The following is a 72,089-nucleotide window of genomic DNA, read 5'->3' on the forward strand; positions in this document are numbered from 1 at the left end:
CATAATGAATTTAAACATTCTAGCGTGGATTCAGCACCTGCCATTGAGATCTCATTCCATGTCGTGGCTGGTTAGTGCTCTTCTAGCATCATTTGAACTTAGGGAAATGTCAATAATAAGCCACTTCACAACCTCTTCGCTTACATATAGATTATGGTAGCAAATGGCTAAAGATTGGTTAGCTCTTCAATTTGCACTATGCAAATTCTCCGATTAGGAGGTTGTGACATGGTACTAGCGGTTGATGGAATGAAACAATTTAGTCCAATTCTATTTTATTTTGATAAATTTAAGTTCAATTTCAGCGAGAGGGAGAAACTATTTGTTTAAGATGGCTCATTACTGATGGACAATGCCAACTAATTTTAGAGCTTTATTTGACAAATTATTCCTCAAGGGTCACACAAACACTTGCATAGGCCAGTTCTTTTCTTTTTTAGTAGCTACTTCCACCGACTATACTCCTCTCCATCCTTGAGTAGCTGAGCTACTTCTTCGGTATTCAGATGACTTTTGCTGACCCAAAGGACTTACCTCCCATCCGATCTCAAGATTATTACATTCGCATTGAGTTTGATGCAACCCCACCCAATCAAAGACCTTATAGGATTCTTTTTGCTGAAAGAGCAGTGGTGGAAGACATAATTAAGGACCTACTCCATCCGAGAGTGATTCAATCAAGACGCAACCTTTTCTTCTCACCTATTTTATTGGTCAAGAACAAAGATAATAGCTAGCAGTTATGTGTTGATTATAAGAAGTTAAATGATTAAGAATCAATACCCTATTCCTATTGTTGATAAACTTTTAGATGAATTACATGGATTAGCAATCAGGTTATCACCGAATTTGGATGTGTTCTATGATATTGAGAAGATAGCTTTCCATTTGGTCCATGCAATGCTTAGTAACTTTACAATCTCTCATGAATAAAGTAATTCGTCCTTCGTAAGGAAATTTTTCTTGGTCCTTTTTGGTGATATTTTGCTCTATAGCAACTTATTCTTAGACCATCTACACCATCTCGATCTCAAACAAGATTTCCTGTTACTAAGAGAATAGTAAGCAATCCACGTGCGTTTTTGATGTTTCTACCATTGAGTATTTAGGACATCTTCTAAAACCCAATGCATGTTCAATTGGCCTATACTGAAAACTATCAAGCAACTTACGGTTTTTGGGCTTAACTACCTATTGTAGTGAATTTCTTCTCAATTATGGGCTTACCTCTAGACATTCACTAATATTTTGAAAAAGGATGCATTCAATGGACACTTGTAGTAGACAAATCTTTTTTACTACTTAAAAAATCTAGCATTTTAAGAAATTTCCAAACCATTTGAGTTGGAAATTGATGCTAATGGTTCTAGAATTGAAGCCATTTTATGCAAAAGGGTCATCCTATTGTCAACTTTAGTAAAGCATTTGGTAGTAAATTCAATTCCTTCTCTACTTATGAAAAAAGACTCTTTGCTACTGTTCTAGCTATTTCCAAATGGAAATCATATATGTGGCAACCATTTTATTATTCACACGGATTATCAGTTTATTAAATATTTCTTTGAACAAAGACTACATACTATGTTGCAACAAAAGTGAGTAACCAAGTTATATGGTTTTGATTTTGAACTACACTATAAAAGTGAAAAGAATATATATCAGTGGATGTGCTATCTCATTCTCCGAAAGCTACCATCTTTCGTGGTTACACCTTCTCTTAGCTTTATGCTCAAGATAATATAGTAGCTGACTTCCTAACTCAATTGTCCATCTCAAATACTCATGACCATTTCAAATTATCTCAAGGACTACTAAGATACCATAGTAGAATTTATATGGGGATTGCTAATGACATCCAAAATAGTAATGAACACTTTGTCGCCTCTCCTGCCAAGGCATTCTGAAGTTTGAGCTGCCTTCGAAAGAATCAAACAATTTTTCTATTGGTTTATGATGGGGACACTATTTTTCGTCACGTTTATTCTCATAAGCACAAAAGGGCTGCACCCATGACCCTTTGGCTTAACGAGGATTGTGACTAGTCATAATTATAATATTTATTATGCCAAAATTATTAAATGTTAATATTTTATTTTAACTAATTAATGTATTTTAGTTATATGTAGACCTTTGATCAATGGAATCTCATTTAATCACTAAAAATAATCAAATTTAGGCTCAAACCAGAATTAGGCTTAGTCACTACTAACCAATTGAATCTACCACTCATCTTTCAAGTCATGTTTAAGTCAAATCATGATCTACTAATCACTTTCTTCCTTATCTAAATCAGAATGAGTCAAAATTCCTTTTTTTTTATCAAGCAATAGATTTTCAGCAATCAAATCTCTATCAAGTTGTAGAATTTTAGCAAGAAATTTTCACCTAATGCAGCAGATTTTCATCTCCAATTCAGATAAAATTTCAACAATAATTGCAGCACTAAACAAATTTTAAATTCCTATCTGAGCAGCAATTTCAGCCAAGCAAATTACCTACCTAATGCAGCAGATTTTTAACATATTTCATGCAGATTTTCACTAGATTTCATACACATTTAGCAGATTTCAAACACAATCATTGCAGCTTTTCAGTCGATTTGGAGCAAATTTTTATGCTCCAAGAAGTCTATAAATAGAGGGGTTGAGAGCTAGAGAGATATATCTTTTCTTGTGTATTTTCTGTTAAGTTTTTCTTTTGAGGAGTTGTAGTTTAAAATTCAACATTTAAACTTGTAATTATTTTAATTCAATTAGCAACAATAGAGCACATTCGAAAAAGTTTCAATCTTTGTAAGTCAGCAAAGTTCATATTTTGACCTTCTTTTAGCGTAATCTCTTGTTTTTGGATTTGGATTTTATTTTTGAAAGAAGTATTCTGCAATTCTCTACTGCTAAATCTCATATTTATTTTTATTCAAGTTGTATTATTAATTACTAAAATGAATTTCTAATTTTCTTAAGGTTGAGGATGAAGCTTGTTGAGAATATATTTCTTTTATTCTCAAATCTCTTATGTGTTCTTAATTGCTAAATAGGTTCTTCTTTCTTCTACTTTAAATTTGTTGTTTAGAAGTTGTTGTCGACACCACTTTTCGTCATATTTATTCTCGTAAGCACAAAAGGGCTGCTCCCGTTGGCTTAACAAGAGTTGTGACTAGTCACCTTCTAGGCCTATTTTCATCTTTTATCTTTTACTTTATTTTACCTATATAAAGGCTTATAATAATCTTTTATGGGTTAATGAATATTTTAAGAGCTTTTGCCTATTGAGTGTTTGTTGGTGGATTCCAACGTCGGTGGATTCCGACACCCCGATTGGTGGATTCCACGGGTTTGATTATTTCTTCGTACTTTTTCTTCTCAACTCTACATTCAATACGTTGTCCTACATCAGCTTTGGTATCAGAGCAGATCGTTTCCCAGTTTATGAACGCTCCACCGCTTGGATTCTACGCAGCGCCTCATCTTTTCTTCGTCAGATCAATCGCTCCACGAACACTAGATCGCTACGAGATATGTCACCCGATAACATTACGATCCGGGATCGAGTTACGCGAGATCACTCTCAAGGAGGAAAACAATAAACAATTACCATCACCAAATCTCCACACAAGGAGATAATCACAAGTAAGCTTTATTTAATAGATTTTCTTTTCCTGTTTTAGATTAAAAAAAAGCTCTCTAAAAATAGAGAGAGAGAAAAAAAGAAAGAGCTCTTTGAAAAAAAAGAGAGAAAAAAAATAATTCTGAAATTCACTTTACTTATTTCATCTTTATCTTTAATTTTGAATTTCAAAAATTTTAAAATTAATATTAGAAGATATTTTTTTTCTTATTTACCTTTCCTTAATTTTAGGAAATTAATTTCTATAATTTTGGGATTAATTTCCAAAATTTTGGGGATTAGTTTCCAAAATTTTGGGGATTAGTTTCCATAATTTTGGGAATTGATTTCCATAATTTTAGGGATTAGTTTCCACAATTTTAGGGGTTAATTTCCACAATTTTAGGGGTTAGTTTCCATAATTTTTGAAAATTAGTTCCCCTAATTTTAGAATAAATATCTATCTTATCTACTTTCCTAACTTAATCTCAACCAACCCAAAACCTAAACCCATTAACCCACTAGCCTAAACCTCTCCTCATTCCAAAACCCAAAGATCACCAACCAACTAAGCCCACCAGCCTAACCTAGCCCATCTTTTAGCCTTAGTGAATCAGTAGAAACCTACCCAAAACCGACCCGTTTACCTACAACCTAAGCCAAACCCATCGTCATCTTCCTCCTCTTTAGCCCCAGCCGTCACTCACATCCATCATCCCATCTTCCTCTGTTTGTCGACACTACCGCCAACCTCCACGGATGATGCCACCGCCGATTTCCACGGCACTTGCTCTGTCGTGCCACCATCTTCACCACCACCACTGCCTACCGTTGCCTCTGCAGCCCTTGCCGCGGCCGCCGCTACCGCAGCCACTCGCTGCTGCAATTTCTAGCCACAGCCATATTTACTATTACGACCACTACTGCCACTTCCATCGCCCCTGCCGCAGCCCATCTCCACCGCCGCCACCGCTCTACTACTGTCGTCGCTGCAGCCCCTACGCAATCCTGCCACTGTATCGTCGCAACCGTCGCTACCATTCTTGCAGCTCCCCGCCACCACAGCCGCCGTTGCTGTCCCTACCACCGTAGCCGTCGCCACCGTCGCTATTGTCAAATTCTGGCGACCGTTATCACGACCACCCGCTATAGTGGATGTGCGACATTCGATAACATCCGTTCTTTCTTTACTGTTATTTGTTAGTCTTAAAATAGCAATTGTCGTTCTATTGGTGTGGATCATTACATATTGAGCCTGTTATTGCCTGCTATTGCCTACCTATTTACATTGCTTAATTCATTTGTTTTATTTCAACAAGCACTTGAGTCTGATATTGCCTACCTACTTCTTTTTTGTTTGTTCAAAAAAATAATAATTAATATTAACGGTAGAACTAGCTAAGTTAGAGGGAAAGTTTTGACATATCTGCAGTCCCCGTCTCAATCTCGGAAGCTTGTACTACTGGTTTGCAATTTTTCTGCTGAGTCTGACTGGCTCTTACTAAAAACTTCATAAGTGGCTGTAGGTTATTCTAGTTATTACTCCCTTATTGTTCGCTGTGATCTCTTAGCTTGTATATCATCATTCATTTATTGCATTTATTGCTTTAGTGGTAGAGACACTTTATATGAACCTTCATAGTGGTAGGAGAGTCTCTCACCCTTCATCCCAGTCTGTTATGGAACCCAATACCATGGAAGATTATCGTCGATTTTTACAAAAGTCCATTGAAACCATTATGACCAGATTGGACGACTTCAATGCTCGTCTTGAGGCTATTAAGATGGGTCGTGACCAACATGAGACTAGGAGTGACGTCGGTGCGTCCAACACGGGTGCCACGCGTGTCGCTCCTAATGTCGAGACTAATCGATAGGCTCTATACTACCCTAGAGAACCCCATAGGCAAAATTATCGTGAAGATACATTTTGATTTTCATAATAAGAGGGGGTTTAGAGACAATGTTACCTTTTTAGAGAATCTCAAAACCATGACAATCAAATTATAAAAAATATTAAGGTGGATGCCCCCAATTTTTGACGGTCGCTTAGATCTTGCTGTATTTACTAACTGGCTCTTTGAGTGCTATGATCTACCAGAAAACTGACGCGTTAGATTTGCCCAAATGAAACTAGTCGACCGAGCCAAACTGTTTTAGCAAAGTATAGAATAACTTTTAATGCGACGAAACCAACCTCCCATAATTAATTGGCATGAAATGTAAGAAATATTAAAAGAAAAATATTTGCCACATTCTTATCTTGGTGACCTTTTGGATCAATGAAATAATTTTAAACAAGGAAATAGGCTTGTGAGCGATTATGTCTCCCAATTTGAGGAATATATGTTGAGGTGTAATGTTGTGAAGGCTGAGAGGATGACACTGAGTTATTTTAGGCGTGGCCTTAACAACGACATTCAAAGAGAATTAGTTTTCTAGGAGGTTACCTCCTTGGACCAAGCTTACACTCTTGCGTTAAGCTACGAGATGGTTAACAGGCAACAATTGCCTACGCGACTAATTGGGCGCACCCCTCCCAGTTACGCACCTGTTGGCATAAAAATTCCACCACCATTAGTACCTACCAGATCTACCCAAACTGTCGCACCTGCCCAACCTAACAAAGGAAAGAGGCCCCTCCATGAAACTGCACCTGTTAATGACCTTCGTCGATGTTACGAATGCAGACAAGTTGGTCATGTAGCCTCAAACTATCCTCGAAAGGCCCTTTATCTTGGGGAACAAGATGACACTATCGGGGAAAATGAGCTCGATGAATAACTTTATGAACCTGACCCTAATGATGTCCAAGATAGTGACGAAGATCATGATTATGGAGACCAAACTATAGGTGTCGTTCGTTGCACTTTGACGCAACCTCGGGCGATCGATGATTAGCGAAACAATGCAATATTCCACATTTACATTAAATATGGAATTAAAGATTGCAAAGCCATCATCGATAGTGGCGTTAAAGTCTACACCTCATCTAAATTCTTATAAGGTATCTTGGGTAAATGATTTTTCCATTGTTATAAATGAGAGATGCCTCATTCCTATCACTTTTCTTTCTTATAAGGAAGATGTGTGGTGTGACATTGTGCCGATGGATGTAGAGCATATCAGTTTAGGCCGCCCTTGGTTATTTGATCATGATGTAACTATTTTTTGGCATTCTAACTCATGCTCTTTCAATTTTAAAGGCAAAAAGATTACAATAAATCCTATGCGCCCTAAAATAATTAATAAAGATAACAAGAAAAATGCTCCAAGTAAAAAGGGTTTGCACATAATAAATTCTAAATAATTTGAAAAGGAAGCAAACCAAGGCTCTATTGTATTTGCCTTGGTGGCTCGTGAAGTTGGGAGCACTACCCTCACTCCATCATCCGACGAATCTGCTCCTATACTAAATGAGTTTCAAGATGTGTTCCCAAATGATCTGCCGGACCAATTGCCTCCTTTACGCAATATCCAACATGCAATTGACTTTGCCCTCTGGAGCGTCTCTCCCAAACTTGCCACACTATCGAATGAGCCCCAAAGAACATGCTGAACTACAACATCAGGTAAATGAACTTCTTATGAAGGGTTTCATCCGCAAGATCCTAAGCCCTGGCGTATGTGTATCGGTAGTCGAGCCATTAATAGAATAACAGTCAAATATCATTTTCTTATTCCACGACTTGATGACATGTTTGATATGATGGCGGGAGCTTCAATTTTCTCTAAGATCAATCTTAAAAGTGGTTATCACCAAATCCGAATTCGCCCAGGCAATGGTTGGTAATGCTTTTCGATTTATCAAATGCCCTAAACACTTTCATGTGTGTTACGACACAAGTGCTTCGCTCATTCATGGGAAAATTTCTTGTGGTGTATTTTGATGACATTTTGATTTATAGTCGATCAAAAGAGCTTCATTTGGATCAATTGCGTCAAGTCTGTCTAGCGCTTCGTGCTGCTCAACTCTATGGCAATAGAAAGAAGTGTTCTTTTCTTGTCGTTCAAGTTATCTTCTTAGGATTTGTGGTTACTTCAGAAAGAGTCCATGCTGACCCTGAGAAGATCAAGGCAATTGTTGATTGGCTAGAACTATGAACTATTCATGATGTGCGTAGCTTTCATAGCCTTGCTACTTTTTATCCCCGCTTCATTCGAGAGTTTAGTACTATCATATCGCCGATCACTGCTTACTTGAAGAAAGGAGATTTTCATTGGAGTAAGGCAGCAAATAAGACTTTTGAGGAGATTAAGAAGAAAATGACAATAGCGCCTGTAATGCGTCTTCCTAATTTTTTAAAGTTTTCGAGGTGGAATGTGATACCTCAGGTATCGGGATCAGCGGTGTCTTTAGCCAGGAACGCCATCCTATTGCCTATTTCAGCAAAAAATTAAATGAGGCTAAGCAAAAGTACTCCACTTACGATAAAGAATTTTAATGCGGTTATTCAAGCTTTACGCTATTGGTGCCATTATTTACTTCCGCATGAATTCGTGCTTTATTCCGACCACGAAGCTCTTCGATTCCTAAATTCTCAAAAGAAACTAAATTCGAGACATGCTCGTTGGATCGAGTTCTTACAGGAGTACACTTTTGTACTCAAACATAGAGCTGGGGTTGAGAATAAGGTGGCTAATGCGCTTAGCCGAAGGGTTAACCTTCTGTCTGCCATTAGCATCAAAGTCATTGGTCATGAAGGAAGATTATACAACTTGTCCGGACTTTAGCAAAATCGTTCTCACTTTGCTTACTGATCCAAACTTAGCTTTGGACAGTTGTTCCCTCCAAGACGGTTACCTGTTTAAGGGCTAACAAGCTTTGTGTTCCCCGTACATCTGTGCGTGACTTCCTTGTTTGTCATGCCGGTGGCCTATTGAGTCATTTTGGATGTGATAAAACTATTGAGGAAGTGGAGAGCCAATTCTACTGGCCAAGTCTCAAATGTGATGTTGCAAAATTAGTTGGTCAATGTAGGACTTATCAGTTAGCAAAGCGCAGAAAATAAAACACTGGACTTTACACTCCGTTACCTTTGCCTGATCACCCGTGGCAAGACGTTAGTATGGATTTTGTCCTAGGATTGCCTCGCACATTTAGCAAACATGATTCAATCCTCGTGGTTGTGGATCACTTTTCTAAGATGGTCCATTTTATTCCTTGTGCTAAGACCTCTAATGCGTCACAAGTGGCCAAATTGTACTTTGCCCATATCGTCAAGTTATATGGTCTTCCAAAAACTATTGTTTCCAATCGAGATGTTCGCTTTATGAGCTATTTTTGGAAAACCTTATGGTACATGGTTGGCACAAAATTAAAATTTTCTACTACCTGTCATCCTCAAATCGATGGTCAAACCAAGGTTGTTAATCGTAGTCTTGGAAATCTTTTGTACTGTCTCGTGGGTAATTATAACAAAAATTGGGATGTCATTCTTTCTATAGCCCAATTTGCATATAATAACTCCATTAATAGGTCTATTGGCATGAGCCTATTTGAAGTTGTTCATAGTTTTAAAGCACGTAAACCTCTAGATTTGTTGCCTATGTCATCTCATTCTAGAGTCTCTGAGTCTATTGAAGCATTTGCACATCATGTTCATTCTTTGCATCAAGAGATCACTAAGCGAATTGAGGCGAGTAATCACCAGTATAAAATACATGCTGACTTGCACAAACGTGCCAAGGAGTTCGATGTTGGAGATCATGTTATGATTCGTCTCAGACCCGAACAATTCCCTTCAGGAGCTGTTTGGAAGTTGCATGCTCGTAGTGCAGGACCTTTCCATGTTTTGAAACGTGTCGGTGCTAACGATTATGTCATTGATATTCCCCCTGATTATGGCATTAGTTATACTTTTAATATTGAGGATCTAGCAACCTACCATCTACCTATGCATATCCCTATCGAACCCTATGCTACATCTACTACCCTTCCAGATATCCCTGTTGTGCCACCTACCACTTCTCTTTTCCCATCCACATCACAAGAAAATATAGACGCTATTTTAGATGATCAAATAACATCTACTACAGAAGGAGGGGTTCATCGTTTTCTCGTTCGATGGCACGGGCGACCAGAGTCTGATTATACGTGGATCACTCGCGAGGAGTTACAGCAGCCTGACCCTGACATTTTGGAGTACTATTAGAGCCACTCGACTGGGTCAAGTTTCTTCCACCCCGGGAGAGTTAGTGGGGTACCGCTTTTCGTCACGTTTATTCTCGTAAGCACAAAAGGGCTGCACCCGTGGCCCTTTGGCTTAATGAGGGTTGTGACTAGTCACCTTCTAGGGTTATTTTTGTCTTTTATCTTTTACTTTATTTTGCCTATATAAAAGCTTGTAATCATCTTTTATGTGTTAATGAATATTTTGAGAGCTTTTGCCTATTGAGTGTTTATTAGTGGATTTCAACGTCGGTGGATTCCGATACCCCGATTGGTGGATTCCACATGTTTGATTACTTCTCCCTATTTTTTCTTCTCAACTCTACAATCAAGATGTTGTCCTGCATCAGTTTAGTTTAAAGAAGTAACTCTTGTCTAAATTGGGCATCATTCTTAACCTCTCCATGGTATGCCATACTACCCACAATATGATGAGCAAACTGAATGAGTAAATGCTTGTTTAGAATGGTATATCTGTTGTATGACTAGCTCTAAGCCTAGGAGGTTGAACCAACATTTTTTTTTGGCCAAATAGTGGTTTAATACTAATTTTAATAGCAGTTTGAAGCTCACTCCTTTCCGAGCACTTAATGGATATTCACCACCTCAACTTGCTCTCTCTATCAAGCCAATTACTCCGTTAGCTGATGTTGCTGCTTACTATATTTAAAGAAATCAAGTAGTATCCTTACTCCGAGCTGAACTAGCCAAAGCTCAAGCTAAAATTTTTTTTTTGCTAATAAAGAAAGGACAACAAGGGAATTCTCGAAAGATAATTTGGTTTATGTTAAATAGCAACTTTGCAGACAATTTTAGTTGAACTTCGATAAAACTTCAAGCTTTTAGCTAAATATTATGGTCTTTTTTCCATCTTCTCTTGCATTGGATAGATTGCCTACAAGCTTCTTCGTCTAATAGATTCCAAGACTCATCCTAACTTTCATGTGTCCTCCGCTAGGTTCTTCCATTCAAGCTCAACCAAATTCGCATTGGTTTGATGCGATTAGTGAATCACTGCTGCATCCGGAGAAGATCTTGGCCGACACATGATGAAGAAAGGAAATGATGTTCTCAAATTTTAGTCCAAAGGACCAACTCTTTTCCGCATGTGGTGATTTGAGAAGATTACTATGCTCTAGTGAAGCAATTTCTTAAGCTAGATCCTTGAGGACAAGTGTTAGGATCTGTCTCCAGATAGCAATCCGTAGGTGTCTTCCTACTCTCTCAAGTGATACGAGTCCGAATATAATCTTCGATTCACAATCTGACCTCCGATTTGGAAGCTAGGTCTATCGCGAATCTTCAAAGTTAAGAGAGTTTTTGAGATTCAACAGTTGGATCATAATGATATTTTGGGGTTTCATATATTCAAGGTGGAGGACTAAATGTATCAAAAAGTATTTGTAAAAATATGGAAAAGTGGTGTGGGTGCTGGAACTCGGCTAGAGTTGATGAACGTCGATTAATGCAGGTGTAAGATAGGTTAGGATGTTGCTCAAGGCAGAGAAGAGGAGGGGGAAATGGGTCATTTTTCAGGGATGAGAGAGGCGACCAGACGAAAGGGGAAAGAGCTCAGCCGACTATAGTGGTCAGCTAAATTGAGGGAGATTGATGGAGAAGATAGATGAACAAGAAGAAGATTTAATTCAATTTTCAAAAAGTTACTAATCAAGTGTGCACCATTATAGGTGGCTACTTGCGACTTGGTCGGCCTAACCCATATTTTGTAGTCCAACTCCATTAACTAACGACTTATAAGCAAATAACATAACAAAAGACTTAAAAATAAACACCTCAGGCAAGTTCTCTTTCGTTGGGCGTTCGAACGACCAAAATAGGCTCTCAGAACTTGTGGACGCTATACAGGTGTTCGAATGCCCCTGTCAACAAATCCTTATTTTTCAACAAACAAGTAAATAACTACTACAACTCATAAATAAAGAATTATTAACTAAGGAGTAGGTCCGTATCAACTCACTCTAGAGTCAAATAAGGCTTGGTTTGGCAAAACCGTATCAATAAGGATCTTAAACGGGAGAAGCAATGTTATGGTTGTAGCTGTGCAGCAGTTAGGAAGATGAAGACGTTTTGGTATCATTTTAACAAGGATTTCACATTTACAGTTTAACCCCGTATTAGCTCCTCTCCTTCCAACGGATCCCGTAAGTCAGCATCAATTCCAGGCAATTGGACGTGAGAAAGAGGATCTAATATCCTAAATACATATAAATATTGTAATTTTGTTCTGGCTGTTCCCCAAGCTGTAATAGAAAACTCCCGTCTCATCTCTATTGAGTGAGCTTTGGTTAATCTAGTGGATTGAATGGCTATTTTAGTTGATTTTTCAGACAATTTCTAGTAACATCTTAAATGTGGACTAGTTATCTTATCAACAATTATATCGTAAATAGTTTCATGATGCAAAAGAAATTGATAACTTTATAAAAAATGGTGGACAAAGAAATTTTTTTTTAGTTTTTGTCATAGTTATTAATATCGGACCAGACATTGACTCGGTTAAGAGTTGGGTCACTAGGTTATTGGTTCACATGTAGGATTACTAATATTTAAAAAATATATAAATAAATATAAATAATTCTAAAAATAAAAAATATCTATAAAGTAGTATAATTGTATATATATATATATATATATATCTCAAAACAAATGTTTCATATAGATACCCTCATGGTTATTTTCAACTTAACTTATTTAATATAAAAGGATAGAAATATTATTAACTAAGAGAAATATTTCAAAACAAAAATAAGAATATTTTTGTCTTTTATATTTAAATTGTTTAAATTTTAATGGTAGTTTACTCTAAGTAGCATTTATGTAAAAATAAGGATTTTAAAAGGTATATGTGCAAAATTTTTGTATTTTGAGCAATATACATATAAATATGAATTTTAGATAGACATACAAGCAAATAATAAGAGACTTTTCAAGGGTATATGTGCACAAATCTAATTTAAAAACAACATATATGTTATAAACTAAATATTTTTAAAATTTTAGGACTAAAATACTATTAGGATATAGAATAGAATAATTAAATATTAATAATAATTGTGTAACTTTGCAAAGTGATTCGATCGATTCACCAAAAACTAGTCGGGTTGCACGATTCACTAGTTCAACTGCTGGGTTAGCCAATTTTTTCTGAGTCGATTGCTTATCTGGTCTAATAACAAAATTAAACCGATTTGATGGTTGGTTCACCCGTTCATCGGTCCGACCATTCGGAACGGTCTGATTATGATAACTATAGTTTTTGCTTATTTCACTTTTTGTTCTAAATAGAGAGAGAAACACTTTCCATCTTTTTATACTATATATCATTATTAATTATCATAATTATCCACTTTTACTAAATACTTATAATTTTTTAATAATTTTATTTATTAAATACTAATAAATTATGATTACTTATTAGAAGTGACCCTATTAGAAATTGTATAAGCTCATGCAGCCCAACCCTATATTTCCCTAAATATTTTCATACTCTCTCGACTCCCACATCTCTTTATTACAAACTAGGACCGGACATATTTAGGCTGCACCCTATGTAAATAACTTCTAGATAATTGGAATACGACCATTTTACTATTCTCACATCAAGGCAATATCTGGTGTGGTTATAAGATTGTCCTCCTTGTTCAAAGAATTAGCAATTTTTATCGACCAAAAATGCCATCATAACAAACAATTTTCCTTTATGTGTTTCATATACATATCCATGTGGACTATAAATCAATTAATTTTCTTTTTGATATATTTAAGAGCCTATCAATTATAAGCTGGATAATAGACACAAGGTGCAAACCGCGACTGAAACAAGCTACAACGAGGTAACTCTAATCAATCCTCGGAAAGAAGTTCTTCTCATATGTTAGGTAATGATTTAAAACCCCAACCAGGTAGGATCTTTTAATTACTTAGCACAGTTGAGTCTCTAGAGGTGAATTATTAGATTAAATAAGTTTATAACTCGCTATCTGGGTATATTATTTGGTACCCAGACTAACATTGGTAAAAAACTCCCCTCCAACTTCCATGCGAAGGAAGAGACAGGAGCAGCCGAGAGTATTCGTGCAATCTCTCTCTCTCTCCCTCTCTCCTCTCTCTCTCTCTCTCTCATTCTCTAGAGAAATCCTTTGCTTTCTCCACTCCTCGAATCCATTCCTTTCCACAAATTCGTCCTTTGTCTTTCTCATATAAAACGAAGAGCGCATTGCTTCCTTGCTCTACCCTCGTTCTTCCTCTCCGAGCTCTTTAATTAGTTCGAGTTCGAGAGCTACTGCACCGAAAAAGCTCGAGTGGAAGAGTAATGGCAGGTCCACTGGTGGATGCGGACTATCTTAAGGAGATCGAGAAGGCTCGAAGGGATCTCCGAGCCCTCATCTCCAGTAACAAATGTGCTCCCATCATGCTTCGCCTGGCGTAAGTAGTCGCATCTGCGTATTTTAAATTTCGATCTTCCGATGCTTCTTGATTGATTTAGGGTTCGTTTGCAATAGTTTTCCAGATTTCTTTTATTCTTCACACTATCTAGGTAGCATCTTTACTGTCCTATAAATAATAATGTTCCTTCTGCTTTATTACCATTGTTTTCTAGTCTTTTCCGGCCATTACCTCAATTTTTTTTCCCAATTCTAGTATATTTATGGCTATTTTTCTGACAAACATGATAGACATGATTACTCCATTACCCAACAACTTAAGTTTTTAAAGTAATTGTTACGACCCTGAGGGAGTGGGTCGCAGCTCCGATCGAAGTGGTGAGGGTAGGCCTCTCGGTTAGGCGGGCGGACGGGCGGGTGGGGGGTACGCACCGTGGAGAAATGAAGGTGGTACTAAGGGGCGGCGAATGATGGATTGCGAGGTGGAAAGTTGTGGCTAGAGCTACTCCTAATGCAAGAAAATAATACTTCCTTCAATGATATTAAGCTAAATGATTCAATAAGAACTATTAATTTCTCTCTCCTAATCGAACGGTTGAGATTAAATGATACCAAATAAAATTAACTGAAAAGTACCGGTCATATTAACCGGAAGTACTAGTTACTTTTCTAAATTGTAAGGGTAAATTAGTCATATTTTATTTCTCTATTAGCTATCCATTTTTTTATAAAAAATAAAAATAATAATAAATTGGTAGAAGTTGATAGTCCTATTATTAAGGAAATAGTTATAAGAATAAGCAATAAGAAAATATTTAAATTCTAATTTTTTTATTGATTAATATAGTCACATATGTAAAATATCTTATATACCCTTTAATTTATTTAAGGATGAAAATTATTTTCAATAACTTATTGGTTAGTATGGAATCATTGCTCAATGATTAAATGGGGATATGCACCACATATATAGGCGCCTATCCGACCAGTTAGTGGGCTAACCCAACCAAAGGACCCATGGACCTAAACTAGTGCAATAAAACAAATAACATAAACAAATGATAACTAGGGTCCAACACCTTACTGGCCTAAGCATGGACTTGTGGTGTCAGCCTGAGTGGGTCGGGTCGCTATAGTCAACCATGCTTCAGGCCGCCTTAGCCTCAAGATGAGAAATCTAAGTAACGCTGCATCAAGTTATCCTTTGACTCTCAAGTTAAGTCCATGGCAGTGCTGTCGGTCCATTCAGTCAGCACCTGGGTCTCTAACCGTCCTCCAAATTGAGTGCGTCTCTTGGCCTATATCTTGAGAGGTGTCGACTCCTCCTTAGTTTCATTTGGTAGATGATTCACCACTTGCACCTCGGGTCCAAATTGCACCCACAAAGTAGAGACATGAAAGACAGGGTAAATCCTCACGTCCTTGGGCAAAGCCAAGCGGTAAGCCACCAGCCTAGCCTAACCTTGACCTAGAATGGTCCAAAAGAAATTGTGCACAACTTGGGATTGGCTATGGTCCGCACTGAGGTCTATCTATTTGGGTAAAGCTTGACATACACCCTGTCACCAACAGCGAAGGATCGGTCTTGATGCTTCTTGTCATATACTTGTCGTACACGGTTCTGAGCTCGAGTTAGATTCAACTTAAGCCATTTCAAGTGAGCATCTCGGTCCACAAGGACCAGATTTGTCGCGGTACTCTCAGTTTTCTTAGCCAGCAAATAACCCGACAAGGTGGGTGGCGGCCTACCATACATGCCTCGAACAGAGTGTCATCAATAGCTGAATGATGGGTAGTATTGTATGCCCACTCCGCTCATGGCAAGTATTGGAGCCATCGCTTCGGTTGCTCTCCTACATAGCAACGCATGTATTGCTTGAAACATTGATTCACTCATTTGGTCTAACCATCCGTCTGTGGGTGGTAGGTTGAACCAAGCTTGAGTTTGGTCACTTGCAAGTGAGCAAGCTTAGTCGAGAATTTGCTGGTGAAAACGGAGTCTCGGTCAAAGATGATGGTTTGAGGTAAGCCATATAATTGAATCACATCATGCATAAAAACCTCAACGACGAACCAAGCAGTGTAGGGGTGGCCAAGTGTACTGAAATGTGCATAATTGGTGAGTCGGTCGACCACTGTCACTACCAGTCGGCCTCGTATCACAGGTAGTCTGTCGATGTAGTCCACCGACACATCCTATCAAATATGCTCCGGTACAGGTAAGGGTTGCAAGAGTCTAGTGGGTTTAGTGCAGTCCGCCTTAGCGCATTGACATACATTGCACCCACGAATATAGCCTCGAATGTCTCTCTTCATTCCTATCCAATAACAATTAAGTTGAGCATGCTTATTATTCAACAGCATGCTATCTCAACTATTGAAGTGCAGTGCAGTCTCCAATTTTGCTGTCAAATCCAGCAGCTTGGAGAGCTCTTGGTGAGCCTGTGGAGGCTCTAATTCCATCCAACAGAGGGAAGGCTGGCCCGAAAAGAGCCACTAGCTTGGAGGTAGTTGATTGGCGCGACAAGGCAATAACTCCATTCTTGCTCCCCTTCTTGTAAACTAATTCATAGTCATAGCTAAGCAACTTTGTAAGCCATCGCGGCTGAGCAGAGGTGTGTATTCTCTGACCAAGGAGGTAAGGAAGGCTTCACTGGTCGATGCATACAATGAAGCATTAGCCTATGAGGTATGGATAGCATGCACCAAGGCAAGCATCTCACACTCGTAGGTGATGAGCTGGCATGTCTTATCTGACAAGGCCCTGCTGAGGAATGTGATCGGTTGTCTCTTCAGCATGAGAACTGCCCCGAGCTCAGTTCTAGAAGCATCACACTCTACCACGAAGGTTTTGGTGAAGTCAGATAGGCTGAGGACTGGTGTGTTCATCGTGGCCCTCTTTAGCTCCTCAAATGCTACATCGGCCTTCTTTCTCCAAGTAAATGTGTTCTTGCAGAAGAGAGAGATCATCGGAGTTGCTATGCTACCGTACCCTTTGATAAAGCGTTGATAATAGCTTGTAGGGCCAAGGAACCGGTGTCTCTTAGTGCCTTTGGTCATGGCCACCGCTCCATGGCAGGCACTTTCTTTGGGTCGGCCTCCACTCCAACCGCAGATATGAAATGTCCCAAGTAATTCTGACGTGGCTGCGGCTACGTACACTTGCTGCTCTTGACCCGCGCAGCCTATGTTCCCTTAGAATGCCCAAGACAGACTACAAGGGTTGGAGATGGTCGACGTACGTCCTACTGTTGACTTATTGACGAAGTAGCATTCTGAACACATTGTTCATTAATCCCTATAACGTGTTAGGGGCGTTGGTGAGGCTAAAGGGCATCACCAAAAATTCGTAGTGCCCGTCATATGTCTTAAACACTATCTTGTGCACACCTTCAGCCCACATGCGGATTTGATGATAACCCACACGAACGTCAAGGTTGGTGAAGACGGTTGCACTAGCTAGCTCGTTGAGGAGCCTTTCAATGATAGGTATTGGGTAGCGGTCTTTGACTATGATTGCATTGAAAGCTCAATAGTCTACACAAAATCGCCACATCCCGCCTTTCTTCTACAAAAGTAGCACTAGTGAGGAGTAGGCGCCTATGCCTAGGCTGGACTTTGACTGGTTTGACCCTAGGTTGAATTTCGATCCAATGGTCCTGAAATCAGTTCGGTGGCAGTTCACAGAGGGCATCAAAGACCTTTGCAAATTCGTTAAAAGTATTTCCAAGTCAGCCTGTAATGTTTCACCTATCGTCGACTCAGGCAGCATTGCGATGAGCTGCAGGAGCAAGCCGTCGCTCCCTATGTCGAGGAGCCCATCCATGGCCTCGATCATTCATGGCTTGGAAGGTGGCAGTCGGGGTCGCTCCTTGATACGAACCGATTTGGGGTGGATCCGAATCGCGGACAGTTCTGCATAGTTGAGGGAGAATATTCACGGAATATTCTTTAGATGCCAGAAAATTACGAAACTAATTAGAATAGTTTCCTAACTTTTAAATCTAAGTTTTTGATATTCAGACCCTTCTTAGATTCAGACGATATCGAGGTCTAATCTGGATGACAAACTGATAGTGGTGTAGGTGACAGGTGTGGTTTAGCTTGTAGAAGATAATGGAGATGGCGTCGATGGTGGATGATGATGATAGTGGTTAGATAGATTGATAGTTCAGAGGAGAAGGGAGAGAAGTAGGCTAGCCCTATAGGATTAGGGGGATCGGTGGACGAGGGGGATTAGAATCTAGACGATACTGTTTTGATAGGAGAGATGGTGTTGGTTAGTAAAGAGGGAGGAGAGAGATTGAGGCCGGCGGCGAAGTTGAGATGTGAGATATTAGGCTGCAAGACAAAAGCCAATTAATCTTTTATTCATGCATACCTAGGATACAAACCATAAGGCTTTATTTATAGAGATTAAATCTAAATAGTTCTAAATAACTTAACTAAACTAGTCTTCACTATTTTCTTGTATTAACCCTTCATTTCTCCGTAGAAAGATGCTGAATCTGAGGAAACTTCAATATGAAAGTTGTCTATCTTCTCCAACTGGTTTTATATTATTCAGACGCTTGTGAAATATCCTGCGAATTGTTTTCGAAACTATGCAGAGTTGGATTTAGCTAATTAAATAAATTTCTAACGTATTAAGATTCTAAATAAATTAAATAAGTAGATAAGATAACTAGACTTAATCCATTGAGCCCAATGTCCCCTTGATGTGATCTAAGCTAATCCGGTTTGTATCACTCCTCTGCACTCGAGCCAAACGCTCCAATCATCGACTTGAAAGTCCATCAATAGGCTACCGAAGTCACAGTGATTGGTCCTAGCTTCTATAGCCACTAAATACCTAGGACCAAGTTGTCCCCTTTGAGCCCAAGAGGGTACAAATTGAGCTTGAATTCATGCCCTTAGATCTGAACCTTGATAGCATCACATCATCCCTCAGCCCACAAGATTGTCCTCTCACAATAGTTACGTCGAACCTGATGATAGGGCTCACCCACAACCTGACACCACTCGCACCTCCATGAAGTTCTATGTGATGCCTGAGTTGATGAGAATTTCGATTCAAGACTTCTTGACAGTGCCTTTTACTCGAAGTGTGCACAGTGCCTTTGCTCCTGAATATGCGTGCAAGCTCAGCTTGGTTTGCATCGGCCCTCGTACTCAATCGGCCTAGCCTCGTAAATCGTGTTATCCCAGGGGTCAATGGTGTCTCATCCCTCTATATCCAAAAACATTATTGCAGCAAGTTGTCTTTTGCATTTATGTCTATGGGTGAAATTCTCATCGGAATAAAAGCATAGACACTTGGATCAATGGCCGGCAACCTCGGCTAGAGTAAGGCAGTGCCTATTGCCTCCTTAGGGTACTCGATCATATGTGCTCTCAATGGAGAACACCACTGCCTGTGGTTGTGTTGACTCCACACCTAAAGTTCGATTGAGGGTCCGCCAACGCTAGGGGTGCGCCAAACCAGCTCGGGTTGGTGTATGTCAGGCTAGTTTGCAGCTGTCAGAGCTTCTCTTCCATCATGACAGCGTACAAGAAAGCCTCATGTAGTGTAGCAAGCCGTATGGCCTTCATCTTGGCTCACACATCATACTTCAACCCACCGATGAAGTTGCTCTTTAGTTGCAAGTTGCTGTATACCTGCGTGCAATTAGGTAAGCGTTCAAACTCTTGATAGGCGCGCACCATCATTTGTTTGTGGAGTTACTTCAAAGCTTCCTAAAAGTTTTCATATTCCGTCGGCCCGAACCATTCACGCATGGCTATAGAGAAGTCAGCATAGTTGGTGAATGGAGAAGTACGGTTGGCTGACTCATACTAGTCACCTATGACATCCTCTAGGTGAAAGGATGCTAGGTTCACCTATTGATGCATTAGCGTGCCAATGGTAGGTAAAGAACCGTTCCGCTCGACGTAGCCAGTCGAATGTTCGAGCTTGAACCCTTGCAACTGGCCTTTCATCACTGCTTCTGGGGTTTCACACTCGTTGCGAATCAGACTAAGGTCAGTATGGAGGGAAGCTGGTGCATCATGACTCCACAGGTTAGGGTTCAAGTGGGGTCCTTCATGTTACCTAACCTCGATACACTAGGATTGATCCACAATTTAGGTTTAGATTCACCTTAACCAAGATTCCAAAAATCGGTATCAGGATCGGGATTGATCGTTAGAAAAAATAATACGTTCGGCCGCTCGTATCAGATCGGACTATTTTTAATAACGTAAAAGTCTATTTATTATTTAAAATGCAGAAACATTTCTAAAAATTTATAAAAAATAATAGAAAATAAGAAATAAAAATTAGTCATATATAAACTTTAAAAAATAAAGAAAAATCACTTAAAACTATAATAAATTTTGATTTGAATTAGACAAATTTTTATACTCATAAATTATTACTGCAGAACAACATGAAGAGATAAATATCTCTTTATAGTTGTTCTATAGCAATAAGAAAAGAGGAGTTAAAAAGTGGGTGAGAAAGAAGGAAAAAAAAAACTAATCCGAGTCACCAAAGTGTGGACTAACCAAAGAAGCTCATTGGAATGGCCACGAAATAAACTCAATGAAGTATGAGAGTGAGAAGAGAGTGTGTGAGAGATAGAGTAAAAATTGAAAATTTGGAAAAAAAAATAGTTGAGGACATCGATTATTAATGTCTCCTAGGTTAGATATATTTAAATTTGACCTAAATCTTAACAAAATTAATATTAGCCTATATTATTGTTTTCAATCGATACAGCTGAGTTTCGGCAGATAAGGCCGAGACGGATCGACCGATCGGACTCGAGATCGGCCGATTTTGGGATCCATGACCTTAACACGATCTAGGTTCATTGTGAGTCGGAGCAAACCATGATGCACCCGATCCTAGGGTTTGGCCCATGGTTACCCCTTGGATCATGTGTGTGCCAACTGTCCATTGCGTCCATGAGGGTGAATGGTGATTTTTGGGGCACGGGCCCTAGTGTTTGGCTTGTGGTGACCCCTTGGATTGTGTGCCCTCCTTGAGGTGCTGTTGGGCTGCTTGCGGCGTCGTCGTAGGAGTCGGCACTGCTGGTGGTGTTGCGGTCTCCTGCATGGGTGTGGTTGGCATTCCTTGCTTCTATCTTCTCTATCATCGTGTGGAATATCATCATCATGTTAGTGCGCATGGCGATTAGATGTTGATCTAGAACTGTCACGATCTCTCCCGTCAAAGAGGATTCCTCTGCCGTGAGTAGGTTGTCCTTGGCGTGCAAGTTGCTAGCTCTCAACACTAGTTCCACCATAGATCCTAGTTTCTGCCGATCCTAATCCGAGCCGAAACTAGCCAGTTGACTGGTTTTGGCACTATAGCGCTGCAGGAGGAGGCAGTAGTAGCCTGCTGCAGAGAGAGAGAGAGGAGAGAGGAAAATAGATTTTTAGGCTTTATATATGGGTAATTATTATTTTCTTATAATTTTTTCTAAAATTTTTAGAAATTTCTCAATATTTTTAAATAAAATTTTGAATTTTATTTAGTTAAAATAGTCCGATCCGATACAGACGGCCGATATGGCCCATACATATTATTTTTCTAGACGGCTGATCCCAATATCGATTTTTAGATCCTTGGTTCTATCATTACCTCTCCTTCTATGTTCTCAGCCATTGTTCTTGTCTAATGTTCGAGGAACTTTGGCTTTGATACAAAAGTGTTACAACCTTGAGGGAGTGGGACCACAGCTAGGATAAAAAATTGGGAGGTAGCCCTCTTGATTAGGTTGAGACCTTGGTAGCAAGGAGCAAGAGCTACTTCTAATGCAAGAAAATAGTACTTCTTCAATAATGATTAAAGGGGGATTTACACCACATATATAGATGGTTATCGAACTAAATAGTGGGCTAACTTGACCAATGGACTCATGGACCTAAACAAGAGACTAATGCAATAAAGCAAATAATATAAACAAATGATAACTAGGGTCCAGCGCCCTGCTGGCCTCAGCATAGACTCATGTGTCAACCTGAGTGGGTAGGGTCGCTATAGTAATGGATGAGTTAACATGATATCATAGGCAACATTTTTTAGGGGTTTTAAGTTCAAATTTTGTCTAACCCCATTTAATCATTATCCTCTATCATTTATTTTATGTGCATTGTTGAAGGCCATACACCATATTGTCTTTCATCTAATCAATGTGTGGTGCATATAGGGGTCACACATGAGTATGATATGAATTAGATTGTCGAACTTAAGCTTAGTTTTTTTTTTCTTTGTCTTTTCGCTTCCTCACTTTTAGGGCACAATATGATTACTTCTTCCTCCTATGCAAATTAGATTTGATAAAAGGAAAGGAAGATCTTCTCCTCTTGCTCCTCTCTTCTTTTCCACACATTAAGTATAGCATGGGTTAGCATTTCATTTGGTTATAGCTTGGATTTTTATTTAGGCATAACTTGGGTTAGCATTTCATTTGGTTATAGCTTAGATTTTTATTTAGACATAGCTTGGGTTAGCATTTCATTTGGTTATAGCTTAGATTTTTATTTAGGCATAGCTTGGGTTTTGGTTCTTATAAAGAGAACCTCTCTTCTAGGTCACATAAAAATTGAAATGTTTTGTGTTCTTAGTTGGGATGAATTTGATAATCTAATTTCAGTTGGGTATAGGTTGAGTTGGTGTTGGATTGGGTTGGGTTAGGTTCGGTTGGGTTGGGTTGAGTTGGATTGGGTTAGATTGGGTTTAGTTAAGTTGAATATAGGTTAGGTATATATAACTTAGCTGAGAATGTTCTCATAATCTTTCTAGTATAGTTAACTTAACTTTAGTGTTTGATTAAGTATAGTTAACTTAACTTTAGGGTTTGATTAAGTATAGTTAACAGATTTAGTTGCAGAGTGTTTCATACACTTATTTATTAAATCATAGGGTTCAATTTACAAATAGTGAAAATATAGGGTGTAAATCGTAATTTTATGAAAAGACAGTGTCATATACAAATTTTCCTAAATTAAAATACTCAACATTCTTTGCGGTGTTGATATGTCAATCTTTATATTTTTCTATGGACACCAGCAACTTTTCAAGAATCTCTTGTTATGTGCACTTGGTGAATTTGTTGAATATAAGTCTCAACATCAGCACTGTTTTTTCGGTTATATAGTATAGGGATTTTATCAAGGTAGTGGGAGATAGGATGACCATACATACTCTCAAAAGGTGACTTTCCAATAGATCTATTGATGGAACTGTCTTAAGTAAATTCAGCTTGAGGAAGAACAAAATCTCACTAAGAGATTTCTCCCCTACTAAACACTTCAACAGATTTTCCAACGATTGATTAACCAATTCAGTTTAACCATCTGCTTGAGGATGATAAACTACTGTATTGTAATTTAGTTCCTAGTTTAGGCCATAATGTTGTCAAAAAATGACTCAAAATCTTTATATTGCTATCTAAAGTAAATTTTGTCCCTGTTAAGCATAAATCGATAACTTGGCTGATATGGATTGAAGTAGAATTTCTGCTTTTAGGATCCACATTAGGCTTTTGATGTACATAAGCTTGCTCACTGTCATCCATCGATTGTTTCCGTTTAATACATCAATTGAAAGATACTATTCAAAAATATGAATTCGTGAAAATAAAATGCTTTCATGAAGATCTATGTAGCTTTTCTTGTTTTCTTTCTTCTTTTTTATTTCCTCCAATGCTATCTTCTGCAATGAAAAAGCACAATGTACTATTTGGAAAAGTGAATATCAACTAATGCAGTTGCAGCCTATATTATTTGTTCCAACTACAATTTGTACTTGCAGTATTTATAAGAATATTGTTGCTTATCTACTTCCCAAAGAAGGTAAACTATCATGTATGATGCAGATGGCATGATGCTGGAACTTATGATGTGAAAACAAAAACAGGTGGTCCAAATGGTTCAATCAGGCTTATGGCAGAGTATAGCCATGATTCCAATTCTGGGCTTAAAATAGCTATTGATCTCTTAGGTTAGCTACACTCAACCTGACAAATTTGCTGTCATTTTCTATACCAATGGTTACCTCCTCTGAAATATATCATAGGAGAAGGGACATTTATCATTGAATTGATTAATTTCCCATGTTTTTGTTGCTTGCATTTTTAATCATCAACGTATTATGTGCTCATTTAACCATTTTCCTGCTAGCTTATATATATATATATAGGTGGCTTGCAGCAATAGAAAAGCTAGTGCATTTTTGCTTTAAGAGGTCAGATCCACTTTTTGTTTCCTTTGCAAGGTAAATCATTTTCAGTCTTTCACAAACTACCATTCTATTATGATGAGAGAGGAGAGAAATATGATATGCATTTAATGCACCGTACAACTGATTGGACATCTAGGTTTTTTGACAATAAGTAAAAATTTTCTTTTTCCCTATCACACATCAATTCACAATCATGACAAGTTATTTACCTCAATAGGCTTAAAATACACAGAGCCTTAATAATAACTATTCAACTCCATATTATAAAGAACTCTAACATTTATTCAATAACTCCAATTCAAAAGAATCCTAAAGAAGTAAAATTACACAATCAAAGTTTTCCAAATGAAACTAAGGCAACAAATAGTTTCTAAAATTTAAAACTAAAACCACTACTACAACTAAAGATAGAAAGGCTAAAATCCTAAATGGAGGTAAATAATTCCCGGTGTGCCATGACCATCATTATCTAAAATATTAAGCTTAGTGGGTGAATCCACCCGAAAGCTAGTAAAACCAAAATTTATATGATATGATACAAAAATCAAAACTAAAAAATTAATAATAATAACCAACATGCCCACAATGTAAATAATAAGTACCGGTAACAATATTGTAACTAATAAGATGACAATATGCTCAATAATGCTAACCATTTTATTTTGGGATTGTCCCCGTAGATCCACATCAACTAAAGTTATCTCAAGATAGCACTCAGATCTTTTTCTCATACTTGATTCAATTAGGGTCACCAAGAGGTGCATGTCTTTTTTACTAACCATTAAGAGATTATGGTCACTTCAGGGAGATTTAAAGACTAGCTTGAGACTGTTCTCTAACCCACTAGACTCACAGATTATGGATTGATTAAGAACAAGTATGTTCCTTAGGTTTAAAGGTAGATTTGAGTCACCACAGGGAGATGCATGAAAAATATCTAACCTAAGTTTGTTTTCATAGTCCTACCTATTCACAACTAATGTTCCATTAGCTACTCATGGTCAACATATTTGTTTTTTTTACATGAAGTATAACAATGCATAAACATTAACATTTCATGAATTATATTATTGCACAAAGATAATCATAATGCACAATTATAATATTGTATGAACAATAAAATTGAATTATAAAATATGAGAAGATAAATATGTAAGTGATCCTTTCACTTGAGGTCCATGTGGAAAAGGCCAAATTAATGATTCGGGGCTGAGAAAAAATCGTCACTTTTAGCAATAAGCATTTTATACATTAATTTAATAATAAATAAAATTTCTCAAATTATACTCAATTTTAATCTCTTATTTGGGTTGGATTGAAATCCAAATTCGTTCTCTATGGCCGCTGGACAAGCAAGCTCGAATCTCGGTGATGGGAGGCTATATAGTGTAGCCTCCCTTGAAAACTTGGAAAACCCATAAAAGGCACTTATTGTTTCGGTGCGATGTGGCAGCAACCTGAAGACGTTGATCGGTAGAATTCACTAATAAGGCCAAAGAAATAAAAATGAGGTTATCCTACTAAACAAGGTTTCTAATATCGGGATCTGGATCAGTCGTCAAAAGCGATACGTATCGGTCGTATCAGCCACTCGTATCGGATCATACTATTTTTTAATTACGTAAAATTCTAAATATTATTTAAAATTTAGAATTTTTTTTAAAAATTAAAAAAAATGATAAGAAAATAAGAAAATAAAAAATATATTCATATATGAAGCTTAAAAACTTAAAAAATATATTAACTTACTCAAAATTCAAAACTTTGATAAATACCGAGATAGCTCTTGTAAATTTCTGTGGTCTTCGTTATCATAATCACAATAAGTTTATAAATAATGATGCATAAGACCTAGTGCTCCAAAAAAATAATTTTATCATATTAATCATATCGTATAGATCTTGTTGTGTGATTTGTGTCTGAGAAAAATAATAATCGCCATATGAATTTTGTGTCTGAGGATAATAACCAGCATATGAATCTTGTGATGGTTTCAAACAATAAATACTCGAGGCACCATAATTATAAAAAACAACATCTTTAGTTTCTGTCTTCAATCCTTATGCTTTCTTGATTTTTCTCAGCAAATATAGATGGGACGATCTCACCATCAAGTGTATAGTCAAGACTATTACTGGTACTAGTAGGTATATTATCTCTCCCTATTGAATACTAGCCTTTACCCTCTTTGTGGTCGATCTAATATCTCATCTAACCATGAGTTATCTCTATCATCTAATAATTTGTCTTCTACTTCTTTGATCTACGGAGTTAAGCTGTCTTCTTCATCAAAAATTAACTTCTTCAATCTTTTCATTGTCAATCAGTTATGTATTTTGGTGTGGATTAAGGAGAAGTCAAATTTCTTTCATACTGTGATGAAGACAATTTAATTTAAAATCTCCTTTGCTATTAGTGTTGAATTTAATACCTCTAAATAGACCACTATTCAGCTAGAGTGTTATGAGATATAATTGCAGCAACTTTAGCAACACTGAATTGTTTAGATCTCAATTTATATCTCTGCATCTAAAATTAGAATATATTATTGACACTATTACATACATTTAATAAGAAACTGATTATATTAAAAGTTAAAATTTAAAACAAATATAATAAAATTATTTAATTCAATCATAACTCACTTCTTTATTGTTAAGGATTTGTTTATGAATGTCGAGCTTAAGTCTGCTGATTATCTTACTAAATCCTAAACAAGACTTCAGAATTATTATTGACATTTATAAATAATTAAAATCTTGGATTAAGAAAATACTCTTTAGAAATTTAAAATTTAAAATTTAAAATTTAAAATTTAAAATTTAAAATTTAAAATTTGTAAGCATTCAAATTGTTAAATATTTATACATAAAAATAAGTAAATTAAAAGCATGAGCATGCCTACTAGCAACATGTATATCTCTATGTAATTATTTTTGTCAACCTCTAACTTTATATATAGCCATGTCAATTTTAGGTTCTTTTGCAATATCCTCTAATATGAGATCAATACAATGTGTAGCACATGACGTCTAATATAAATAAGGTATCTTTATCATAAGTAAATTTTTAGCAGCTGTATAATTGACCCCATTATTAGCGATCACTTGGAAAATTCTTTTTTCACTATTTTTTTGTATCACCTTATCTATCAATCGACAAATATAATTTGCACTTTTGAAATGAGCAATAGCGTCCACAAACTTTAGAAATATTATTCTCATATTTGTGTACATTAAGAAATTAATTATACTTATTCTATTTTGTGTACTTCACCCATTACATATTAGTATACAACTAAATTCATCTTAATACTATTTAAATGTCTCAATATAAGTGCGAAGCTCATCTACTTTAGAGTCAAGATATTTAATAGCAATATCATTTAAACTAGAAGACGAGACATTAGACTTTGTTAATTGTATAACATCCATTATAGTGTGATAATAAGGACTATCAGCTATTAAAAGGAATATAGTTGTAAAAGAAAAATTTAGAGATAACCTTACCAATGTGTTTCTTTGCATTTTTAATTTCTTTGGGAACTGTTTTGACAGAAGTCTATGTACGACTCCCTTTTTCTAAAGATATGCATCTATTGGTCCAATATTTTTAAAGATATACAAGCTGTTATATTTTCTTGCCTTCTAGCCATATGTTATTTCAAACAGCTAAGACTACCATTTATTTTCTTTTCATACCAATTATATTTAACATGTATTTTATCTTACCCAAAAATGTTGCAATGTTGCCACCCAATATTGGTACCATGTGACTTCTTTTTTGGAGCCATTTTAATTTTTAGTTTTTCATTGTAACTCTATAAGTAAACATAAACAAAAATCAAAATAAAATATAATAATTTAAAATTTAAGAAAATAAAACCCTCTCTTTTTTTTCTAATTTTTTATTCTCCAATCCTTCTATCCTCTCTCTCCCTCCCCCTTCTCTCATATGCTTTGCTATTGCCACTACGATGCTGCTGTTGCAGGTACGCACCTGTCGCAGTAGGAAGAGAAATAGAGAGAGGGAATGAGAGAGAAGGATTAAAAACTGAAAAATAAATAAAAAATAAGAAAACTCACCTAAGGTTGCGAGATGTTGAGGTTGTCGGATCTTGATCGGAGAACCTCGTCGGAGGTCGAGGTCACCGAAAATCTATTCAGTCGCTGGTGGTGAAACCTTGGAAGTGGTGAGAAAGAAGAGAAAAAGAGAGAGAAAGTGAGAAGAGAGAGAGAGAGAAGAGAGAGAGAGAGTAAGAGAAAGTAAGAGAGATGGCTAGTGGGGACAACAATTATTAATGTCCCCCGAGTCGGATCTGACCCATCCTAGCTCATGCAGGATAGACCGAAATTGGGAAACCATTCTACTAAAACTCTGTTAAACTAAAATTAACTTTGAGAGGTGGAGAAAGACTTACTAACAGTTTGATTGATTGGTTCCATTTACTCAACGATGCTCAAATGGCTGATCTCAACGATGGCGACTTCGAATAGGCAAGGAGGAAGAAAAGGAATAAGATGAGGAAGAAGGTGATGGCGACATAGCCTGGAGGAGGACCAATCCTAGGGTTTTATAAAGGAAGAACAGTAAGATGAGTATGACTTCTCCTGATGAATTTGCTAGGAAAATTGCATCCAAACCTCATCTTCGAGAGAGAAGGAGAAGCATTGTAGTGCATGCGCCTAGCAAGTGTGCCCAATATTTTTGTTTCTTTTTGGATATTACATTCCCCTTCCTCTGGCCAATTGGAAAGAAAAATTGAGTACAAAATTAATGTATTACATTATGTTATGTTAACTAGTTAACTAATAGCAAAATACATTTTAACAAGAGCGGAGTACCCTCTAATAATAACATAATATATTCTAATAACCGTAGAATACTTTATAATAAAAGTGAAATACCTTCTAGCAATAGCACAATACCTTCTCTTTGGGGGGATTAGATATCTTTATGTGACGTGAAGTCGTGAACTATTACATAACTTAGAAATACGTCGGAAAAACTTTTTGACATAAAAAAAAATAATAGAAACTAATCTATTTGGGTGGAGATTAGATATCTCCAAGTGCTCAGCACTTTTACATAACTTAGGAATATCTTCTCGCGAATGTTTGTCAGATCTATTTTGTAGTTCAATCAGTGTGATATGTGAATGTAGATATCATGATTGTAAAGAATTATGTTTTATGAAATATGAAGATATAATTGTGGTACTAAAAGAGAGAAACAACATAACACATGGAATAGTTGTGGAATAGAGATATAGGTATGGAACTAAAAGAGAGAAACAACGCAATACATCAAATAATTGTCGAACAAGAAAGTAACTTTGCAATTAAAAGAGAGACATAATGTAATACGTAGAATAATTGCGGAGTAGTGAGATATATCTGTGGAACTAAAAGAGAGAAACAATGTTATACATGGATGAACTGTGGAGCATGAAAATATAATTGGTGAACTAAAAGAGAGGAATAGCTTAATATGTGCCTATGTGGAATAACTCCAGAACATGGAGATGCAACTGGGAAACTAAAAGAAAAAAACAACGTAATTTATTTGACAATGTATTACATTGATAACTCATGGATTATGTCATAGTTCACAATTTGTTAGTTATATTCTAGTTTATATTTCTAATGAATTATAGACATTGTGTAATAGCAGAATGCACTACAACAAATGTAATAGTAAGGAATTCTAACAAAGAGAAGGAATCTTCTATTTTTTTTAGGTTTTACCAATAGGAAGTGGATGAGGGAATGAGAAGGGAAAAAATGGGAGCATGAATTATGAAGAAACTTAATAGGAGAAATGTTTGTTTAACAGTTTGATGAACAAAAGGATGAAAGAGGAATGAAGGAGAATTGTGTTTTTTTTCTTTTAGCTGGAGGAAGGAGAAATAAAGTTTTAATTATTTTAGAATATCTGCATGTTCAATTGGGTGTAAGATGCATTTAATATAGGTAATAACTGTATTGTAGAACTCTTCTCTTCTTTTCATATAGGCTAAGGGCAGTTTGAAAAAAAAAACAATGGAAATTACATACCAGCTACCATGCAAAGGAAACAAAATGTGGATCTGGCCTCTGAAAACAAAAATAAAGTGGATTACTTTGCAAATTTCCCCTCTATATATATTATCTAACCACTGGAGGTTTAGTTGGAAGTAGCATGCATCCTAAATAAAAATAAGTATCTACTTTTTCATCTTTACCCTGGCTATTCTTCATACATTGACTTCTCTGTTTCATTTTCATTATTCAGTAATATTGAATATTATTACTACTAGATAATGAATAACTTCTACTTGGTTAGTTTGTTGGAAATAAGAAATGATAATGCAATGCTATTTGCCTAAAGAAAAGCAATTGATCAAGGACATGGAGGATGCCGTGGAAACATTTATTTGTTAATGCTTAATGGTCTTTCAACCATTCAAATAATAGTAAAATGTATTAATTTTTAAAGTTAATGGTATTGAAGTATTTCTTTTCATTTTAACAATATTTCATTGATTCTCTGTTGTTTCTCAAGAAGCCCTTTGGCTTCCCAGTATTATTAAAACATAAAATTATCTCATAAGTTCCTAACTTTCATGAAATTAGATTTTATTGCCTTCTTATAAATCATCGAGAAAATTGTTCATTTGTAAAGAGTGCCTTTCTCTTTGAAAATCATTCTCTTATTCATTTAGGTGGAGAGGCAGGAGACATATCACGCAATGTTCATGAGTGATGAAGCTCATTACTTTGCCTTTTCTTTTAGGTTCCTCCACTTTATTAACATGACATTTTACAATCTCAAGGACTTTGCTCTCTTTGATAGGACCTTTTCCATTCATCTTTGTTCACTTTAGAGTATACTTTCCAGAGGATGTCTGCTTTGTGCTCTTTTCTATACTAGTTAAAAAAAAGTTTAGTCAATCAACTTAACCTGCATTCATGCTTGATGTATTTATGATTTGAGGTATATTTCCTCTTACTAGATTCTACATCTTTCTTCTGAATTGTTTGCAATTCCAATAAATTACAAACTCTTCTTAAACTAACTATAAGATGCTTATTGATTTAGTTATGCTAATAGTCCTCATTAGTTGAGTTTATAATACCACTTTGGTCGGAAACCAGCAAATAAATTTTCACATAGGACGATCTGAAAATTATTTACTCCCTTCTATTCTCTTTCAGAGCCAGTGAAGCAGAAGCATCCTAAGATCACATATGCAGACCTCTATCAGGTAATTATAGCATATTAATTATTTCTGTATCCATTAAGTTTTCATATTAACTTCACACAATATGAATCAAATTTGTAGAATCTGTGTTGAATATTCCCTTGTCGAATTTTTTGAGTTTTGACTCTACGGAATCCAGATTATAATGAGTCTTAAGAAGCTAACTTTTTCTTACTTCACAGCACAATAATGGTTAAAAGGGTAAGAGGCATACTTAAAGATTAAAGAGAAATAAAAAGGAAATTCTAATTACTATAATCAATTGGATAAGAAGAATGTAACTCTATTAATTTAGTTAAAACTGAAACTTTATTTCTAGTCAATATTGTTCTGTCACTATTGGTGTCACAACCCGAGATCGGAATTATGACCGGTTATGCACCTCAATATGCTTGAGATACACGAAGCCTTACTAACACTTCCTAAGTGTATAATGACAAGAATAAATAAACGAAGAAGATCTGCTTTATTAAATTTAAACTAATTGCAATGAACATAAAATAATGTTATTGTTTGAGTCTCTAAACGAAATAAAATTAACATTTAATCTAAAGCATAAAATCCAAAATAACGAAAAGATAAATAGGTAGGTCCTAAGTGGAGATAGGGTCCGGATGCGTCTCGCTCAGTCGCCACGCTGACTATTACCTAAGATAATAATAAAAGAAAAAGAAAAAAAAAAAATCCATGAGCCAACAACTATAACTCAGTGAGTGGAATCCACTCGGAAACCAATAAATTCTAAAATTTTATAGTGTTAAATAAAACCTAAAATCAACGATATACATAACAATTTGCAATAGGCATGCTCTTAATAATGACAATGATAACAATAGAGAGTCATAACTTGTAGCCTTTCCAATATTTATACTGTCATTTATCTCAATGGGTCTATACCCTATAGATCCATATCAACTAGAAGTCATCTCGAGATGACGCACGGGACTTTTCCTCATAGCTAATCCGATTAGGGTCATCAGATGGTATCACTATGTGATCAACACACCCTGTCTTTTCCACTAACTATTGAGAGAGGTTGGAGTCACCTAGGAAATTTTTTATGCATCATAGAACTATTTTCTAACCCCGCCAGAGTCACATAAGAAAGTCACCGTAGTGAATTGATTTAAGATTTTCCCCTAGACTTCCAGATAGACTTAAGTCACCACGAAAAATCGCAAGTAATTTATACCGGAACTGTTCTCGAAGTCGTACCAATACTAGTTTCATTTTTTTTTCTTTTCACTAAAATTTAATATTTGTACAAGGTATGTCGATGCACTCAGTGTAATGATTAATACACACAGAAAATGTAACAATTAAATTTGCATATAAGGATGAAATAAATAAATTTGCACACTATAAATTACATGGTCTGACAAAGGTACGAAGTATAATAAAAATAAATATGTGAGTGAACTCACTCACTTGAGTCTAGGCAAGACAACTGAATCTCAAATCTCTACCTCATGTGCTAAAAATCACTACCTTTAATAATAAATAACAATAACATTTTTAAATTAAATAACATTAAAATTTTCTACAATTTAACTCAAAAATTAATAATTTCGGCCAAAACAAGCCCAATCGGTTGGGTTGGGCTGTAGTTGGCTCTCGGCGAACCCAACCAAATACTTAAATGGATTGGGCCTTTGGCCCAATCCAATTAAGTTAATGGAATCGGGTCGGGTACCTTAGATTCGGATCCAACCCGACCTGAATCCGAAAATTAAAGGGAGAATGTCACGACCCGAAATAGAAATCATAATCAGCCATGCACCTCAATATGCTTGAGGTACACGAAGCCTTATTAATACTTCCTAAGTGTATGATGGCAAAAATAAATAAACGAAGAAGATCTGCTTTATTAAATTTAAACTAATTGCAATAATTATAAAACAATGTTATTGTTTTTGAGTTTCTAAACGAAATAAATTTAACTTTTAATCTAAAGCATTAAATCCAAAAGAGCAGAAAAGTAAATAGGTGGATCCTAAGTGGAGGTGGAGTTCGGGTACGTCTCGCTCAGTCGCCACGCTGACTATTACCTGAGATAGACAAATAAAAAAAAAGAAATCCATGAGCCAACAACTATAGCTCAGTGAGTGGAATCCACTCGAAAACCAAATAAATTCTAAATTTTATTAATGTTGAATAAAAAAAACTAAAATCAACAATATACATAACAATTTTACAATAGATATGCTCTTTAAATAATGACAATGATAACAATAGAGAGTCATAACTTGTAACCTTGCACATTTTTAATATTTTAACATCTTTCCAATATTTATACTACCATATGTCTCAATAGGTTTATACCCTATGGATCCACATCAACTAGAAGTCACCTCGAGATGACGCTCGGGACTTTTCTTCATAGCTGATCTAGTTAGGGTCATCACATGGTATCACTATGTGATCAACACACTTTGTCTTTTCCACTAACCGTTGAGAGAAGTTAGAGTCACCTAGAAAATTTCTCATTCATCCTAGAACTGTTCCCTAACCCCACCAGAGTCACCTAAGAAAGTCACCGCAGTGATCTGATTTAGGACTTTCCCCTAGACTTCCAGATAGATTTGAGTCACCACGGAAAACCACAAGTGATTTATACCGGAACTGTTTACTAAGTCGTACCAATACTAGTCTCATTTTTTTTCTTTTCACTAAAATTTAATATTTGCACAAGGTATAGTGATGCATTGAGTATAATGATTAAATGCACACAGAAAATATAACTATTAAATTTGCGCACAAAAAATTACATGGTCTGACAAGTATGAAATATAATAAAAATAAATATGTGAGTGAACTCACTCACCTGAGTCTAGGCAAGACAACCGAAATCTCAAATCTCTAGCTCACGTACTAAAAATCACCACCTTTAATAATAAATAATAATAAAATTTTTAATTTGAATAATATCAATATTTCTAAAATGTTAAAAAAATTGAAAAGAACTAAAATGTGTTAAATTACCCATTGGATTGGGCTGGGCTACCGCTGGTCCGGCCCATTCCAAAAAATAAAACTAATCGGACTGGGTCAAGGCCTAGCCCAAATAAGTGAATTGGGCTATAGGCTAACCCGCAGCCCACCCATTTAAGTGGTTCGGGTCGGGTCTTTGGATCCGAAATCCAAACCCGAACCCGAACCCGAAACTCATAAGAAAAGGGTTGGCTCGGGTTAAACCCTAGCCCCACCCAAATCCTTTTCTTCCCGCGACAGACGCGAGGAAGAGAAGAGTTAAGGGAGAGAGTGACCGTCGGCGACCCTGCCGGCGGCAGTTGAACGACCACACCTCAAGCCCCTCGACTCTCTCTCTCTCTCTCTCTCTCTCTCTCTCTCTCTCTCTCGACTTCGTCGTCCTCACGGGGTGGAGGAGAATCCACCGCAGACGACCGACTCAAAAGCCAATGACGACTGGAGCCACAAGGGCTCCTAGGCGAACACCCATAGCACAAGACTAACAACAAGAGGCTTCCAATGGAGGAGAGACAACAACCAGAAGCCGTCGGCCGGCGTGAATCGCCGGCGAAGCCGAAATCCCACAAATTAGATATTTTTATTTTAACCTATTAAATTGAAATTAAATTTGAGGGGTGGGAGAGGGCTTACGAAGGAGTCACGTGGTGGTCTTCGATGGCTCCGGCGGCACTCCGGTAGGCTAATTCCGCCACGTGACTCTAATGGTGGGAAAGAAGAAAATGAAGGAAGAGAAAAGAGAGGAGGCTGAGGGGGATTAAGGAGGGGGAGAGAATTAGGATTTAATTTATAGATTAAAAGAAAATCTAAATCTAATTTGATTCGGATTAGGCGAGATTTTCGCTGTGCCTCGTTGCATGCCGGAGAGGGAGAGGGGAGGGGATTGCACGTGCAGAGCACGAGAGAAAGAGAGAGAGACCGCCGGTGACGGTTCAACGGCCACCTCAAGATCCCCGACTTCTCATGATGCCGCCGTCCTCACGAGGTGGAGGAGAAGCCACATACAGTAATCAACTCCATGGCCGATGGTGACCGGAGCCACGAGGGCTCCAAAGGTGAACGCACACGGCACGAGGCCAACGGCAAGAGGCTTCCAGTGATGGAGCGGTAGCAACCTGATGCCGCCGGGCTGGCATGACTCGCCGATGAAGCCGAACTCTCACGAATTAGGTATTTCTATTTTAACCTATTAATTGAAATTAAAATTGAGGGGTGGGAGAGGGCTTACCAAAGAGTCACGTGGTGGTCTCCGATGGCTCCGGCGGCACTCCGGCAAGCTGATTCCATGGCGTTACTCTGACGGTGAGAAAGAAGAAAACGAAGGAGGAGAAGAAGAAAAAAAGAGAGGAGGCTGGGGGGGGGGGGAGTTATGGAGAGAGAGAGAATTAGGTTTAATTTATAAATAAAAAAAATCCAAATCTAATTTGATTTGGATTCAGCGAGATCTCCGTTACGCCTCATCGCGTGCCGGAGAGGGAGAAGGGAGGGTGCACGTGCATGCCTCATCGCGCACGTGCACCCTACTCTCTCAATCTCTTTTTGTTTTTTTTTGGTTCTCAGAATTGGCTCCATGAGAATCTGTCTAAGTAGAGAAAGACATTTATAACAGCTCATGTTGGGGTTCTCTTTGGATAAATCAGAGGCTTGAATCTTTGCTTTGGTTTGTACAAATGGTCCTTGCCCTCTCAGGAGACATTTAAAGATGCATTGCATAATCTTGGAATCAGTGAATGTTATCTTTTGGTCCAATTAGCTGCATTAGTCTACTACATACAAAGGATTACCTGCATTCTTTTCTACGAAGCTTGCTTTAAACTATTCAGTTGTAATGATTGCAGTGGAGGGAATACCTATATATCAAATGTTTTGTGAATTCTCTGCTTGCTAAACACTTCTTTAAAGTGCATTTTTTGCATTGGAACATTCTTATTTTCGTATAGTCCCATTGAGGCTACTAGAAACTGTGGGTATGTTCAAAATATTAGGTCCTTAAGAAAGTAAATGAGCATCTAATTTGAATGTAATTTCCCAGCACATGAATTACATGGAATAAAAAGGTCATTCTAGTGCATGAGGTTCTTATAATTCCAGTGAAGATGCAAGATGTACTCGTCATTACCTCCATTAGCGAAGACACTGTTACGATAACTCAAACCAATAAAGATACTTTTTTTATCAATAGATATATGAGATCTAGAACACAATATGGTCAGAACATGGCTCTGCCACTTATCTTGGGTCTGGTTTTTCTCCAGAGGCAATTACAAGATAGTCTTCCTTTTGTCCTCATTTTGTAGCTGATTGCTCTCATTGGGGCAAGCAATTAGGTATTTAGCCTATTTATAATAAATCAATGGTCCTATACATTATGGAATTATATTGGATTTAAAAGAGGTCTATCCTAGGCCAGTCAATCACATCACAGAATAAGTTTCTTGTTTGCTAAATAGGAGACCACCCACGGCTTAACCGCATCTCTCAAGATCAATTTATTTAACCTAGTTATACCTATCCATATTTAAATCAATGGTTAAATATATTTTATCCCCCTATATTTATGCCTAAAATCACTTTACCCTCTCCTGTACTTCAAAAAATCTTAAATCAGTCTTTGTACTTACGACTAAAATAAGACTATTTATTTTTCCATCCAAATTAATGGAGCGCTTCTAAAAAATTTCAAAAATTAAATTGTGGGCTGAATTGTCTCCATTTTTTATTTTTTTATAGACAAAAATGCCCTTTCCTCTTTTATATAAGTATTTCTTTCTCTTAAAAAAATACGTACATATTTTATTCTTTTACTTTCTAGATTTTGCCAACTATATGGTAAGTTTTATTAAACCTGAGATTTTATGAAGTTTAATAGTTATATCACATCTATAAACTAGAAAAATTGGGTTAAAATTAGGGCCTTTCGGTCATTTGAATGCTCTTCATTAATTTTGACAGAAAAACTGATAGTTTCACTTTAGTCGTAAGTATAGAAATTAGTTTCAGATTCTTTGAAGTATATGGTGGTAAAGTAATTTTGGGCATAAGTATATGGAAATAAAATGTATTTAACCCTTAAATCAATTAATAGAAACCCAACTTTGCAAAATTCAAACAAAGCCAACTCCAACAAGGAGCACAAAATATGGATCGTACTAGGCGAAACCTTCCTATGTACATGCAATCATTTATACATTAGATACTGATGCATAAAGGAATAGAGCTCTCTTATGCAATCTGAAATGGTATTCATGATCTTCTCAGTAAATGTATCCCCCACAATTCTACTCATGACAGTGTTCTGGTAATTTCTGCTGACATTTCTCCAAAGTAACAAGTAATTTCTTAGTCTTCATTCGCAATCTCACCAGTCAGAAGCTGATCCTTATTTTGAAATTTCTCCAATAGTATTTCCCTGTCATGCTGAAGCCTCAGGAAACATTATCACCATGGTCTAACATGATATGACATGTCCTCGATCTTTAGAATGAAGCAGTTTAGTTGTCATCAAGAAATCTGATGCATTGTTTGTTATGAAAACGATAAAATTTTATCCCTCGTATATTGATTGTACCAAATTACATGATATCCTTAGAAAAAATTCACCTGGTGAATAGATATGTACTTTATTGGGCATGTCTATTTAGCTTCCAATGTTGTCATTCCATTTCTATGTTAATGGAATTTTTCTGCAAAGACATCATTTCAGCTTGAATTTCCAGAATAAAGTTATTGATTGTGTTCCCCCCGTCAGTTTGATTGAAATGAATTTTGTGTTATTAAATAATTTATCAGCTTGCTGGAGTAGTTGCTATAGAAGTTACTGGCGGACCTACTATTGATTTTGTTCCTGGTAGAAAGGTATGTTGACTACCAAATTGCTAATATTATCTGATAGATTAAAGCTTATTACCATAATAGTGTTTTTTAATTTATATCAGGATTCATCATTTTGCCCAAAGGAAGGACGACTCCCAGATGCTAACAAAGGTCTATATTTTTTATCAGCACATTTATCCTCAAGATTAAGCTTAGAAGTAATGAAATATCTGGTCTAAAATACTTGGTTTTAGTAGACTTAACACATGGTATATGATAACTTCTTCAAGAGATTCCTGGTTTCTTGGTCTCTTAAGCACTGAACATGTGTAGCATAAAACTATTGGCACCCGTAAGAAATAGTTTCTCTTTCTTGTGAAATTAAGTAATTATTAAATAAGTTCTTTTTTTTTGTAGAATTGTGTCAATACCATAAAGCCTAATAGCTTTGTCATACTCTGTGATATTAGTCATTCCTGTTTGCTTGTGAACTTTTAGTACTAGGACAAATGAAGTCTTTCCTGCAGCTTATTATGTTTGTCTTTAGCCTAAGTAGTTTTGCACATCGCCGCTGCTTTAAGTTTATTCTTGTAACTGATAAATGAGTGAAAGGAAATCAGACGACATGATCAAACCATCGTTTCCTTAAAATGGTTAAAAAGGAAAAAATAATAATATGCTCACCTATCAGGTTTCTTTCTCACAGTTGGCTTTAATTATTTGTTTTCAATGCTAATTAGGTGCATTGCATCTAAGAGAAGTATTTTGCCGGATGGGTCTGTCAGACAAGGATATAGTGGCACTATCTGGTGGTCACACGCTGGTAATTAACATATCATTAATAGCAGTATACATATGTTGATTTGTTCTGTTTGGTAATTAGATGTGCTTTCCATAAATCCATGTTTTGTTTTTGCTATTATAGGGGCGGGCTCACAAAGAAAGATCAGGATTTGAAGGTGCTTGGACAAGGGACCCTCTCAAATTTGATAACTCATACTTTAAGTAAGATGGGAAACTAACAACTTGATCTATTTTCAAGGCAATATGTCCGTCATTGTTAGATATTTAATGAAGTACCTTAGTAGTTTTAACATCTTCCTGCATTATTAATGATACCAATAGACAATTACTGAAAGAGGAAGCATACGGACTCTTGAAGCTTCCCACAGACAAGGCTTTAGTGCAGGATCCTCAGTTCCGCCCGTATGTTGAACTCTATGCAAAGGTACTAGAATTTCGTGCTCCTTGGAGCGGTTATTTTTTCTGTTGGTAACTATAAAAGAAATATAAAAGCGATTAGGATTTATTCACCTATGGCAGACTAGCAGGTCAATACCATAATCTGCAAATATCCTCCCATTAAAATGTTAAAGTCTAGATTTACAAATTTTTCCTTTTCTAGCAACCATTGAAGGGCTACCGTTTTTGACATTGGTGACAGACTGAATTGATCAGTTAATATCTTCTGCATTTCTATTAGCTAACTTCATATAAGCATAAGAGGCACACGCACACAAACTTGGGAGTTGTGACATTGATGAGTATACTCTTGGGGACACAATGGAGCTATTTATGCAAATAAGATTCTCTAGTTTACTCCTATTTGAAGCAACATTCAATTTGTTTGGGCAGGATGAAGATGCCTTTTTCAACGACTACGCAGAATCGCACAAGAAACTCTCAGAATTGGGCTTTACTCCACCTCGCATTTGTTTGACTATTAAACCAGAAGCAAAACCGAGTGCCTTATTTGTGCAAGCTGCTGTTGTTGGAGTTGCAGCTGCTGCTGCAGTACTCACTCTGAGTTACTACTATGAAGTGCACAAGAAAATGAGCTGATTTGATTCAAGACCAACATCAAAAGCCCACACATTCATGGAAGGAGGAAGGAGAAGCAGCTATAGTGAGACTTGGAATGAGTTATTGAGAGATACTGCAGTTTAACAATTAGAGGATGCTCAATGTATATATAATAATAATAGTAATAATAATAATAATAAAATAATAATAATAATAATATTAAAGTTCTATAGTCTGAGAATGATGCAAACTACATCAATCAAACTTATATACAGTTTGGTGTTTGGTTATCGGGACAAAGGGATAAACCTCTTTATCCTAGAAAATACTAACTGATAAATTATGGGGTTAAAAAAAAGTAATAAAGGGGGTATATGGCATTCTTTTGTATCCCAGTTTTGAGTCGGGATAAGAAAAGTGGGATAAAGTGAAAGTTATCCTACTTTTGGCAAATAACAATTTTGCCCTCAAAACCTCTCATTCCAACTAATATTTTATAATATGTATGTGGTGAAAACATTTTAATATGGGCTTTATGTTTAGTTATATATATTTGTGATGGCATTTATAACAATATGTAAATTGGATTGAATTCAATTTCAGGAATATATTCCGAAGCTATCCATGAATAGACAATGCGAATATACGTAAAATTAAATTATAAATATTTATCATACATCAAAACAATGAGGGTTTTTTGTATGAAACTCACCTAGTTTCTGATTTTGTTAGTCAGATCTATTTTCAGTTTCCATTGTACTTGAAGTGTTTTATTTTTTTTTCTTCTAACTTTGTTATTTTATTATTTAGTGCCTCATTAAAAATCGACGAAATATTATAAAATAGAGAAAAGACAATTGCACCTTTTTTCTTCATTTTTTTTCATCTTCTTTTACTTTATATCATAAATTCTGCAATGCTATCTACTCTTTTTCTTTTTTTTCTTCTTCTTTATCTAGCATTTAATCGTTTTTCTATACAAATTTCTATAATTGCTTTTTAATGAATAAAATAAGAGATTAATTAGAGATAATTATGATTAGTTAAATAACTAAAAATATGACTTCATCTGATTATTATTTATTTTTATATAAATTATAATAGTGAATTATGTAAATTTTGCAATGTATAGAAAATGTACATAAAAAATAATGAAAGTTGTTAAAAAATAACAAAAGTTGTTAATATGTTTTCTTTTTCTTTTCTTTTTTTGTATTTCTTCTTCTTTTCTATTGTTGCCTATTCTTTTTCTACTTCCTTTTGTTCTTCTTTTATCTCTATATAATCACTATTTAATTAATAAAGTAAGATATTAATTAGAGATAGTTGTGATATAATTATGATTAGTTAAAAATTAAAAGCATGACTTTGTATGATTATTATTTATTTCTATGTAAATTGTAATTGTAAAATATGTAAATTCTCCAATATATAAAAAACAAACAAAAATTGTTATTATATTTGCTATAGTTGTTAACAAATTTTCTTCTTCTACTACTACTTCTTTTTTTTTTCTGTTGTTGCTTTTTCTTTTTCTTTTTCTTTTTCTTCTTCTTCTTTCCCTTAATTATTCTCTCTTTCTAGATATACATGCTTATTTAATTGTACTTTATTTAATAAAGTAAGGGATTAATCGAAGATAGTATTGAGATAATTAGGATTAGTTAAATAACCAAAAATATGACTTTACATGATATTTATTAATTTCTATATAAATTATAATGATGAAGTATATAAATTTGTAGTGTATAGAAAAAAACAACGAAAGTTGTTAAAAAATAATACAAGTTATTATATTTGCTAAAGTTGTTAATACATATGCGAAAGTTAATATGTTTCTTTTTCTTCTATCTCTTAATTGTTCTCTCTTTTTTAATTATGATCTGACTATAGGAGTCGAGTCAATTGAGTCACTAGAGTCGAGTCGAGTCAAATTGAATTAGTTAGTTAGTTTTATCTTATTATTTTAAATTTTAAATATATCTAATAATTCGTATATGGATCCGATCTACTAAGATTTTTACTCCTATAAATAGGAGTGTCATGTGTTAATTATTATCTTTTACCGTAGCCGTTAGATCGTCTTTATATTTCTAGGAATATATCATAATAGTAGAAACCTTTTGATCTTTCAAACTCTAGCTACCATGTTCCTCCACAAGCCACCCTACTCTACGGCCGTCCACCACCACCCTTGGTCATTTGTCACACTTCGTCGACCACTACAATGTCAGATATTTATCGATCTGTCTCTTTCTAACCTATGTTGACTTTTTAATTTTTAACTTTTCATCTTGACTTATGATTTACGTGAAACCAATAGATTAGTAACTCGTGAGGCTACCACCACAAAAATTTCCATAATTTTTTTACATCTAAATCAATCTACATCTGATTTGTAACAATTGTATTAGAGCCGACAATCTTCGAATAATAGTTATCACACGATCCAAGACTAACGAGAATGTCCAAGCTTGGTTAGGTCCCCTCACAGGAGACATTAGGTTCACTCCATCGAACCTAATTCTTTTAGGAACTCCTTATTGTAGTCTTATTGGCCTCAAGTTGAGGTGTTCAAACATTTTTGCCTTTCTTGCGAAATAGGCTGTCACTAGTTGGGACATCTAAATGTCAAGAAGAGTTGTTCAGACATCCCCGTTCAAACGATCTCATAGCACTCAAGCCCGAGAGTGCAAATTTGGAGTTTCAACGAGGCACTCAAATGCCCCACTAGACCATTCGAATACCCAAAGCTGAGGTCATTTCGTTTTATAATTAATTTGTATTTTTCTTAATTTCTAGCTAGGCTCTAAATATGTGAAAGGTAGCCACTTTGAGATTATTGAATATTATTGGTGGTTTTCATCTTTTTCCACCTCTCATCTCCTTCTCCCCACTCTCGATCTCCTCTCTTTTTCGTTCTCTCAAACTAGGTCATCATCCTCTCCAAGGTTGTTGTTTTCCCTCCCTCCTCCATTGCCATTTGGCTCGCTGTCAAAATAATCAAGTCGGCTCAATTAAGCTCGGCTCAAAAATGAGATGAGTCAAGCTTGATCATAAACTAGCTCGATCAAATAGGTTTGATAAGGCTCAAAATAATTATAATATATTTATAATAGAAGTAATACTTTCTATATTATACTATCTTTAATTATATTCTAAAATTTATTTAAGTGAATTATTATGTACCCTGATCTTATAGAGTTTAATTCTAAATTTTGATCCTATTCTTTTCAATACATGGATATTTCTAATAGTTTATACTTTTATAATATTATATTTTTGAATTAGGCCATATTTTAAACTTGATTCAAGCCTAAATCAAGCTTAATTTAATTCTAGCTTGATTAGGCTCAAAATTTGGCTTGAATTGGTTAGGGCTTGAAATTGCTTATTAATCAAGCTCAGCTCAATTACACTCATAATTGCTGACAGCCTCTCCTCCTTCCTCTTCCACTCTAATTCTCAATCCACCATCATCTCCATTGTCTCACATTCTTTGTCGACATCATCTTCACCATCCATCCACCAACATAGCCCATTATAACTAGAGAAATAACACCACCTCTCTCAACAAATATAAAGATAAGAATCATGTTATTCTTTTGTCAACCAAACCAAAAAAAAGTAAGGAAAGTATCATCGTTTATTCTGTGATAAGTCTCTACTTTTATCATATATTTGTTTCTTTTTGTCCCTAAAACTGAACGGGCCATAAACCAGTATAACTAGAACTTTTCTTTCTATGAGCTGAGGTGGAAACTATCTTGGTGAACTCATCAGGATTCATCTAATAAAATTAGATCTAGACAAATTCAGATGTAAGATATAAAAGTAGTGCCCTCATGAGTTAAGATTCTAGTGGCTTTAGTTTCACCTAAATCAGAGGTATGTATGAAAAGATATAAATAAATTAATAGAGGAAGATCAAAATAGGGCAGAACGATAAATATCCAACGTTGCATCGGTCATCAGAGAGTGGCGGACAATCAAGGGTGGTGGTGGACAACTGTATAATAGGGTGACTACTGGAAATAGGTGGTGGCTATGGTTTGGGTGCTTGGAACGGTTCTACGATTATAATCTACTCCTATGAAGATAAAAATGATCTAATGGCTACGATAAAAATGGTAAATACGATAATAATAAAATAATCGAACTCAATTAATTCTCAATGCTTAGATACTTTGATGCCTAAATAAAGCAGCCCAACCTCTCTTTATATAGAGGTCGATCACAATGAATCCTAGTCGAACTAGCTTTAATGACTTATATGACTCGAACTAAGACTTATCTTAGAGGATTACATGGCTTAATTGAACTTGCATTAGAGGAATTATATGACTTAATTGAACTTATGTTAGAGGCTTATATGACTTAATTAAACTTGTCTTAGTACTTATGTGACTTAAATAAACTTGTCTTACTAGCTTACATGACATAAGTAGACTTGCCTTAAGGGCTTACATAAGAAATAAATATAAATCAATTAAAAAATAAATAAACTCGATCTATCGAACCCAATGTCCTCATGATTCAATTCGATTAGACCTAGATCATATTAATTCACCACGTTCTTGACAACCTTGTCCTCAAGGTGTCCATGGTGGTTTTCATACCTTCCATCACTCTTGAACTGCCCTCGATCTCCATGTGGGTCTCATTTGCCATGAGGAGAAGGGCCCCACAGTGGGTTCTGCTCAAGGGACCACATATTCAAGCCATATTTTACCCTAGCCACAGGCGGCTTGGGCCAAATCCTAGCCACGAATGGTTTAAGCCAAGGTGTTAGTGCATACGATTTAGGCTATGGCTCGGCGTGGATGGTCCAAGGAAGTGATCAATCATGATGGTTTGGGGTGGTGGGGCCTAGATCGCCACTAGAGAAAAGCTAGTTTTTTTGGCCCTAGCTTCTACTGCGGGTGCAATAGATGACCCCATGGCGTCGACACTACAACGGCTGCGGGGATGGTTTGCGGTGGTGGGGAAGCCTCCACCGTTGGCAAAGGAAGGGTTGCGACCGCTGTTTGGGCCAGCCCTCCTCTCCCTCTCAGGTTGGATTTTCTTGTTGTGAGAGGGCTTGCTCTGCTATGACAAATAATGTTGACGATGCTATGCTGTGGTGGGCGACTAGTGGGGCCTCTACCATGGCCGGAATCAAGATATTAAAGGAGGGTTGAATCTCCTTCAACTTGTTTGAATTTTTTTTTAAATATTGTCTTCACCCATGTCAATAGCTCATCGTCGATGGTTGCTAGTGGAGGTGTTGGTGCTAGAGAAACCTCCACAGGGATGGAGATTAATTCTTGATCCTATATGGCCACGATCTCCCCTAGGTTACTTTGAATCACGTGGTCACTATTGTTTGAAGAACATCGACTCTACTACCAATGTTACAAGCCAGATTTGGACCGATCTAGACTAACAAAATTATGAATAGATGATAGCCTCATGAGTTAAGGTTCTAATAACTCTAGTTTAACATAAATTAGAGGTCTAGATAAAAAGATATAAATAAAATAGTAGAGAAAGTTTGAAATAGGATAAAACGGTAAAATATCCGACGTTGCAGTTGTCGTCGGAAGGCGGCGAATGGCCAAAAGTGGTGGTGGATGACTGTATAGTACGATGGCTACTGAAAGAAGGTGGTGGCTAGGGTTTGGGTGCTTGGAAGAGTTCTACAATTATGATCTACTCCTATGAAGATAAAGACGATCTAACGGCTATAATAAAAATGGTAAATATAATAATAATAAAATAAATAAACTCAATTAATTCTCAATGCTTAGATACTTAGATACCTAAACAAAGTAGCTCAATCCGTCTTTATATAGAGGTCGAGCATAATGAGTCATATTTGGATTAGCCCTAAAGGCTTATACGACTCGAACTAGCTTAGTGGATTACATGACTTAATTGAACTTGCGTTAGAGGCTTATATGACCTAATTAAATTTATTTTAGTAGCTTACATGACTTAATTAAACTTACTTTAGTGGCTTACATGACTTAACTAGACTTGTCTTAAGGACTTACATAAGAGATAAATATAAATCAATTAAAAGATAAATAGACTCAATCCATCTAGCCCAATGTCCTCATGATTCGATCCTATTAGACCCAAATCGTATCATATTAGTGCTTAATCTGAAGAGTCAAATAATTGAGATTATCCTTTTTAAGATTTAGATGAATTATTAATTACTTTTTAAAACATTCAAAAGCAAGAAGGCTAAATGGGCTTGAACAGAGAGCCAACCTCTTTTGATATGAAAGCACTAAGGCCCTACCAAACTTTAGTTAACATACTATGCGGCTTAGCTTAATATTCAAGTTGTTTGCTCTATCAAGCTGCTATTGCTCTGAGTTAAATGCTGTTGAGCTACTCTTCCAAGCTAAGAACTCATCGTTGAACTGAGCCGCCAAGCAAGCTACCAACAACCAAGCAATTTCTCCACACAAATTTATTTGAAGTTGAACTTGAACTTCTGACTTCTTTGATCACAAGTGGTATCATCTCATCTTCCTAAAGTTGGTAGTTGAATTGTAATTACTTTTCTTTTATCATTTAAAAGTTCGAAAGCTAGATATAGGCTAACAAAGGGCCAACTAATCCTAGATACAAAGACATTTAGGTTGTACGAAGTTTTAGCCAATACAGTAAGTTGTCTAGTGTAGGCTTCAAGTCGTGTATATGGCCAAACTATTGCAACTAACTAAACACCACCGAGATCTGCTCCAAGCCAACCGCACTACCGACTCATCAACTAAGCCGAGCTGTTAAGCCAAGCCACCAGACCACCAAATAATTTTTCCACATGTTTAGGGCTGAAGTTGCTTGCATGACTCCCTTGGTCGTATGAAATGGTACCTACCAACTTTATAACGTTGAATTATAATTACTCTTCTTTTTTCACGTGAAGAGCTATTAACAACTTAGATTAGGATACTCTTACTAGTCGAAGTCGTTGAAGCATCAAATTGGAGGACATTACAAAGGTCTTAGGGGATCTCCTCAGTAGGCCCCAGCCAAAAGGAGCAAGAAGCTACCTTACCCTAGTGAGCGGCCCAACCTGCCACCTTGTTGCCTTCCTTATAGACATGGTTAACCCTGACTCGTCTAAGCCTTTCATTATATTTAGACACTCACACACCATCCCCTACATCTTCCACGAGCACTCCGGCTCTTTGCTTAGGCTCTAAACTAGGATCTTGGAGTCCATCTCTACCTCAACTTTCCAGTAGCCCAGTGATAAGGCATACCTTAGACCAAGTTGTAAGGCCCATGCCTCAGCTTTAAGAGTTGAGCCACCAGGAGTAACTTCCTAGGTAATATCCATTAGCTCGCCCTCTTTAGACCAAAGCACTGCTCCGGCACCGCCCTGGTAACCCTCCGTAGACCAAGCACCATCTGTGTTAAGCTTCCTCCCGCCTGGCGCCGGCTTGCACCACTTTACTCGAATTGAAGTTCGTTGGGGGGTGGTCCTTTCTTCATTTCTACCATACTTGCATGCCATCTCAACAGCCCGATGCGCCACCACCTACGACTGCACAGCCACACCACCAAAGGCCACCACATTGTAATTACTTTCATGGTGGAATAAAATTCAAGGTAATAGATACTAGGAGTGATCCACTATAGTTATGGATGTTGAAATTTCTCCGGACACCATATTTGGTGATAAGTACATTTCCATCCAATGTTGGTTGAGACTAAAATGAAATAATCCTCCAAAATATTTAACTCATTGCAATCAAACCCCCACATGATGTCAGTTGTTTTGCAAAACATCTTTCTGTTCAAACCTAATTATATCGACTACGCAACTACCTCAAACTCATGGCAAGAAAATTCCTAACGAAAACTCAAGAGACTGGACTATTTTACACTGTTTTCTTATAAAACACACTTAGAATTTGAGCATTCAGGAAGTCTTCTATTACTGTGCAAAATCCCACAATACAATCATTCTCTTAGCGCGGATGTGACCACCATTATGGATAAGAAGGTATTAATTTGCACCCTAAATTACTCTTATATTGAAAGTTTGAAGTTGCCAATATTCTACTTGAGAAATGATATTGTAAATATTTGAAAAAGAAAAATGAAAAAATACACAAAAGTATAACAAGCTTAACAAATCGCAAATATATTTAACACTTTATATTTCAACTAACTGCTCATATGCCAAGGCAGCCAATTACAAGTTAAGCAGTGCTTGCAATCCAAGGTGCAGAGAAACCTACCCAACTGCAGTACACTGTTATATCTACTACATTTGACGTTAGAACTATATCCATCACTGTGAACCAAATCAGGGCATTCCAATTGGTGGGATAAGAGAGAGGAGATTGGCAAGGATATTGGTGCAGTGTTTGGCAGGCCAACTATAGAATAGACTCCACAAAGAAGAAACCCAAACTACCCATCATAACTCCCCACTTCCACCAACAAACCCCCTAATTGCTTCTCAAGAACACAAGCTAATATTAATATGTGGAGGGAGATAAGAGGAAGTGGAAGGTGAGCCAAATTTATCTCGCACACCTCAACCACACCTTTTCCCCTCTCTACCCACCTCTCTCTCTCTCTTGTGTGTCCAATCTTCTCATGGATTTCTGGAATCTTTGGCCCCTTTAAAACACTTGTACAATGACATGCACCAACATTGGCATAAGTTTTACAAGTGAACAGGAGTGGGAATCCAGCACACTGAGGGATATTGGTGTGTACGATCTTCAAAAAGGGGGAAAGAGGACTAGTTAGGATTTCTTGGAGCTGACTGACCAACCATTGGTCCATGGTAGTGTTGCAACCACATAGGGAGAGGGGGAGATGAAGTGGACCTGCACCGACCACTGATTTGATGAGTGGGATGGGGACTTAAACTAGATATTTGGTAGGACATTATGGGAGAGTTGTATACTTATCGCTTCTTTTAATGGAAGAATTAGTTATTGCTTGTAATGGAACATTAGCTATATGCCATCTAACATTTTTGTTTCTTTCTACTTTTATATATATATTAATAATTGTGGAAGCTTAATAATATTCTAGTTAAACCAATGTTGTTGAGATTTGAACCCAAGTACACATTCAATATAAGCATCTTAAACTATTGAAGCATTATTCCATTGGCTTCTTCTATCTATATACTGTGGATGAGTTAAATGTATTTATCTAGCTTCTACAGTTTGGATGAAATTTGTTTATATTTTCTATTATTATTTTTTTAAACTAAATTGTAATTTTTCTTTTTGTTCAAACTTTTATATTTATATGTCATCTAACCTTTTTGTTTCTTGTTTTTTTTAAAGAAGTGGGATTTTATAGTAGTTTCCTAGTAAAATTGGTGTTGTTGGGATTTAAACATAAGTACACTCATTCAACATGAGCATTTTAACTATTTAAACACTATCTCGTTAGCTTCTTCTATCTATATATTATGAATGAGTTAAATGTATTTATCTTGCTCTTTTAGTTTGGATGGAAATTATTTTATATTTTTTTATCATTATTTCTCTCTGGTTTTCTTTTGACTAACTTGTGATTAATAGAATTTTCTTTTATTTTTTCTAGAAAAAATTATTATTAAAAAAAAGTGGCTAGAAGGTGGTAGGGCAACATTACTACTTCATGCAATGATGGGAAATACCAAAAGTATCCCTTATCAAAATAGCAACAGAATCAGAGCTTGTGCTACATTTAACTCATTCATAATATATAGGTAGTTTATTTATGTGAAAATATAATTTGAGCAACTTGACTCTGATTGGGCAACCAATGATTTTGCCTAGTTAGCCTCCATATATATGTTACAAGTGGAATTGCTCGATTCTGATACAGAGCTTGTGCTTGCTAAGCCTCCCTTTGGTTCTATGCTACTGTAATTAAACATTAAATTATTTATACTCTATATTAAAAATATTATTCAAATTATTCCATACATAAGACCAATTGTAATTTCGCTCTATTTTAATAAAAATTTTACAAATCACATCTTATTTTTTATCTATTTTGTGATTCACACTCCTGTCTTTGAATCTTATAACCTAACCCCTCATTTTATAATTTTTATTTGATATCCTGACGTTATTTTAACTAACTAATATTAACTAAATTATTAAAATATTCTCACCTCTCTATCATCTTTCTTTATCTTCTCCCAATCACTCCTCCCATTGTCGCCGTCATCGCTACCTTCTCTCCTCCTTTTCTACCAATCCCATGAGAAAGATGGGAGACAATGAGAGGATGAAAAAAATAAGGGTAATTTAGATATTTTATAAATTATTTAGTATAATATAATAGAATACTTTTTTGCTACTACTATTCACATTAATTTAAGGTGTTAAATAAAAATTATAGAAAAAAAATGAAGGATCAAGTTTTAAAATCCTCAAAATTAGAATGTGAATTATATAATAGATTAAATATAAGATGTGATTTATAAAATTTCATATTTTAATTAAAGTTATTCTAAAAATCATATATTTTTTCTCGTAGCACCCATCTATCTCATTCTAGTAAACAAAATTTCTTATTCAACCTTTTCACCTATCTCATCTTTCAGTCAACTATACATATCTACAAATATAAAAAATATTTGAGTTAATTTTCACTGCTTATTTGTACCTCTATCTTAATTTTATGTCACATCAAAAATAATTATTATACGGTCGCTCTAATTTATAACTAAATAAATCATATTATTCTATTCTAAATTAAAAGTATAATTTTAATAATAAAAAAATTAGTTCAAAACCAGACGCCCCAGGAGAACCCAAATTGCCATTTTAATTCCCGGCGCAAATTCAATCTTCATTGCCGCAACCAGTACTTCAAGTTCTCATCCATCATTTTTACGAGTTTCAGTTCTAAATTTCAATATTATGCTTAAGAAATTTCCAACTCACCTATATATGATAACTAAAATGGTAGCTTTAATTAGACACATCACGCAGCATCTTAATATATAAAAGATATACATATACACACACAGACAACAACAAAGTGGTATTAAATTATTTAAGGAGATTAAAGAAGCATTAATAACCAAAAACTGGATAGGATCAGGCCAAGGCCATTGTCATCCCATAGTTTTCAAGGCCCATCTTTTGTTTCGTACCTCCTGATGTCAGATACTACTAGCTTATGGCTTTTGATTTGGTTCAGCAATATCATGTGCTGTGATAGAGACGGCATTTGGGAGGCAAAAAGAAAAGAAGAGAAAAAAAAATGCCCACAGTCCACTTACTCATTACCTTTGCTTCTTACCAACTTCCTCATCTAGAAGACCCAAATGAACCTCCACCAGCCTCTCTCTCTCTCTCTCTCTCTCTCTCTCTCTCTCTCTCTCTCTCTAAGTTAATACTCTTATATATATTTGCACATTGAGCCGCCCCACGAAAGCAGTACCGTTGAGAAAAAAGTAATCCAAGTCCCAGAGAAGAAGCCATGGGGAGGTCTCCATGCTGCGAGAAAGCTCACACGAACAAGGGAGCCTGGACGAAGGAAGAAGACGACCGCCTGGTTGCGTACATCAAGGCTCACGGTGAGGGTTGCTGGCGATCGCTCCCCAAGGCGGCGGGCCTCCTCCGCTGCGGCAAGAGCTGCCGCCTCCGTTGGATCAACTATCTACGGCCCGACGTCAAGCGCGGTAACTTCACCGATGAGGAGGACGAGCTCATCATCAAGCTCCATAGCCTTCTAGGCAACAAGTAATACGTACCCCCTTCTTCTTCATCATCATCATCTTCTTCTTCTTCTTCTTCTTCTTCTTCTTCTTCTTCTTCTTCTTTTTAAAACAAAAGAAGAAAAAAATACAGCTCGTTCTAATATTATCAATGACTAAAATCGTTACTATGAAAACTAGATGGTCTTTGATAGCGGGGAGGCTGCCTGGGAGGACGGATAACGAGATAAAGAACTACTGGAACACGCACATCAGAAGGAAGCTCTTGAATCGCGGAATCGACCCAGCAACGCACCGCCCGCTCTACGCGCCGGTCTCGGATTTTACCATCACTTTCACGACGGAGCAGGCGAAGGGCGGCGGCGGGGTTATTCGACACGTAGAGGAGAGCACTAGTGATGAACAAGAGACGATGATGACGATGATGTCGCCATGGAAGAAGAAGAAGTATAGGTGCCCGGACCTAAACCTAGAATTATGCATGAGCCCTCCGTTTGAGAAGCAACCTGTGGAAGCTACTACGAAGAGGGAGAGGAGGCTTTGTTTCAGTTGCAGCTTGGGGTTGCAGACGAGCAAAGAGTGCAAATGCAATGGCTTTCTTGGGCTTAGTACTGGATTTCTGGACTATAGAGCCCTTGAGATGAAGTGATATATATTGATTCTTAGTGTATTAGTCTTTGGAGATTGAGGACTATACATTGATTCATGCTAACTACTCCTTCTTGGTTCTGTGTCTATTGCTTCTTTCTAGAACCATTGGGATATATATTGGCTCTCAACATACTAATGATTCAAGGGAAAGAAAAATTCGCTCGCTATAAGTAGGATAGATTACTTTAGGAAGGTATTAGTTGATTCATTTGTGCATAAATTAGAGGTTATATTGTAATCTTTGTATAAATCAGGGGAGATGATGAGACCAATAAAAGCTACTGGAATTATTATTTGTGTTTCTTTTATTTTTATCTGCGAGAATAGGTAGCTTGCTTGCGAGATAAGACGTAGATTTGGGAAGTTGGATAACTATCTTTTTTCGTTACGAAAGGGAAGAATTTTAAATCAATTATAATCTAAATATAGAGAAGAAGATGATATTTGTCAATCTACTCCACGCACCCAGTATTGTGTAATTGAGAAAGAGAACAAGACATATATATATATATATATATATATATATATATATATATATATATATATATTATCGTGAATTTATTATATTTTTTAAATCTCTATTTAAAAAAACAGTGATGATATGGCATTTTATTAGCTATTGATTTTTCTCTCTCGGCATACCAACCATCATAATCAATATATAACACATCATCACTTTTTATAAAATATTTATAAAATATTAAAAATATATATGTGAGTGAAACAGACCGGGTACGGATGGTCGTATTTAATCTATATGGATGGTTTGCATATGCTCTTTTTCATTTTATTTTGCAGATAGTCCCATTTTGAATCCCATCTATGCAAAAGAAGCATAGAAAATTAAGAAGCTTTCTCAAACTAGACTTTCTAATAACTATTATATATATATATATATATATATATATTATATATATCGAGTGATAGCAAACAGACAGAAAGATGTCATGCTTTGCAGTCGTGGAAGTCCACCAACCTCTTTTTGGTACTTTATTAGGTAATATTAATGTTGTCAAAGGATGTATAAACTCATTGGGCACATGGATTCTAATTATTAATTGGGAAACATCTGATTCAATTAGGAGAAAGATAGAGATTGTTTTGATTTGTCTAATGATTTGATTTTCTAACAAGAGATCTGGTCCAAGCTGTTTCATCTGGGGTTGTTGATAAGAATAGTATTCCAATTTCTTTTTCTAATCACTAAACTAATGGCAAGACAAATTGCTTAGATGATCAGATGAATAATTAAAGCATGGCTCTTATCTATCTATAGGAATCCTTTTTTATTCTATAAATGTGCACTGGCCTTAGCTCTTAAATTATGACAATTTGTCCTGTTAACTATCAAAATCATGATAGGATATATATATAATAGATAATTACATCCCGGATTCTCAAGTTATTGTGCATTATCATAAAGATCTCTAATTTGATTTTCATTCACATCTATCCCCTCATTTTAATAAAATTTCCTAAATATATTTTCCTTTAGTTATTCATTTGATTTATTTTATTAAAAATATAAAATAATTAATTTTAGGCATTTTTACAACCGTTTAAATTTTAATTTAGAAATAAATAAATAGGCTTACGTGAAATTAATTTAGGTGCTTAAATGTAATTGACCCTGTATTCTTTTTTAGGATTCATAAATAGTTAGCGTTGTAAAATTTTAAATATCATATGGTTAATTTTTTAACCGAATATTCCTAAAAAATTATTATTAAATTAAATTAACACATGTAAATTACTATAATACCCACTTTTTAAAGTTCACGGTGCAAATATTTATCAACAATTTTTATCTCACATAAAACAAAATATATTTTATTGTATTATGGTATTAACTATAATGTTGGATAGCTTTTAAACTATTTGTAATAATTTGTTTAAGAATAAAATCATCTTTTCTGAATCTAAGTTGTGTTTTAATCCTGATTAATTGGATTTAACTAATGAAATGATATTTTTGAAAGAGCACAATAATTTCAATAGTAATTAGATATTTTGAAACCTTTTAGTGGCAATTATGTAAAATTCTCTTCTTCTTTTTTATTGGTTCCTTGAATAGACATAGTTTGTCTCACATCTAATATATATATATATATATATATATATATATATATATATATATATATATATATATATATATATTGTGTGTGTGTGTGAATTAAGTAGGTGAAGCTTTTGATGTCAAGAAAGGAAAGATCAAGGCAAGTGTGAAGTCCCTCTCAACCAACCTCATGCCCTTTCTGTTGTTCATCTCATCTCTGGCCACTTTCAGTAAACTTCAAGTATAAGGTACTCCATGGATGTTGAATTCTAATTAAGTGCGCACATTGGAATATAAAAAAAAATAATAATAATAACAAGAATGGTAGTTCCAGCTTCATCTAGCTAAGTGTGATGAATATTTCAAACCCTAATCAGCAAGACATGCATGTAACCTAAGCCTCTCCCCAACTGGACACTTTCTTTTCATCAACCATTATATAGATTAAGTGTGGTTTCCTTCTCTCAAATTAAATGTCAATTGTTGTCACTTTCTTATCCGCCATCTCCTAAACCAGTGATATAGGTTGGAAAAAAAAAACTGGGGGACTAATTTATGGTTTTGGTAGCACATTGGTTTAGATTGTCGATTGGACAAACTGCTTTATTTTTATGTTGAGAAACTGATTAATATGGAATGTTATATTTCGAAACTATCAAATGAACAAATTCGAGAACAATCAGACAATGACAAAATTAGCAAAGATTGATGTTCCTTATAATTCTTAGTTCGATTCAACATCGTATCAACAGTTCCTTGATGTTGGCTATGTGATTGAATCTTCACCTTGGAGTAAAAAAGATTTATATTGGTGCAATCTAATCCATTATCATGAATTAATCCTGAACTTGCCCTATACTTGAGGATTTTTTATTTTTTTTTCTTATAATAAGAGAATACTCGATTTTCAGAATTGATGTTCTAAAAGTGTGATTATTCTCTTTGTTAGGTTGCTACTGCTGTTGATCAAGAAAGTTTTAGGACATTTTAAAGAGAATTTGTGCTTTAACCGCACTAATTAATAAATAAAAAGTGAGTGTTTAATTATAAAATATATTTAACATAGACCTAATTAATAAATAAGTATTCTTTATATATAAATCAAACGCGACCTTAGTAATTCATTTTGCTCTTTTAGATTGCTGTCAAGATGGTAGGATATCTTTCTATTACACAGTTAGAAAGGAAGTAAATATTTAGGGTAAATTATAAATTGCTCCCTATGTTTATTCCTAAAATCAAACTATCTCTTAAATTTTCATTCGAATAATGTCAAACTAATGTCTTTTTCATCCAAACTTAGAAAAATATACTAAAATTTAGTAATGAATCACATCTAGAATGATCCGTTTATAGGATGATCCTGAGATTTTGAAGGATAGTAATCTTGGAAGTTATGTATCTAATGACATTGGAATAAAGTCAATTAGAGATTCAGATGAAAAGCTATGATTAAAATAGTAGAGCAAGGTCAAAGTAGGGCAGAATAGTAATTAACCGATATTGTAGCGGTCGTTGGAGGGTGGTGGAGGGCCAAGGGTGGTGGTGGACGGCCGTAAGATAGGGTAGATGCTGGTGGAGGAAGGAGGCTAGGGTTTGGAAGATCGGAACGGTTATGATCTACTGATAGAAAGATAAAGACAATTTAACGGGTAAGGTAAAAGATAAAGACGATAAGAAATATTTGGCTAAACTCAGATTCATTCCATCCTCTTATCAAACACATGTGCACTCATATTTATAGGAGTAAAAATTTCTAGCAGATCGGATCCACATGCGGATTATCCGATTTATTTTAAATTCAAAACAATAAGATAGCTAAGTAACTAACTTGACTCGACTTAACCCATATAGTTAGATCGTAACAATGCACCATACTTCCGACACCTTGTCCTCAAGGTGACTAGTCTTTCATGCCCTTGTACTCATACAACTTGTCGTGCTAATTAGTAGATTCAGGTTCGTCTTCCTCAAGTCCGCCTAGGAACATGACGTGGGCTAGCTAGCACTTATATTTATAATCGGGGGAAAATTGATCATCACAGTAAAAACACAAATCTTTTCTTCGGCGCTCTTCTAAGTCGTTGGGTACAAAGCAGCATGAGATCATCTGCCAGTTAGGCTGAGCCATCGGTGCAAACTGAGTCGGGGCAGATGCCGTCTCTAGTGGGCCGTGGGCTTGGGCCATCTTTCTTCTCTCCTCCTTGTGGATCTGGTTCAACTGATCCAACTTAGAATTATAACAGCTAAGGAGAAGGTCTCATCAGAAGTAGTGGGCTTCAAAGCCTTGACCTCAGCCTAAATGTCAGGCCTTAGCCTAGTAATGAAGGTACTCTTCAAGGCCGAGTCAAACTAGTTAGTGATTTGGTTGTATATCTGCTCAAACTCCTCCGAGTAAGCTCGAACTGTTGTTGACTGAGTCAACTTAGTCAACATGGTCTGAAAGTCCTCATACTAGGACAGACTAAACTGAGCACAAATCACATCCATAAAGTCCTGCCAAGACTCGAATGGTTGAGTCCACTCAACCGATTAGTACCACATAATTGCCACACCCTCCAAGTGGAATGAGGCTAGCTGGACCTTCTCGTGGTTGTGTGTGCCATGGTACGTGAAAAATTACTCCGCTAAATAGGTCCAATCTAATAAGTCTCCTCTAGAGAATTTTAAGAAATCAAGCTTGATGGTCTGAGCTTGGATCCCAAAATGTGGTCTGTCATCGCTAGCGAAGTGACCTTGTGGTCGAGGCTAGTGATATGGGTCATAGGCCCACGGTTCGACTCATGACTCACTTGGGCTGCATGTGGGTTCGGCTTAGTCTGACAATGCGGGTCCACCGAGTCATTCCACCATTCATCCTCAGGCTTGTACTCGTGCTCGAGGTCATGTTCATGGGTTCCAAACTGGTTTGCACGAGGTGGTCGAACTGGTTCACAAAAATTTGGCCTACCTCGAAAATTGGACACTTCATCACCTTTATTCAAATAATCTAACCCTAACCCTAGGGCTAAATTTGGAATTTGACCTAGGGGCGCCACCACAAGTTGCATCGGGGGTAGCGGTGGCTAGGTTCGGTCATGGGTCACCAACAATCGGCCCCTGGTTGATCCTCGCGGCGGCGGAACGGAGGCAAGCGATAGTGAAAACCAATTATCGAGCTCAGGCTCGAATGGCTGGAACGGTGGCCATGGAGGTTGCTTGCAAATCCACCAGCCCCCAACGGCAGCGGAAGGAGCTTGTGGCCCCATTATATGGGAGCAGCGGTGGTAGGAAGCCGCGACGGAGCTACCTTGATGTAAGGGTAGCATCCCGCGGTTGTGGCTATTAGGTTAGACCACCCGATTGTCGCCGATGATTAGGAGGCCACCATTGGCCGATAGTCAGCCTGAGGAAGTCAATAGTGGCCGTTAGTGATCATAGGAGAGCCGAACCAATGGCCACCAATCGCGAGTTTGCTGCAGCGATAATCGCTGTCATCGGCGGTCTTCCGACGGTTGTTGGTGTGAACAGAGGCCACGTCCCGAGTGTGGTTGGTCAACGAGTGGACATGGCAGTTGGGGCCGGTGGGGGCTGGATCTCCGCTGGTGGGAAGCTAGAGTTTTCGGCCCTAGCGACCACTGCATGCGAGGAAGGTGACCGCAGCCCTTGCACTGGCAGCATCTCTGGCACAATAGCACCTGCAGTGGGCGCTGCGATGGTAGAGGGGCCTCCATCATGGTCGGAGGAGTCATGGTTGCCACGGTTTGAGGCTCCCCTCCACCTCCCTCATGGGTGAAGTTTTCTAGTAGCCATTGGCCAAATTCCACCGTGGTCGGCAGTGCTGGCGGCACAAGTTAGTGGAGGGCGGCTAGTAGGGACAACTGGATTGCGTCCTTGAAGGTGGTTTGGATCTCCTTCGCGTTCTCCTTTCGACTTGGCCAAAAATTCTTTATAAAATGCTTTTGCCCATGCCAGCGGCTCATAATTGACAATTACTCATGGTGGAGGGGATGCAGGAGATACTCCCATAGGAACGGAGATGAGTTCCTAACCTTCCATAGTCGCTTCTTCCTCGTTCATCTTGGATCGCGTGTTAACCATCGTCCGAGGAACGTCAGCTCTGATACCAAAGTTACAAACCAAATTTGGAACGATCATCCGTAGGATGATCCTGAGATTTTAAGAGGTAGTAATCTCGGATGTTTCGAATCTAATGGCTTTGGAACAAAGTCAATTAGAATTCGAATGAAAATTTATGGTTAAAATAGTGGAGCAAGGTCGAAGTATAGCAGAATAGTAATTAACCGACGTTGCGGCGGTCGTCGGAGGGTGGTGGACGGCCAAGGGTGGTAGTGGACAGCCGTAAGATAGGGTGTGTGGTGGTGGAGAAAGAATGCTAGGGTTTAGAAGATTGGGATGCTTCTACAGCTATGATATACTCCTAGAAAGACAAAGACAATCTAACGACTAAGGTAAAAGATAAAGACGATAAGAAATATTTTGCTAAACTCATATTCATTCCATCATCTTGTCAAACACATGTCCACTTCTATTTATAGAAGTAAAAATCCCTAGCGGAATCAACATACAGATTATCTGATTTATTTAAAATTCAAAATAATAAGATAAAACTAAATAACTAATTTGACTTGACTTAACCCATGTGGTCGGATCGTAATAAATTTTTTTTAAAAAAACTTGGAGAGATACTTTCCCACCAAAATGGGCATTTCAAAGTCAGAATTATCTTTAATCCTTCCATTAAATTTAGATATAATTACACTAAGACTCCTTAACACTAAGACTCCTAAAACTAAAAAATTATCTATAACAGCAATACAATTGTATTTATTTCTTTATTTAGCCATTTAAAATAATATTTATATTTAAATACAGCAAATTATATGACTTGTACAAAATCAAATCTTAAGTACACTTTTAATTTCTAGAATAATAATTATTTTAATTTTAAGTATAATGTACTCTTATAGTGCATAATATAATAGTTGAATATTAAGAACAACCTGGTAATTTAATTGAAAAAATAAATTAAGTAACCTAGTCGATTCGCAAAAATATGATCTTGTTGGATGATTCCCTAGTTGAACTGCTGGGTGAATTTGTTTTACTATATCAATTGTATGTTCAGTCTTATAACAAAACTGAACCAACATGATAGTGGATTCATTGATTCGACCAACCAGTCTGGTCCACTTCTCATAAGTGTACGACCCGGTGACCTTGTGGTTGAATTAGAAACTCAATGACTTAGACCTCCAACTGAGCGAATATTCTGTCTGGTTATGATAACTATGGCTAGTCTACATACGTGAAATGTCTTTTTTTAATAGGGTCAAAATTAAAAATTTAGTCTAAATTGATCGCTTCCCTCCAAATCGGAAGATTTTGTAAGAGAAATATTTTTTTAATGGTAAATTTGTGAACGAAATCGATTTTTTTAGCTGTACGAATTATATTCAAATATATAATTAAGTCAAATAATTTATGCAAATCAGATAATACAAGAAATTAAGAAAAAAGATAAAAAAAAGGATTAAAGCTTCATATTTAGGACCTCCTATGGACAGGGTTAATGGCATTAGAAGGGAATTAATGGCATTTGGATGACTGGAGCAATCTGCTTAAGGAAACTTAAGTTACATCTAGACGGCAAGCACATGACAGCAAAGGAAAGTTTTAAATCAGAAAAAAAATTTGATAATTCTTTTAGAGGCTTGTCCTATCATGAATCAAGGATGTTCTTAATCTCTATTTAAGAAGCTAAAAGCCAACAGTTGGATCACTGATTGGAAAGAGAAGGATTTTTACTCTCATATTAGATGAGTTCTCTACTTTTTTTCACAGAGTTTATATATAATATTTGAGTGATGAGACTTTTATACTTGTTCGATTACTTGAGCTATAACTAATGAACTAGTAGCATCGAAAGGAGTTGAAATATTTGTCAACAGCTAAAAAGCATAGACACTTGTGCTATAGAGGATTGATCTGTTTCTCGAGTGCTAACCAAAGGGATGTGATCTTTTTTCATAGTAGTAGTTAACTAGATGGTTTTTGTTCAAGTGGATACTTAAACACTACAATATTGAGGTGTAGGAAAGGGTTGTAAGTAAATCTTATTTCTATTACTTAGTGAAATAAGATCGGTTGGCTTTGGGCAAGTCTCTATTTTTTGTTCTCTCTATATAAGAAAGATGTTTTACATTTAAAAAAATGTGTCAACTTGATTTACTTTTCTTACTCCTATTCGGGTTTTTATTTTCTACTCTTACTTAGGTTTTTGTACACCGACTTGAGTTCAGTTTTCTTTATTAGAATAGAATTAGAAATTCCTAATAGATTTCCATTTTGAAGTTTGATTTTTATTTGGGTTTTCTAGACTTAGTATGACTCAATTTTCATAAACCAATTTGGATTTATTTTTTTGGACTTTGACTTTCCATCTCTATAAACCTACTCTGCCTAAGACTCCTATCTCTCCCCACAAATTTTTAATTGTCATCAGAGCGGAATCTTGTTATTTTAGAGAGATCCTTAAGATATTGATTTATATGGGAAAGATTAGTTTACTGTTAGACCTCCTTGGGTTAAATTATTTCTATTAGAAAGCTAGAATGAAAGCCTTCTTAAAGTTAAGTGACGAAATTTGATTTAAACCTAGAAATTAATTTTGTAATTCACCTAGTCAAAAGTACAAATGATCCTCCACGCTTACAAAATAATCTTAGAGGCTAGAAAGAGGTACATATTTGTATATCCCTGGTTAGGATGGGCAAAGTTGGTTAATGGATGCTAAAGATATTTATGGCAATGGATGGAGAGATAGTGGTGATGATGGTAGAATTGAGAATGAGAGGGGAATAGGAGGGAGGAGAAGCCAACCCTACAGGTCTAAGGAGGTACAACAGTTGAGGAGGGAGGGATGACAAGGACCTTAAAGAGGACGTTGGCCTATATTGTGTTACGGATCAGATCTGGACTAATCTAGAAGTAAGAAAAATATAAAAATTTAGGTGGTGGTAGCTTCATGAGCAGAGTTCTAATAGCTCTAGTTTTACTTAAATCGAATGTCAGGATGAAAAATTAAAAATAAAACAGTAGAGATAGGTCAGAATAGGGCAGAACGGTAAATATCCAATGTTGCGGTGGTCGTCGGAAGGTGGCGGACGGCCAAGGGCGGTAGTGGACGGCCGTATAGTAGAGTGGCTGCTGGAGGTAGGAGATGGCTAGGGTTTGGAAAGTTGGGATGTTTCTATGGCTATGATCTACTCAAAAGATAAAGTAATCTAATGGCTATGATAGAAAGATAAAACAATCTAATGGCTACGATAAAAGATAAGGACGACAAATAATTCAAGGTAAATAAATTTAACTTAATTCAATATTCCTTCCATTCAATTTTCTCCTAAACAAAGAAGCCCAACCCCTTTATATATAACAGTCGGGTACAATGAGTCCTACTCGGACTAGCCCTAAAGGCTTATAAGACTTAAACTAAGATTTACATTAGAAGCTTACATGACTTATTTAAATTTGTCTTAATAGCTTACATGACTTAAGTAGACTTGCCTTAACTGCTTATATAAGAGATAAGTATGACCAAAAGATAAACATGACTTAGCTAAATCAGCTTTCCTTATCCTTCTCGGAATGATTCTTTGTTCTCCCATACTGAGAGTCTGAATTTGGAGAAACCTTGAATACGGAAGTTGTATTGTCTTCGATCTTCTCTGAGTGGTTTTGTGATATTTGGTCGTCTATGGAATATCCTTTGAATATTTTTCTGAAATTGCGCATAGTTGAATTAGTTAACTAATAAATTCTAACCTAATAAGACTATAATTAAAGCAAATAAGTAGATAAGATAACTAAACTCAATCCATTGAGCCCAATCTCCCCTTGATATCTCCGATCTGACCGGTTCGCATCACATTGAGAGAACATGAGAGAGAAGATCTAGAGAGTAGAGAAGGAGAATAGAGGTAGAAGAAGGTGGAAAGAACAATAATTTTTAATAATCTCAAAGTGCCTACTTGTCACAAATTTTGAGGCTAACCAAAAATTTAAAAACATTCAAATTAACCCTAACATGAGATAATTTTGGCATTGGGTATTCAAATGACCCTAAGGGGTATTTGAATGCTTTGTCAGAACTCCAATTCTGCATTCTCAAACTTGTGCATTATGAGACCGTTCAACCAGACGCGTTCAAATGACTGTTCCTAGTGTTTAAACATACTAGCCCAACAACACTTATTTCACAAGAAAAGTCAAAGGCATTCAAATGGTTTTTTTGGGCATTCAAATACCTAAGCCTGAGGCTACTAGTACTCAAATAAAAAGTCCCTACAGTGAATAGGTTTGATCCAGCAAACTCAATTTAAGCTTCTAATTAAGAGTTAGTAGTTCTCCAATAAGTGTGAGAAGAGCTATATACGCATTCCTAGTGCTAGTCTATATCAGATATCAATCATTAAGTACTAGAGGAGCTAAACTGAGTTATCTACTATAGCTTCTACCATCGCCCACCACTAACTTTGAAGAGCAATTTACAGCAAAGTACTACAAGCAAGACTCGGTGGTAATTCAATTTCTTTTCTCTTGTTGTCATAGATTGACAAGGATATAAAATAAATATGAAATGTCAATTTAAAATGGTGAAAAAATTGCAAAATAATATCCATTTAGTGTTAAACTTTGAATCATAGGAAAAACAATCACCATAAAGTTCCAAAAATCAAATGTACAAGGCAATCAAAGGAAAATTCGTGAATAAAAAATCCATATCTATGAAAATGATGTTTTTCTCATAGTTTTCAATCAAACCATAAAGACAATGAGTCAAAAGAATCATGAAATCCAAATATGTCAAGTCTGATTTTCAAACTTTCTAATTTTGTCAATTCCATACTTTCCAACTTAATAAGAAATACTTTAAAGTCAAATAAAAATATATTCAACTCCAACTAGAGATGTCAAAATATTTGGAAATCAAATGATTTCCTATTATGCATGACATTAAGTACTAAATCCAAAAAAGATAATATCATGTGCTAATGTGTAAACATAAGACAATATATAATCAAGTTAGAAGTCAAACCAACCTACAACTTATACATGAAGATAAGTTAGATATACAATGGTGGCTTTCACATTTATAAGGTACTTGAATCTTTTCAAAGCATGCTTCATGCAAATAATTTTCACAACAATTTTAATCTTTATTTTTTTTAGTAAGTTTTGTGAAGCAATAATAACTCGAGATTTGTTTGAATGCTCATATCAAGGTAGTTTTCAATGCAGTTTTAAAAAATCTCTTACCTACAATTACAATAAGGCTAATGGTCAATCTAATATGATCAAATATGGACATTAGGCAACCTTAAGCCTCAACAATAACTTGGGTGAATTTTAAACTAACCATGTATCCACTCTAGGTTATATGCTTTCTATTCTGACATATAATATCAAACATAACACTCTCTCCTTAAGAGAATAATATAATATCAAACATAACAATCTCTCCTTATGAGAATAATATAAAACTTATTTAAGACAAGTACAATCATCAAATAGGTAATATGACTCAAAAAGTAAGTTTCTATCAAAATATTTTTGTTATTTTTAATTTTCCAAAACTTTTTATATATTTTGAAAATAATAAATCAAGGAAGGATACCTACCAAAAGGAAATCATCCAAAAAAAAAATCTTGACCGCTTCATATGGCAATAAAATCCATCAAAAACAACGATAAAAATCAGACCAAATCCAATGAAATCTATGAAGTCCAATACGGCCAAAATTATATGACGATGGAATCCAACAAAAAATTCACAAATACATCAATGAAATCGGATGCAATTAAGTATGTATCAATGAAAATTAATAATAGTGTCAAAAAGTAGAGTATGTGAAATGCGAAAGAAAAAACATAGTAGAGAGAAAGATTTTGTAAACAACTTTCATAGACAAAATAATCTAAGAGTTTATTATTCAAATGTACCATCCGAAAGGGATTTCTTCCCCAAATCATAAAGAGTACTGTTCTTTTGTGTATGATTATTTCTTATTTTCTCGAATCCTCTATTTTTATTTCCATTACTATACTATTCTCTCCTCTTTCCTCACGTCAACTGATCCCCCAATTTTTTGCTCGTGAATTAATTTTGTCTCTCATTCTCTCTCTCTCTCCCCTCAATTTTTTCTTATCCACCCATCTCTATCCATTTTTTTCCTTTTCGTCATTTCTAAACATCTTCGCTCTTCTTCTCACCGACTTTCTAGTCTAACTCGAGCTCGCCCTCATTACCGCCTTCCAACTGCACCAACAATCTCCATTGATTAGTGAACTCATATTAATATCATCCCTAACTGTCACTTGCGTCATGCGCATCGTATGGGCACTTGGGTTGCGCATGTCCGAGGGGAGGGTATTATCATATCTCTAAATTTACTAATTACTATAACATATAACAATTACTTTTTAATTTTATAGGAAAATTTCTACCAAAAACACAGTTTTTTTTTGTTACTTAAACCCATTTTAATTTTTTTCCTTGCAAGTCAAGCTTTTTTTCTTTTTTTTCCTTACAAATTTGCTCTTCTGTTATTTAGCACCTCATTAAATATTAATGGGACACTGTAAAAGAGAGAAATGACTCGTACTCTTCTTCTTCTTCTTCTTTCATCTCTCACTCCTTTGATCTCTTAATCTTTCTTCTTTCATCTAGTAATTCCAATGGTGGATAACATAGGAATTGAAACGGTGGATGAAATAGGAATTGAAGTTTTGCTAGGGAAGCTTCCATTTATTTATGGATGTTCACACATCTACGTTATAGTTAGTATACTTAATTTGAATTGCTTGATTTACCTTAAAAAGAATTTAATATGTGTTGCAAATAAGTTGCGATAGAACACTTTCATTTATTTAACATAATTTCTTAAGTGTACATGAGATTCTTTATCAATTGAAATAGCTAAAAGAATGAAATGCTATAATCAATCTTTTGAAAATAGAAAACATTTGTGCTATGAGTAGCTAAAAGAAGGAATAAACATTTATTTATCTGCATGATTTTGTATTATGTATATAGTTAATTTGTAATTTTGTAGTTAACTTATGAATTTCGTAGTTAATTTATAAATTTTGCATATAATTTATAAATTTCACAGTTATATTCAATAAACTTCTGTCTTTATTCACTGAAAATAATTTATACAAACATCTTATACAAGGAAAATAAGGTGGTGGAGAATTGAGATATAGAAGAATAAGAAAAAGAGTAGATCAGTAAATTTTTTATAAATTAACTACGGATTTTGTAAATAAACTATGCATTATAATAATAAAAATAAGTAAGATAAGGAGAAGTAAGAAAGATACTACCATATTTAAACTTTTGAAAATATTTCATAATCACTAATACTTTTCTAATATACATGAGCATTTTCATTTATCTAACACAATATCTTCAGTATACATGAGATTTTTTTCCTTAATTAAAAGAGCTTAAATAATCAATTGCTATAATCATTTCATGAAAAATAGAGGTAATTAGTGCTATGAGTAGCTTAAAGAAATGAACAAATATTTATTTATTATATAATTTCATATTAGATACATAGTTAATTTATGAATTTTACAGTTAATTTACAAATTTTATAGTTAATTTTTTAGTCTTGTAGTTTTACAAATTTCACGGTTATATTTACTAAAGCTTTTTGCTGACTTTTTATACTACTTTTTCACTTCTTCCATTAAAAAACAAATGAAATTTTTTTTTTGAAAGTTTCACAACTAGCATGATTTTTAAGTTATCCAATTTAATGTTAAATAAATGTTGAATATATAATTGGAACATTTAGATACTATTCCAATATATATGTTATTTATTCAATATATTTATCATATTTTTGTTATTTAAAATTTTATCAGTATTATTTTAGATGTGTTAGGAACTTTAGTTAATTATCAATAATCTTTTCTCTAACAATAATCTTTAAATTTGACCTTTAGTTTTAGTTATATTTATTAAAAAAAATAACGATTATACTTTAATATGTAGTACAAAGAGGTAAATTGATACAAATAAAATTATAGGAGATAAGTAATTTATACCTAATAATATGAGGGTTAAACTATAATATATCCTAAAGATATTATTTCAGTGTCAACTAAGCTTATTGTGAGCATGCCATGGATAAAAGTTAAGGATGGCTATCAAATCTCACTCATGTATATATAGTGGTGGGCGCTCCATGCTTTCTCTCCATTTCAAAGTACAAAATGTTCTTGGCAAGCATTCTCTTTATACCTACTATCTTTCACTGCTTAACCGGAAGATTCCAATCAATACAGCATAAATCATTCAACGTGGTCCCATTCTTCCCACTATGGCAACCTCAATCTCCGAGCTATCACCTTAAAGTTAGCTATTCTCGTAGAGTTTTCTTCTCCCTTTTTTTATTTTTTTATTTTTTTATTTTATACTTTTTAAGAGAGGGACAGAAAATAAGGAAATTAGAGTTGTCAAAAGAAACAAAGTCTATACAGACCTCTGCCAGTTCCCTGAGGCCATGCTGCCATTTTTTCCATTCTTGTATGGTGTTTCTAATATTCATAGGCTACTCTGACTGGTCTTTGGCGTGTTAGACTAACCCTAGAGGCTGTCCTAACTCTTTAAAAATGTGAGAGAGATAGGGTTTCTAAATCAACTAAATGTAAACAAAATAAAAATTTAAGTTCAAAGTAAAATCAACAAATTAAATTCAAATTGGCTTGGGAAAATTGAATTTTACCAAGTTTGAAAAAATTGGTTAAGACTCGTATTTGAAAACTTAAACCAATTAGGAAAAGAAAATCTGAATACTACTCTAATAATAAAAATTGAACTATTGGTGAGCGTAAATTTAATTAAGAGTAGAAAACCAAAAACTAACTAGGTGTAAGGAAAGAAAACACTGCACTTTTTTTTTAAACGTAGAAAACTACACTCATATAGAAAGGAAAAGAATGTTTGACCTACCCAAAGTTGATTTATCTTATTTAACAAAGCGATAGAAATAAGACTTACTTTCTACCCCCTCACGACACTCTAATATCGTAGTGCCTAGGTAAACTCTTGAACATGAACCGTGTGATTATCTACCATTATAAAGAAGATTGCCTCCCTTTGGTAAGCACTTGAGCGACAAATTAATCCTCAAACACAAGTATGCCAATTAATGGTAGATTTCAATAAATAATTCAATAAATTAATCCTCAAACACAAGTATCCTCACACTAGATAGTCATATGAACCTATGAGAGAACTAAAAGAACTCCTCAAACACAAGTATGCCAATTAATGGTAGATTTCAATAAATAATTCAATAAATTAATCCTCAAACACAAGTATCCTCACACTAGATAGTCATATGAACCTATGAGAGAACTAAAAGAACTCTTCTAAGAGAGAGTAATTCTTTGCTACCCATGAGAGTTCTCATTGAAATGGATGTCTCAAACTCTGGCATTAGATAAAATAAGCTATGGAAGGAAACTCCAAGCTTGAAACTTATATAAACTATCATTTGCTATGTACCCTTCCTAATGTCATTCATAAGACACTTATTCTGTTCGAAAGCTGTTATGAACTAGATCTGGACTGATCCAAATGTAAAAAAATTATGGTAGCCTTGTGAGTCAGGGTTCTAATGGCTCTAGTTTTATCTAAATTAAATGTCAGGATAAAAAGTTAAAAATAAAATAGTAGAGCAAGGTCGAAGGATGATAGAATAGTAATTATCCGATGTTGCGGCGGTCGTCGTAGAGTGGCGAATAGCCAAGAGTGGTGGTGGACGGCCGTATTATAAGGTGGCTGTTGGAGGTAGGAGGCGGCTAGAGTTTGGAAGGTTGGGATACTTCTATGGCTTTGATCTACTCCCAAAAAGATAAAGCAATCTAACTGCTACGATAAAAGATAAGGACAAAAATAATAACTTGGCTAAACTCAGATTTCTTTAATGATATTCATCAACACATGTCCACCCATATTTATAGGAGTAAAATTCCTAATAGATCGGATCCACATACGGATTATCTGATTTATTTGAAATTTAAAATAATAAGATAAAGCTAAGTAACTAATTTGACTCGACTTAACTTAATCTATGTGGTCAGATCATAATAAAAGCCATTTAAATTACCTTAAATCTTGCATTTCGTCTGCCAAGACACCCTTGACCTCGTTTGGATGAGGTTCTAAAATATTATTTGCTAAAGTTAATTTCATATGCTAATTGACTTAATCATGCATGTATATCTAGTCTATACAACTCAATTAAATATATTTTTATCCACAAATTTGTCATTACAAAGATATTTCACTTTCCTATGCTAGCTACAAGCTTGAGTGCAACCAAAGTTCCACAAGCCTCGTTATGCAATGCGGACACATCTAAGATCTCCTCTACCCCTGCAAATAGAAGGAACCCATTAGAATCACTAAAAAGAAACCCAACTCCACCTTTTTGGACAAGGGATCAAAGGATTCATCAAAATTTATCTTGGTCCACCCAGCTAAAGAGGGACTAGCATAAAAAAAATTAAAAATAAAAATAAAAACTCCTAAGCTACAGCCAAGGCCCTGTGAACCACCTTTTCGAAGCTATCATGAGTCCGTTGGAAAATAAATTGGAACCCGTCATTGCATGTGTGTCAAAAAAACATTCATTTACTCTTTTATTTTTAATTTTTAATCGCGACGCATGAAGCTACTATGAAGCTACCACCATACAAATTCTTATAAATTTTTTCCGTTCAGATCGGTCCAAATCTGGTTTGCAATGAAGTTTCGTATTATATCTAAGACGAAAAAGTTGAAATTACTAAAATATTGTAAACACATAATTTTTAAAATATCACATGCTACAAGAAGTCTCTAGAAATATTATCTACAGATGTAAACAATCTTTTAAGTGAGCTGAGGTTAGCTCTGCTCGGTTTGAAATTGAAAACTATCTAGCTCCACTCAAGGTCAAGCTTGAGATGAGTTAACTAATGTGGGGCTCGGCTCCCCCAAGTATCGAGTTTGTGTAGCTTAACTCAAGCTAGCTCCATTTTTCAACAAAAAAAGTTATAATATATACTTCACATATACTTCTTAAGAGTTGATAGATATAAAGATGATTCTTATTTCTTAGTTTCCCAAGCTAAAACTAAATATGATCTAACTAATTTTAAAAAAGGACAATTTTTTTTTCCTCCTAAAACTATCACAATTTTGTATACATGACACTTTTTTTGGGTACATAATGACCCCTTAACGAAAGAGAACAAATGAGGTATTTTCGATAGTTGTAAAAAGTTAAGAAAGTCATTTTAAAAATTAGTGATAATTAAGGGGGTGAACAGGAAATTCTCTTTAAAAAAATAATTTTTTTACATTGTAAAACCTAGGATTTGAACCAAGTCATTTTATTTGAGGTTGAAGCACATAATCAATTATTTTACAGCACTAATATATTATAAAATATAAAATATATATTATATTATATTAAAAATAATATGTCCAGCTAATCAAGTCGAGCTCGAGCGGGCTGAGTATAGCTTAGCTCGACTTGAGTATTATTTTAAGCCTTTACTCTGCTCAGCTCATTTAGAGCTTGAGTCGAGCTCATGAGCAAGTGATCTATTTTGACAGCCCTTTACATAGTCCAAAGGATGGAAATACTCTACAAGGGCTATATTTTGTCTAATTCAAAACAAAGCATAAACAAAATAACTAGGAATATAGTAATAGCCACGGTTCCTCAATATCAACATCATCATCCCTATGTTTGTGAAATATTTTACCAAAAGACGGTAAACTTAGAACATAACAACTGTAATCCAAAATAGACTATATGAGTAAAGTAAATATAAGATGAACAGAATGATGCATGCTCGTAAGTACCACCATAAGAGCATAACTAATATAAATATCAATAAATTCATACGTAATCATCGACTTGTCCTATCATATATCATAATATTCAATCAACAAAATAAGCCCATAATAAGCTACAAGAGTATAACATCATATGTTTACTCAAAGCCAACAATAACATAACTAGCGATAATATCACTTGTACATGCCAAACGATGCTGCCTATCGTTACCATCATTGCACCCTGTGTAGAATAATATGAGCATAAAGCTCAGAGACATCCTAACCCTACATCATCGATCAAGTACCACTAAAGCTATAAAGCCTACTCATAATCATATTTTTCTAATCTCATCTAGTATCTACACATGCAATGTTTACACTTGCTCATACCGGACATATAGTTTGCCTTAATGCTACGAAGACTAATCGACCTTAGGCGTAGTCTAATAATAATATTAGTATTAAATACATGCTCTTCCACTAACCTAAACTAAGTTAGTAAAATGACTATTTAGATGATACTACTTAAATGATACATGCCCGTGATGCAGTATCAAATATCACGTTTAATACATCATATCGATCAAGGCTATATACCATACACACAGGAGGAAATATTTAAAGTTATAAATAAGCTAACAATAAATAAGAAAATTTTCATGCAAGTGTTACATTACAATATCACAAGGTAATAATGCCATTACAGTACAAACATTATTTTTAGAATATATAAAGAATTCACTTTAATGAAGTGTATTCACGAAGTGGCAAGTGCTGCTCCAATGTCCAACTCTTCTTATGCCTCAGGACCTCCTTGTATAATGAATGCAATCGCACCATAAGTCGCAACCTTTTTGGACCTTAAAAATTAAATTAAATTACATGCTAATACTAAAAAATTTCGAGTCAATTTTTCTATCTATGTTTGACACGTTACTCATACAAAATTTGTCCGAACCCCTTAACCAAAAGACACTAATTTATAAGCCCCTGAACAACTAAAATAATAAAATATTAAGTGAAATAAATTTAAAATAAAATAAAAACCTTTAGAATAATCTAGTGTAAAATACTAATGTGATTGAAAATACTAAAAGTAATTTTTAAACTTTAGTAAGTTAATTTCAGTTATATGGGTCACTATGCTCAGTCTAACAGTAGAGTTAATAGTTCATTAATGACACTTGAAAGGAATTTCACATAGTAATTCACGAGGTAAAATATCTCTCCTTAATGGTGTGAAAATAATACCAAGTGATATTTGAGGAGTTAAATGTAATTAACCCTTAGTAAAAATAGTAAATACGAAGAAATATTGTCATTCCATATTAATTTTTCTGATTCACAACCGCATAATTAATATTTGTTAATAGCGTGTAAGAACACCTTAACCTTGGAATCCAAATACAGATTTGAATTCACAAAAATGAGGAGAGTAAATCTATAAACAGACTTCGATTGTGGGCAAAGGAATGAAAGTTGGACTTTCCGCGAATACTTGAGATGATG

At 35.5% G+C, this 72,089-nt stretch overlaps 2 protein-coding genes across 2 annotated transcripts; both read left to right on the forward strand.

Moving 5' to 3' along the window:
• Positions 1–13,857: 13,857 nt before the first annotated feature.
• Positions 13,858–40,497, forward strand: LOC140783399 (probable L-ascorbate peroxidase 3, peroxisomal). Its single transcript, XM_073130280.1, has 9 exons — positions 13,858–14,224; positions 24,051–24,175; positions 31,612–31,661; positions 38,436–38,501; positions 38,582–38,630; positions 39,200–39,282; positions 39,385–39,464; positions 39,585–39,687; positions 40,095–40,497. Exons 1-9 carry the CDS (start codon positions 14,112–14,114, stop codon positions 40,299–40,301), a joined length of 876 nt encoding a protein of 291 aa, XP_072986381.1. The 5' UTR covers positions 13,858–14,111; the 3' UTR covers positions 40,302–40,497.
• Positions 40,498–51,527: 11,030 nt separating this feature from the next.
• Positions 51,528–52,910, forward strand: LOC140784557 (myb-related protein Hv1-like). Its single transcript, XM_073132037.1, has 2 exons — positions 51,528–51,982; positions 52,138–52,910. The coding sequence occupies exons 1-2, from the start codon at positions 51,720–51,722 to the stop codon at positions 52,604–52,606; spliced, it is 732 nt and encodes a 243-aa protein (XP_072988138.1). The 5' UTR covers positions 51,528–51,719; the 3' UTR covers positions 52,607–52,910.
• The last annotated feature ends 19,179 nt before the right edge of the window (positions 52,911–72,089 follow it).

This window comes from Typha latifolia, chromosome 3 (assembly GCF_019914945.1).
Source record: "Typha latifolia isolate L0001 chromosome 3, TyphaL0001v2, whole genome shotgun sequence".
Taxonomy (NCBI): Eukaryota; Viridiplantae; Streptophyta; class Magnoliopsida; order Poales; family Typhaceae; genus Typha; species Typha latifolia.

Excerpts from the sequence above, each read along its gene's own strand:
- LOC140783399 (XM_073130280.1), top strand. The coding sequence starts at position 14,112 with ATGGCAGGTCCACTGGTGGATGCGGACTATCTTAAGGAGATCGAGAAG. Across the intron at positions 24,176-31,611 it reads AATAGCTATTGATCTCTTAG|AGCCAGTGAAGCAGAAGCAT; the intron begins GTTAGCTACACT and ends ATTCTCTTTCAG. Across the intron at positions 39,688-40,094 it reads ATGTTGAACTCTATGCAAAG|GATGAAGATGCCTTTTTCAA; the intron begins GTACTAGAATTT and ends TTGTTTGGGCAG.
- LOC140784557 (XM_073132037.1), top strand. The coding sequence starts at position 51,720 with ATGGGGAGGTCTCCATGCTGCGAGAAAGCTCACACGAACAAGGGAGCC. Across the intron at positions 51,983-52,137 it reads CATAGCCTTCTAGGCAACAA|ATGGTCTTTGATAGCGGGGA; the intron begins GTAATACGTACC and ends TATGAAAACTAG.